Source organism: Bacillus rossius, chromosome 1 (genome assembly GCF_032445375.1).
Source record: "Bacillus rossius redtenbacheri isolate Brsri chromosome 1, Brsri_v3, whole genome shotgun sequence".
Lineage (NCBI taxonomy): Eukaryota > Metazoa > Arthropoda > Insecta > Phasmatodea > Bacillidae > Bacillus > Bacillus rossius.
Window position 1 is genome coordinate 255903950 of NC_086330.1, and position 72089 is coordinate 255976038.

Consider the following 72089-nt stretch of genomic DNA (forward strand, 5'->3'; position numbering starts at 1 on the left):
GTCTGACCCCTGCGAGCTCCCGACGGTAACTGAGTTCGAGACCGCCCCGCGGCCTCGCTCCTAAACACGTGGAACGCGGGAAAACCGACCCGGCCAGTTTTGGACTTAAATGACATATTTCACAATATATGATTATAAAACAATTGGACATAATTTCCCTTGAATTAATTATCTTTTAATTGTTATTCATTTAGTTGCTTTTGATTTAAAAGAATAATTACATATTTAATTTGGCGCATTGCCACACCCGGCCGGGCGCTGTCGTTGCCTTGGTGTTCGTCGCGGCGCACTTTCACCCACTCGGCGGACATCACGCTCGGGCGTGTTCGATGCACTTAAGAGTAAGTGTTGTGACATAACGGCCTGTGCGAACCAGAGGGAGCACCGGCGGTCTGCGTCAAAAAATATATATATATATTCAGTAAACATTACATAGATCCTCAGTGAGTTCCAAGATGGCTCAAGGATGTAGAACAAGTAAAGAAATACATGGATAGACATAAAACATTACAACAATAGTAAACAAATAATCTACATCATAGAAAGACAAAATACAAAATATATGTAATATGAGTATCTAATGAAAATACACTTTCAAATATATATATATATATATATATATATATATATATATATATATATATATATATATATATATAGCCATATTATCATCATAGTTATAAAAATCTAAGTAATAGTAAATTGATCAAAGTTTAGGACACTGCATTTATACATACATTATTACTTCAAAGCATAATACTTGTATTTATACTCTACAATCAGTATCACAATGACATATAAATCGGTTATTCCTTTAAGAAGAGACACCACTTAATTTATACATTTGTTCACAGAATAAAAGGCATTTGTTATTAAACTGTCTCTTAGCTGGTTTTTGAAGCTTTGTTGTTGTGCCTGCATAGCTCTTTTTGTTATCATGGGAAAGCTTATTAAACACTTTTATTGCAGTGTAATACGGACCTTTTTGGGATAGACTATTTTGCGGACAGTGAATACAGTTTTGCATTCTAGTGGAATATGAGTGAAGAGAAGAGTTTACCTGAAATGATTCAAAATAATCAGAAAGAAATGCCAAAATAGAATAGATGTATTGACTGGGCAAAATAAGAACTTTCAATGTTTTTAATAGCGGCCTACAAGAGCTATTCTTTCGGAATATTAGTGTTATTGCTTTCTTCTGTTGTATCACATGTCAGATGTGAATTCTGGACAATACATAGAACTTAACCGGTTGTTTTGAAAAGAGGAAGTGAAAGAGCATAGAATAAAAGTATTTTCGGATTTTTAAAATTTTTTTTCGCATATACCGTTACTCTAAATATTTACCCTTATTTCAGGTTTTTCTTCATATTTTTACAAATATAGATAATATTCTCTTCAAGAAAGTATATTGTTCACAATAATCATAACCCACTCTCACTTTTCATTAAATTAAATGTCACAATATTTAGTAGGCTTTGTTTATATCGCGCCAAAGACAAACTGAAAGAAAAGAGTTCGCACATGAGCGAAATTGTTTTCTTTACAAATAGGTCTTTACTTCATTTTACCAATTATATAAATTGACAAAAATCTTTTTTTGCAAATTGATTAATGGAATAATTTTATCAAATTAGTGTATTGTCATCGGTCCTCGATAAATCTACAAAGTTTGAATGAAATCTGGCCGTTTAAAGTGGGTCAAAATCGCACCCGAAGGAGTCGGTTACAAACAAACAAACAAACATACAGGTGAAGCTAATATAAAGCGTGTAAAAACCATCAGTCATATTACACACGTGCTTGCCGGATGATACACAAAACTCAACCATGAATCTCCATGCAGGTAGCAAACAAAATGTTTTACAACTAAAACACAACTTTATTTGTGCAATATTTTCTTTGCTTTTCTGTTTTCTTTTTTCTGCAAACTTCTTGTTGCACTATCGTTAGTTGTTTTCAAGAAACACTTTATTAAAAGTTAAAAAATTTATCTGAATATATATTAATGCAATCTAGGCACACTGGACAATCTGGATCAACTTGTAGCATTTCCTTCAACTTGGATTTAACACCCGAACGGGATTCATTGAGAAATGTTGTAAATTTACTCTTGAAAAGTGAATGAATTTTGTTTGAAAGAATGGATGCATGAGAAGTGGGGTGCAAGAAATTTGTGTTGTCATACTTTTTCATAGAAATGTGAATGTTACTTGCTGAGAACGATTCCTCCAATGAAGACAGATGGTTTTTACAAATATCGTGTTTCAGTCTGCTACATACCCATCCTGAAACATATGCAACACTATTCTTTTGTAAAATGTCTATGCCAGCTTCAGCTTCTTTACTATCGTCACCTATCTCAATTTTCACTGGACTGGTAAGAGCGATTCCAGCACAATGCTTCTTGAAGTCAGATTTCAGCAATACACATTTGGAGAAATCCATCTCGCAATTGCCATCAGGGGATGGCATCAATAGTTGATTACACATCACACTTCTGATAGCTGACCGAAATTTGGAATAGTCTGGTGTCACATTGTGGAAACCTTTGCTCCTTATTACAGAAAACATATTCTCCAGGCAGTCTTGTGTGAGTCTACGAGTCAACAAAAATTTGAAGTTGAATCTGTTGTGTACTTCATCCCACAGCTGTGTAATTGAGGAAATGTTGAGGATCCAACCTTTCACACATGGTGGTACAGACCTCTTGGAATTTATAAAAGTTAACTTATGTAATTTTGCCTCGATTTCTTCCAAAAATTTCCAGTGTGAACTGCCATTTGAAACAGCTCTTCGAAATAATTTTGCATCACATTTCTGGGCTGAGTTGAAAACATCAAACAGTGAATCAAAGTCACTTATAAACTGTGCTGTAAAAACGGAGGTGCTCACCATGCTGTTAAGAGCGACATGTGTCAGTATGCCACGACTGACCGAATGACTGAGAAGCTGTGTAGCTAAACGTACTCTCATTGGGGAAAAAGGTGGCAATTCTATATGTTTTGTTGTTAACTTAGATGCCAGTCTTGGGTTCATCACTTTATCTTTTTCAAAAAATGCCACAATGTGTTTAAAAGATGCCACCTTTCCATTATACAATGCATCAAATTTTTTTTAATTGTTCCTTACCGATTTCAACAGATAGGGTGCATCGAAGAAATAGTATATCTTCTCTCCATTTGAGACAATGTATGGATTATCAGGTGAAACACCAAGGATTCTATGCAATTTCAAATTGTTAGGAGCCTGGTCACAAACAACTGCCTTAACGACAACACCTATTTCCTGTAATTTTTGAACAGCAAGTTGAATAACTTCTTTCAGAGTTTCAGATGCCATGGAGCCTGATGTAAGTTAGTACCCTAGAATTTGTTTGAAATTTTTTCGCAAACCTCGCAGCATCAGCACGGTAGCCTGGTTGGCAAAAGACAGCTGGGGATCTATAGTTGAGTCACAATGCCTTACATCCATTCCCAAATCAGGGTACCCTTCAAAAACATCAGAAGAAGAATTGTACGTAATGTTCTCTTTCAATTACATCTCGTCAAATACTAGAGATACTACCCGATCTTCAACAGGCAACTGTGACATTTTTAACTTCAAAAGTTTCAAAATGTTTGGGTTTATACCAGGAGTTACTGAAAGATCCTGGAGCCAAAAACGTAATGATCTTACTGTTGGTAACCCAAAGAAATTCTGCAAAAATTTGTAAGCTTTTGGAGAACAATAGTAAACAGCGGAAGCAAAAGTTCTGTCGAATTCAGTTTAGCGCCGACTTCTGCCTTTTTTCTTTTTGTTGAGAAGCAATGACAATAAAAAACTATTTTCACCAAAGCACTTTTTTAAGTTTTCAACACTAGATGATGACACTTGTACCTCCAAAGCAGATTTATCTTCCCTAATTGCCCGTATTAGTCTCCGCTGTCTACAAACTGTTTTCTGGGCTCGCCATAATTTCTGCTGCAGTGATTTGATTTCGAGGTCAACATTCATCCTCCTACGCTTTGGGATTCTGGAATCAGGAAAAATTTCTGAAACAAAATGAACTTTATTGCTAACTAATAACACACAAAACTAGTATCTGACATGTTTGCAATAACTGCAGGGCAATTAACTTAGCCTTTTTGAAATAACGTGGTCAAAAACGACTATTGCCAAGATTATAAACTGACTGTGATGCAAATGAAATAACACAGGAATGTACAATAAAACACAACCATATATAGAAACCCAAACTTGGTCTCATGAATCAAACAAAATCAGCCAAATAACAACTACATACTAAGGTATTATCACTATGGAAACCTAGGCTGGGAGTGATGTCTTGATAATGTGTGTCAATGTTAACCCTTCCATAGTGCATGTACATACAAAGTAGTCAGCAAAGCTCCCTTTCAGAGTAGCACTGAAATAATAACCTTCATTTGAACTTTCTCATCTTTAATTTAACTTTTTGGATAAACGTTTAACACGCTAACCTCAAATTTCTACCAAGTCAAACTTCAAATACATTATCTGTGTTTCGTAACCAGTCATCATGGTGGAACATCAGTCTTCAACAACATATTGGCCTGTAAGGGTTGACATGTCTCAAGTACAAACATGACATCATCAGCTTAATTTCAAGGACAGAAGAATGATCTCTAATGTGAGGCTTTCTACCTATTTCAACCACATGTAGGTAATTTCTTTTATAGTTTCATTCTCAGAAATGATTTTTAAAAACAGCAGGCTATCATAAATTAGAAAAATGTTATTAGGGACTAACAAAATACCTTAGATCCAAGCTATGTCTTTTTTTATAAGTATATTCCTTTTGCAAATAGCATTTCAACTCTAAATTTAACAATTATGCAACATGCAAAGAAATTACAACATATACATACCTTTACACACTAGGAGAAATTTTGGGTGAACTCTAATATTCAATTCCGGAAGTAGGGGAAGTATATGATTTAAAGAAAGATGTTTATATGCGAGGTAAGTGTAGGAAATATTAATTGTAAAATAGATGAGCCGAGGTGATTTGATAAGATATTGAAAACAAAGTGAAAATTTGGTTAGGTTAGGTTAGGTTAGCTACATAAAAAAATTAAATAAAAAATTATTGACAGGAAAAATAAGTTACCTACTTGATTATCCGAAAATACTTAGTATCATATATGGAAGGTACTGAAAACCAAGCAAAAGGTTGGTTAGGTCAGCTACATAAAAAATTTAAAAAAATAGCTACATGAAACAACATTATTTTAATATTAGAGAGTATTTTGTAGAAGGTATGGAAAACGAAGTGAAAGGTTGGTTGGTTTAGGTCAGCTGCACAAAAATGCTTAATAAATAAAATGTAATATCAGTAATAAATGAAATAGAAAATAATTATCAGGTACATTTTATGGTGTAGTGTTCTAGAATATTCCCCATTAGGTCAACCATGAAAGTCCCGTATGTTTTACTTGTAAGGAGACTGAAGGTATATTTTAGCTCGTAAAAATTAAAACGGTGTCTGATAGTACCTAATGTATTTTGAGATACCAGAATTTGTTTGCTAATTATTCTCGTTCTCTGTGTCTCTTATACACAGTTTGAATGCTTTTTAGACTAAGTTTGCACGTTATATTTCTCAAAACCACGTATATTGATATATTTTTACATAAAAATACATAATTAATGATGACACATACCTGATTCCAAAGACAAGTCTTCCAGTTCGCATGGCTCATCTACAGTGGGACAGCTGTCAGTTGTCTTTTCTTTGGGCTTTTACGCTGGTTGATATTGCTCTTAGAAGCAGGAAGGTTTTGAGTTGGTACTGACGTCGTCTGGCCGACGACCACCCCAGAGCCCGACCTGCACCCGCCAGTATACGCTCCCGCTAACGGAACACACCCCTGGCCATGGCCCACCCGAGTCAGGCGACCCGAACAGCAATCAAAGACAAAGCCGCGGAAACCTGAGTAGACAAGAGAAGAACCGTACCCATTCCTCCTAAAACATTAAATTAGGATTTTAGCGACAATAAAATCTCTTCCAGACACACCCGTTTGGAGTCTAGCGTAATGAGGTCACGCCTGGCGCGAGAGAGGCCGAGCCTCCCTCGGACGCCATGCCAGTTCGGCAGTTCAGCGCAGCTCACGGACCGGGGCGGACCTACGTCCCACGGAGAGGCAACATCCTTTGTCTACATCGAAAGTAACGTCCGGTAAATATAGTCACTAATTAACAGAACCCCTTTTATTACTTAACCTCTCCGTGAGTACCCGGTCCCTTTTTTCGGTCCAGGACCTAATCCGGCCGCATCAATTTAAAGACACCCCGCACCACACTTGGTCAGCGGGGCTGCTCTTCAGTATACGGCACGGGCCGCCTCCCGCAACTTACAGAACTTTATTTAAGGTCACGCGCACAGCGCTGACCACAAACCCGCAAGGGAACTTGGACAAACTTAATTGCGGTGCGTGTTTCACCACAGTGGGCACAACACCCGCGCCGAGACATTTGCATACGGGATTGGCCGTCTCCAATCGTCCACCCCCTTAATTCAGTGTATTTTTGTATCCCGTATTTTGTATTGCTAACTTACGTTACCCGAGTAACGAGTGCCACGTAACTTGTGCGCGCCCCCTTAATTCAGTGTATTTTTGTGTCTTGTACTTTGTATTGCTAACTTACGTTACCCGAGTAACGAGTGCCACGTAATTTGTGCGCGCCCCCTTAATTCAGTGTATTTTTGTGTCCCGTACTTTGTATTGCTAACTTACGTTACCCGAGTAACGAGTGCCACGTAACTTGTGCGCACCCCCTTAATTCAGTGTATTTTGTGTCCCGCCTTTGTGTTACGAAATTACGTTACCCGTGTAACCAGTGAGACGTATGAGACGTAGCAGCGTCCGAGGCCACGTAACGCGGAACACAAACCATACGGCGCCACGGAATAACGAGTAAACCCCCCCCGGGGACCTCTGTAGAGTGTTGTATTGTGTACGACTCGTTCCTATGAATAAAAGGTACGACACCACCACCTTAACTCCACGCCTCTTATTTAAAATCATCTCACGCAACACCGCCGCCGGCCCTAGTGGGCCACGCAGGGGCACATACATCCACGACCCCCAAACTCACGACTAGAACCGAGCTAGTCTGGCGCCCACCCGGACAATACGTAGCAAGAACCGCCTTTTCCCACTAGGAGCCACACCGGGACTCGAGCCCGAGACCCCGGACGACGGCATTTGGCGCCCGCAACGTGGGGCAGAAAATAACGTGAAAATTTTTTTTTCTCCACCTCCTGGACATTTTCGAGATAAATTCACCAACAGGCGACAGCGGAGACACGAAACGGCCATTTTGGACACAGGAAGGGTCGAAGGCCAGACAGACCGGCGCGACGAGGCGAGCGGACAAAGGACACTCCAACCACCCCCACCTCCACACGTCATCACGGCGAGGCGAGCAACGGAGCGACGTCACCACCCCCACCCCGCGCGGACCGTTTTCGCCTCCTCTTTGTGCGGCTGTCCGGGCGCTCTCGGCCATCGCCTCACACGCCCATCCGCACCCCCGCCCATGCCGCGGCCATTCTCGGCCTCTGTTTTGTGCGGCTGTCCGGGCACCTGCCTAGCCGGCGAGCGCGACCCCGCGCGCAGACCTGCACAGCGCGCACAGAGCCACGAGTGAAAAACACGACTCGACACAGCTGAACACGCACGATAACAAGAGATGGATGCAGACGAATGCAGTGGGTGTTACCACCTCTACCCGAGATGGTACTTAAACGGCAGGATCGCCGCGGGGTACGAGTGTGGCTATTGTCAAGAGTATCGCACATACGGGATGACGATGTGTGGAAGCCGGTCGTGTCCTGGAGGAAGTAGCATGGGCTACCACTGCGACGAGTGTACCGACCTATGGCATCGTGACTGCACCAACGAGCGTGAAGGTACTTTGAGGCGCGAGTCCTTCACGTTCACGTGCGCGCGATGTACCGCAGGACGAGCCACCCAAGTGCAGTATTCGGGAGCAGCGCTACTAATTCCTCCCCTACGATACGCCGCGACAATTCACGACATCGAGACGCCACTCACGCAGACGCAAGACGTATCACGAACTCACGCCCCGACGACATCCGCACTGTCACGTACAACCGTCCCGACACCGACACTCACGCAGACGCAAGACGTATCACGAACTCATGCCCCGACGACATCCGCACCGTCACGTACAACCGTCCCGACGCCGACGACCTTCATCATGCCGCCAACAATCCCGCTCCCGTCGCCTCCTGTCCCGGAGCCACCAACCTCGGCATCCCTCGTAGACCTGACGCCTCCCGACCCAAGTCCGGAAACACCGTCACCAGCGAGACCACGCTACATCAACCTGACGCCACTCACGCCGACGCACTACGCCTCACCAAGGACGCCTTCCGTCCCGACGCCGACGCTCGTCACCCTCTCGCCGCCAATCCTGCTCCCTCTGCCTCCGGGCCCAACGCCACCAGCCTCAACACCCCTCGCAGACCTGACGCCACTCAACATGACTGCGACGACGCTTGACCCACCAAAGCCGACCGAACGACGCACGACGCCGACCGTCCCACCGCAGTCTGCCACGACGACCCGAATCCGCAGCGTGTCGGAGACACCTCACGACGCCGGGATGGCCTCGCCACCGCACCTGACCACTGTCACAGTGCCGCGAAGGACCGTTCCGACGCAACCCGCGTCGTCTACGACACACGCCTCATCCGGGACGCCACCAGACTCGGCACCGACACGTCGCGCCACACCGTCGCCACCGCCTAGCTTCAATTACATGCAGCCGTCGTCACTGCCACATGAGCGCGCGGTCTCAAAAGGGACGCTGGAAAACGGAATGCCCAGGGCCACGACGCCGAGACGCCTGTGCGAGGCCCCGCCACCGGGACTCGCCCCGCGGTGCCCGCCTGGCTTCGAGGCACAGGGGATGGAGCCCACCAAAACGAGACAGACGCGCACGACATCGACGTCGACGCCGTCTTCGGTACCGCCTGAAACATCAAAAACGCTAGAGGCGCCACGACGCCGCCCCTCGGCCGGCCTGCCACAGCAGCTGCCGAGGCGACGCGCACTCTGCCCTCAGGAGGCGCCACGACGCCGCCCCTCGGCCGGCCTGCCACAGCAGCTGCCGAGGCGACGCACACTCTGCCCTCAAGAGGCGCCACGACGCCGCCCCTCGGACCGCCTGCCACAGCAGCTGCAGAGGCGATGCGCACTCTGCCCTCAAGAGGCGCCACGACGCCGCCCCTCGGCCGGCCTGCCACAGCAGCTGCCGAGGCGACGCGCGCTCCGCCCTCAAGAGGCGCCACGACGCCACACCGTGACGTCACCGCGGCTACCGGGTCGCCTGAGCTCCCTGCATCTGCCTGACGCAATGCAGGTCGACGCCACGGCACCTGGACGCCCGACCGCCCCCCCACCGCACGTGACCGCCACTCGGCCGATGACACCTGTCATCCGTCTGGCACGACGGGCCGCGAAACGCCCGCATGTCGGCAAGGCTGAGCCGGGCCGTGCCGAGCGCCGCCCGCGCTTGCAGCCCGCCTACCGAGAGCCACCTGACCTTGGTCGCCGCCGCCCCTGCCGGCCGGCACCCTGGCCACCACCGCACCGCTGCACGCTGCGAGACACCGCAGCCACACTCGGAACCACTGTCACCCCCCGAGAACGAGTCCGGGGAGGTGCTTAGGGCACAACCGCACAACGACCACGCCGACACCACCCTCATGATGATGGAACTGGACGACGGGGACGAGGAGGCCTCTACTCCAAACCCGCCCGGTACACCGGAACGGGAGAGGAGGCTGTACCCATCCACGCCGTACCAGACGCTGAGGGCCAACGTCAACAGGCCAGCACCCGGATGTTCGGCGTGGGACGACCCGGGACAGGTGCTCGGGCCCTACCAACTGCGGCCACCGAGAGCGCCACCCGGGTGGAGCTGTTGCCGGAGCTAGGAGGCGCCACGACGCCGCCCCCGGCACGCCTGCCACGACGGCAACCGGGGCGGCGCGCACGCTGGCCCAGTCGGCCACGTTCACCAGGTCCAGTGCGCTGACCCTATCAGCCGCTGACCCCGCCCAGGCGCCACGACGACGCCCCCGGCACGTCTGCCACGACGGCAACCGGGGCGGCGCGCACGTTGGCCCAGTCGGCCACGTTCACCAGGTCCAGTGCGCTGACCCTATCAGCCGCTGACCCCGCCCAGGCGCCACGACGCCACCCCCGGCACGTCTGCCACGACGGCAACCGGGGCGGCGCGCACGTTGGCCCAGTCGGCCACGTTCACCAGGTCCAGTGCGCTGACCCTATCAGCCGCTGACCCCACCCAGGCGCCACGACGCCGCCCCCGGCACGCCTGCCACGACGGCAACCGGGGCGGCGCGCACGTTGGCCCAGTCGGCCACGTTCACCAGGTCCAGTGCGCTGACCCTATCAGCCGCTGACCCCGCCCAGGCGCCACGACGCCGCCCCCGGCACGCCTGCCACGACGGCAACCGGGGCGGCGCGCACGCTGGCCCAGTCGGCCTTGATCACCAGGTCCAGTACGCGGAGCCAACCAGCTGCTGAGCCGCGAACCACGCCGGGATGGAGTGGCCGGAGCTAGGGGTGGCCCCATGTTAGCGGGACCATAAGCGGCGCAAGGTCGGGCTTCACAGGGGGGGGGGCGTTTGACGTCGTCTGGCCGACGACCACCCCAGAGCCCGACCTGCACCCGCCAGTATACGCTCCCGCTAACGGAACACACCCCTGGCCATGGCCCACCCGAGTCAGGCGACCCGAACAGCAATCAAAGACAAAGCCGCGGAAACCTGAGTAGACAAGAGAAGAACCGTACCCATTCCTCCTAAAACATTAAATTAGGATTTTAGCGACAATAAAATCTCTTCCAGACACACCCGTTTGGAGTCTAGCGTAATGAGGTCACGCCTGGCGCGAGAGAGGCCGAGCCTCCCTCGGACGCCATGCCAGTTCGGCAGTTCAGCGCAGCTCACGGACCGGGGCGGACCTACGTCCCACGGAGAGGCAACATCCTTTGTCTACATCGAAAGTAACGTCCGGTAAATATAGTCACTAATTAACAGAACCCCTTTTATTACTTAACCTCTCCGTGAGTACCCGGTCCCTTTTTTCGGTCCAGGACCTAATCCGGCCGCATCAATTTAAAGACACCCCGCACCACACTTGGTCAGCGGGGCTGCTCTTCAGTATACGGCACGGGCCGCCTCCCGCAACTTACAGAACTTTATTTAAGGTCACGCGCACGGCGCTGACCACAAACCCGCAAGGGAACTTGGACAAACTTAATTGCGGTGCGTGTTTCACCACAGTGGGCACAACACCCGCGCCGAGACATTTGCATACGGGATTGGCCGTCTCCAATCGTCCACCCCCTTAATTCAGTGTATTTTTGTATCCCGTATTTTGTATTGCTAACTTACGTTACCCGAGTAACGAGTGCCACGTAACTTGTGCGCGCCCCCTTAATTCAGTGTATTTTTGTGTCTCGTACTTTGTATTGCTAACTTACGTTACCCGAGTAACGAGTGCCACGTAATTTGTGCGCGCCCCCTTAATTCAGTGTATTTTTGTGTCCCGTACTTTGTATTGCTAACTTACGTTACCCGAGTAACGAGTGCCACGTAACTTGTGCGCACCCCCTTAATTCAGTGTATTTTGTGTCCCGCCTTTGTGTTACGAAATTACGTTACCCGTGTAACCAGTGAGACGTATGAGACGTAGCAGCGTCCGAGGCCACGTAACGCGGAACACAAACCATACGGCGCCACGGAATAACGAGTAAACCCCCCCCGGGGACCTCTGTAGAGTGTTGTATTGTGTACGACTCGTTCCTATGAATAAAAGGTACGACACCACCACCTTAACTCCACGCCTCTTATTTAAAATCATCTCACGCAACACCGCCGCCGGCCCTAGTGGGCCACGCAGGGGCACATACATCCACGACCCCCAAACTCACGACTAGAACCGAGCTAGTCTGGCGCCCACCCGGACAATACGTAGCAAGAACCGCCTTTTCCCACTAGGAGCCACACCGGGACTCGAGCCCGAGACCCCGGACGACGGCAGTACAACACCCCATAGTAAACTGTAAATATAAGAAAAACTGTAAACTTCTTAAACTAATGCATACGTACCACATTAGCCTAAAACGAACATGCAATATGACAATCTTTACTAAATCTTATCAGCTTTCCACAAAATGTATACCATTAACACACAGTTTTGTTTATTTGATTAAGTATAAAGTTAATAACTGGCCAAAATTTGGTAAATTCACAGACAGCCTTCAAGCCCTCTTGAGGTTAGGTGTTACTGTATGGTAGCTCAATTATTAATTATTTTGAGCTTCATTGAATAGTTCTAAGAGCAATCTTCTGCGAAATGTCTGCAACTTACAAAATGATCAGGATATAATTTTATTTGCGAGATACCTATATTTCACAAATGCTGCTTTAAAGAAGTCACCTGTTGTTGTCAGTAAGTTAAAAGTCATGCTAAAAACAAACCCGTATTTTAAATAAAAATGTGTATTACTGACGTTCTTCTTACCCTTGTGAAGGCAAATTGCGATTGCGAAAATCCTCGTTTTTGAAATGGTCGGAACAAATTACTCTTGTGTATAAACCACCAGGCCCACTTTTCTTTAAGATTACATCGAGGTCGGCTCTTCTAGACATCAGCACCCATTGTTTGCATCTACGGAAAGACAAAAAAGGTTTTTAATGCAATAACAGGCATTTTTTGCAATAAAAACATTATGTTAAGCGATACTACAAATGGAAACGAAGCCTAGTGTACTTACTGGTTTGGGTCCTTTGGAAACCTAAAAAACGACTTGGAACAGTTTGCAACGTTATAATTATTGCAGCCGAACATTGAACAAATCTTTCCTGCCATAATTAACAACCACTCGTTCAATAAATTGCAATTTTCACGCACACAAAATACCGTCACCAGCCATTCACTTTACACTTCATCATTGTTCTAGCAGTACACGCCGCTAGAGGCGCTGACATCCGTATCTCCGTTTTTTTTTTGGCTGCTTTCCCATATTGTCCTTATACCATATTTGGTTTTACGATACCAGGTTCCTCATTGGTTAAAAAACGAATGTAGGAGAAATGAATGATGTCATAGACGTTGATAGTAATGAGTGTAGTAGTCATGAGAGAAGACGAAGGTGGTGTTTATTTGTTTTAAATAACGGAGTGTCTGCTGACACTCGAGTGGCAGCAGTCAATTCCGTATCGGATTTCACTGCTGCCACTCCGGAAATGATTTACACGTGACCGGAAATCAATTTTTTCACAACTGGAAGATCTCCTAACCACATCACATCGCCATATTGATTTCGCTCTGTGCTTTGTGCTTGCTGCTTGGTTGATTTCGCTCTGTGCTTTGTGCTTGCTGTGTGGTTGCTGCTGTATTTGAATTTGTTAACTTATATTGACCTCTGAGTTAATTTGTTTTGCTGTTTTTGTTCGTAAGTACTTAATATAGGTTTTATTCTTTTAAATATTGATTTGCGTACAGTGTGTTGACCATATGTTATCCACATGGTTGGACTCAATAATCGTAATTTTTCATAAACATATTTCTTAAATACTGTTCTTTTAACTTATTGTAATTATTTCAACATTACTTAATAACAATGGAACCGAGTCCATAACTGCATCGCCGTATTGATTTCGCTCCGATCTTTGTGCTTGGTGTGTGTGTCGTATTTTGAATGTTTAAGCTGGTATTGAGCATTACGCTTAGTTTTTTTTTTTTTGTATTTGTTCGTAAGTACTTAATATAGGTTTTATTCTTATAAATATTAATTTGCGTATAGTGTGTTTTCCATTCGTTATCCACGTAGCTGGCAATGACCGGGATTCAATAATCACAGTGGATATACCGATTTCCGTGAATATTTTTGGTCATTGTGGATAGGAACATCGTGATTATTCAAATCATTTTACTTTAAATTTCTAGTTTCAAGGATGGATTGCATTAGTTCAGTTTTATTAAAAATTATTTCGGTAATTGTTCCGTATCACGTAGGAAGTTTATCCATTGACCCTGATGGCATGATCCTGTTGTACATGATGCCTGCTGTTTTAATTTAGTACATCAAAAGATCCAGAAAAAAAAATATTACAAATAATGTTAGGAAGTAAACAATCACTTTTGGATTTTTATTTGATCTGATAATAGGTACTATCATATTCATTGCGACTAGTCCCTCTTCCTTTAAAAAATATTAAAATTTCGGGAATACTTTTATTTTATGATACAAAATTCCTCTATTTAACACAACTTGCAGAGATAGAAAATTCCAACTCGTTTAGTAGATATTGCCGTTTATTAATTAAGATACCTGTACATTGATGCGGCCGTCCCAATTTTATTACCGAAATTATTACCGTTGGGTGTGCAACAGTATTTTAGGTAGTGCATGTAGCTGACCTAACCTAGCAAACTGCCCAGACTATTTTTCAGTACCTATTTTGAATCTTGCTAACCCAGCCTATTCAACTGATAGAACTATTTTATAGTTTTTCTTATCTAACCTAATGTAAATAATATTTAAAACTGTAAATGTTAGCTATCTGCCAACTAGTTTCAATAAATGTTTTGTAACTGAACATAATAAGGAAAGTAAAAAAAAATTTCCTTGTGTAATAATGTATTTATGTGGTTCCTATAAGTTACATATTAAAAAAGAATAAAGGGCCAATTAAAATGAAGCCCACCATTTAAGGTTAGTGATTTTTAAAATGATCATATTAATCCAACTAACCTCAATAATTCATTTTTAGACTAACCTGTAATATTTATTGATTTAGCTAACCTAGAATATAAAATTTACCCTGAAACTCTATTGTCTAACCTCGGAGATAACCACGATGGCAATATTAATTTATCGTTATATAAGTCATAGATATGCCAATGCTGATGTGCGGAACTCTTGCCCTGTGTGTTGGCCATCTGTGGTTCTGCCTGCTGCGGTACATATGGTGGCAGGAATCCATAAATTTACAGTGATAAACGTGTACTTTCTTGTTGTGTCCAACATTTAAGTCTTACAATTATTGTTGGTGGGCATGTTACAAATTTTAATAAGAAATAGCTCACATTTGCTTAAAACAGTGCATAACATTGTTAGCATGTCAACCATACATACTGAGACATCTTTTAATGTAACAATTTAATCAACTGCATAAATGTATTAAAAGCTATCATTTCTGCAACTCATGGAACAGATAGAAGAAATAAATTACATCAAATAAGATATAGGCCCTAGACCCATTCTACGATGGCGCTGAAATGGAGACAGATGTCTCAGAACTTTTCACTGTCATCTTCTGCTTCCACAATTTATGGAAACTTAACTGATAAGATTGCTCTTCAACCTTACCAAATATTTTAATTGAAAAAAATTCTTCCAAACCATTGCATGGGCAAAGTTTACATACATATTTAAAATAAATGACTATTAATTGAACACTAGATAGTCTTGTACTTCGGATAATTTTTTAACATGTTTATGACAGCAGCCAAGTACTCATGTTCTATTGGGTGCGTGGAGCAACGTAAACAGAACTCAGATTGCCGAGTTAATCCTTGCGGGTCATTTTCAATCTGCGTGCTACTATTCTGTGAGATCTGATTGTGTGAACCATCTCTGGTTCCATGTCATTGTATAACGGGCCTAAATAAACAGAAAATTACATTTTCTAAACTAATGAATACAGTGACACATAAATTTTTTTAGTGTGCTTGTTTAAAATAAAATTGATTTCGGTAATTTTCTTACATCAAGACTTTTCTGGAAATGAAATTAATAATAAATATCTGAAAATACTTTTTTCGAGTACTAGAAATTTATTGTATTTCCCTGAAAACAGCATCTTTGTATTCACTTTTTTTCTTGGAAATCACTGTATATATCTTAAATTACAATACATAAACAGTGCCGTAGCTGTTAATATAATTATATGGTAATTATCTCGACTAGTCCCTCTTTAAAAAAATATTAAAAATTTGGAAATACTTTTATTTTGTGCTACAAAATTTCCTCTATTTAACCCTACTTGCGGAGATAAAAATTCCAGCACGTTTAGGAGAAGTCGCCGTTTATTTATTAACATACCTGTACTTTGCTGCGGCAAGCGCCATATTTTTTGTTTGCTGCGTGGATTCTTGTATGTTTATTTTGGACAACTCATGATGAATGGTCGATTAGGTACAGTTAGCTACATTATAAATACTTTAAAACATTGTGTACGGTTGATTTGGTTAGTATAGCTACATTTAAAGTACTGTAAAATAAACACGAACCCGTGCGGCAAACAAAAAAATATGGCAACGGCCGCAACAATGTACCGGTATTGAAATGTTTAAACGGCGCATTCTCTTTAACGTTTCCTCAGACGAGACTAAATAGTACATATTTTGAATTATCCAATAGAAACCTTTCTTTAAAAAACAATTGACTGCTACATCCAAGGTGATTAGACAACACTGTGCTATTTTGTCACTTGTAAGGTAAATTACCTATTGCATTCATACACCGTTTTTAGTAAGCAAGTAAAAGTACGTACAATTCATTTTGTACGTCATGATCACAATTCATATTACAAATAACATCGTAAGAATAAACCTTTATATGAAATTACAGTACCTACTTTAATATACTTAAAACCATTGTGGACTGTTAGATTATTAGAGCTACATTAAAATAATGTGAAATTGTGTGAATGGTTTGCTAGGTCTGGATACCTATATATTATATTGTTAATTCGTAATCAACCATTTATAATGATTTGAGAGTATTTTCAATTTCGCTAATCTTACCTAATCATCCATCCTCAATGTTTTAAAGTATTTATAATGTAGCTAACCTAACCTAATCGACCATTAGTTATTTTGAGTTTAAAACAAACATACAAGGACCCACATGGCGGGAAAAAAATATGGCGACGGCCGCACCAATGTACAGGTATGTTAATGTATAAACGGCAATATCTACTAAACGAGTTGGAATTTCGTATCTCCCCAAGTTGTGTTAAATGGAGGAAATGTTGTAATATAATATAAAAGTATTCCCAAATTTTTAATATTTTTTTTAAGGAAGAGGACTAGTCGAGATAATTAACAATTATATATAAAACACTATAATTTATGTAGAACTACAGGATCGTAGACCTAAGATTCACAACATTCTGTTGTGAGATTGATCATTTAGTTTAGGTTAGTAGTGGAAGCAAAAAATGGTGGCGGTGGCATCATTGGACACATATTGTATTGTATGCTGTAAACAGGAATTTCTACTGAATTTAGAAATGTCTTTAGACATCGAAAAAAATATTTTTTTAATTATTTTATTACGTATTTAACTACGGAAAAGTCACGGCACAAGAACTTTACCTTTTTTTCAATTGAACTGCTAATTACTAGTCTTATTTTATTTGCCTCATTTGTAGCAAAATATAGCTAGTAGAACCAGTTCAAAAAGTAAATGGTTCATAGGTTGTATAGGAATATTTACTGACCTATTTTCTTTTGCAGTTTCAGATGGCGCTGATCATTGGGGATTCTCAGGTCAAGTACCTGAACCAGTATCTTTGGGATGGAATTACTTGCATTCCTAAACCAGGGTACAAGGTTCAGGATCTTGTGCCGATTATTGAAGAGGTTGGACCTTACTTCAATAAAGTAGTCCTCCATTGCGGAACCAACAATGTGCTGAGCGAGGATGCAGAGACCATCGTCGACCATATTTTGAATTTTGCAGAGACCTTGAAGAGGGTAAATTCGTATGCTACACTGATGGTGTCAGGCATCCTACCAAGGAAAATGAATGGCTACCGCTGTGAAACATCTGGCCAGCGTGTTGCTGGGATGAATGCCAAGTCAGCTTGCGTAAACGATATGCTGCGACAGTGTTTGCCAAACATGGAGGTAATGTTCATTGAACTGTGGGATTTCTTTTTGCAGCCTGGAATGATTTCTTTTGATGGACTTCACATCACGGCTCAAGGTTGCAAGTTGCTGTGCAGATCCTATGGGAAGTTTTGCAAGAGTAAGGTGCCCATCAAATTGTCTGTTCCTACAGAACAAAATGTTGCTGTTGTTTCCAGGATTACTACAATTTCTAGTAAGCAGCAAGGGGTCGCGGCATCTTTACCTTCTAATGAAGACTTTCCTTCCCTGGAAGAATCTTGTACACAGAAGCGTTTTGTACCCTCTCAGGTTCCAAAAGTCAAAAAACTACCTGCTTTTCAGAGAATGTCTCAGCGTTTGAAGGTTTTGCCTAGCCAGTTTACTTCAATTTCTTGTGTACCTTGTGTAGTCCAGAATTCCTTTGCCCCAGTAAATCCTGTTGTGCCATCAGCTGTTGAGTCTCTTAAAAGCAATTTCCAGGTTCCTGTGTGTACCCCATCTTCTGGACAGTCATCATCTCAGGCTAAAGTGTCTGGGCCACTACACAACATATCTTCTGCACCTCATTCACCACTGCCATCTTTTCAGCACAGTGCTTCAAAAAGGTTTTTTCGCCCAGTTCTGCCATGTATTGAATCATTTGTCCATGAAAACAAGTTTAATGTTTTGAATTCTGTAACAGAGAACGAAGATGCCAGCATGTTTGAAAGTAGTTTTGGTGGTAAAAAGTGCAGTAAAAAGATGAAAGATTGTAGGTTTAAGAATAGTGTAAATCCAAGGAAAGTTCGGAGCCGTCTGGTTGGAGGGGGAGCCACTTCATTATCAGAAGGTGTATCGTTCAGTAGTTATAAGGAATTTACAGAGGTTTATGAACAGTGGTTAGAAGAAGGACATCATCCAATGAGAGTGAACCATTCTGTAAGAAGTCCTGGTGGTGGTGATGATAATATTCCTTATGTGCAGGTAAAATATGTGTGTAAACATTTTGGTAAGCCTAGGATTAGAGGTAATGATGTTCGGCCAAATCAAAAGTATAATGCCAAAGGTTGCCTTGTACATGTAAAAATTATTTATAATAATAAGCTGAAATGTTATGTTGTGCGTAGTATGATTGATTGCCATAATCATGAAACTGGTCCAGATGTCATTATGCATTATCCTGATCAAAGATTACTTGATAAGGGGGAACAAGAGGCAACTGCCCCTTTAATCAAATATAACATGGGCACGAAAGAATTGAGACAGTTTATTGGGGATGAAAGTGGGAAAATGTTACAGAGTAACGATGTTCACAATTTACATCAGCGGGCAAAAGAGAATATTGTTGATGGGCGCAGTCAGGCAGCTTTGTTGGTAGATGAGCTAACGAAACTGCAAGAGGAAATTGGCTGTTCAGTTCATATAGAAACTGATGAAAATAATGAATTACTTTTTCTTGTAATGCAAACTAGTTTTATGAAAAATTTAGCTAGTAAATACAGTGATGTTTTGATGATGGATGGTACTTACAAGGTTAATGCTGAAGGTTATCCATTATATTGTGTTTTGTGTGAGGATGGGAAAGGGCATGGAAAACCTATTAGTTATGTGTTTGTCAGAAATGAAACAGAAGTAGTTCTTAGTAAAGCTTTTGTCAAAGTTTTGGACCTGAATCCTAACATGTTAAATTGCAAAGTAATGATATGGACAAAGACAGGGTAGAAATGAATATAGTGTCAAAAATGCTCCCCCAATGCAAAATTATTTTATGCTCCTTTCATGTCTTGAAGGCTTTCAAAGAAAAAGTTGCGTCGTTAGATTGTACGAGAGAGAAGAAGGCACAGGTGGCGGCATGCTTGAAGCAGCTTCTTTATTCTTCGACAGAAGATTCTTATAACACTAATTTTCAGGTTTTGTTAAATGTTGCCCCTTCTGAATTTATGCAATACTATATTATAAACTGGGATAAATGTAAAGAGCTTTGGGTGTTTGCTTTCAGAAGGAAGGAGTTGACTTTAGGTAATAATACAAATAACAGACTGGAAAGCCATAACCAAAAGCTGAAACAGTATTTGAAGTCAAGCATGCATTTACCTGAGGCAGTGAAGGCACTATGTGATTTCATACGAGTTTTGGAAGCCAATTTTTCTCAAGAAGCTTTCAAAGAAATGAAGACTCATATTAATAAGAATTTTTCTGATAATATTCATTTACAGATATCTTCTCATTGCACTGTCGAAGCCACCAAATTAATATGTAGGCAGCTGGAAAAGTCTAAACAAGAAATGATATATGCTAATGGTAATGTGTCTTTTAATGGCTTCAGCTACTGTATAGGCAATAACTTTACAGTATGCAGTTGCACATTTTTTTCACAGTATTCTCTGCCTTGTGCACATTTGTTGTTTGCCAGAAGAGCTTGTGGAATGTGTGTATTTTCAGAAGATACTGTCAGCAGTAGATGGAAGAAAGATACATTTGTGGGTTCTTTGCCATCTTCTCAGAGTGAAATGTCTGTTTCCACATCTGTTGTTGAGAAAACACTGCTGAGAAAGCCTCTTTCCGAAAGAGAGAAATATAACTTGGCTCTTTCCCATTTGAAACCAATTGCTTCTTTCATTGCGACATTAAGTGTAAAACAGTTCAATGACTGCATCAACAAGACCAATGAATTCTTTGGACAGCTACTACAAGATTTCCGGAGTTCCAGCATGCACTTACCAGAACGTAATTCTGTAGTTACTGATGGCAGTATTGGTTCCCCCCAACATGTCTCTGTTAATAGTCTTGCTAGTAGTTTCTGTGAAAATAATAATTTCAGCTGCCCAGCAGACGCTTCTTTGCTGCATGATGAGTTGGGAGAGTTTTTAAAGTTTACAGGTTCAAGTGTTCCCAGTGAAGAAAGTAATTTTTGTGAAAATGTTTCCTCTGCATCCACTTTACCTCTAACTGTATCTTCTTCCTTTAGTGTTAATGATAAGACTAAGTTTCAGTATGTGGATTGTCTACCAGAATCTAGGTATGATTCCGTTCTTTCTGAGCCAAACCTTTGTGAAAATGTTTTGCAGGAAAGCTTCAGTAGTAGTTTAATTGCAGATACTAATGGATATGGTAATGAACCACAAAGTTTTGATAGTCTAGAAAGTCAATTCACTGGTAAAAATTTGTCAAGTATTAGAAATCAATTGATTATTCCTAAAGTTGTGAAGCGTAGGGGCCGTCCTAAGGGGTCTAGAACTCCTTTCCAAATTTTTCCACATACATCTAGGAAACGTAAGCTAGTCACCATCCCAGAAGTTGAAGATGTAGATGATCCACATCAGGAAGCCTGCATTAAAGAAGATTTAAAGAGGTCTCGAACTCCTCAAATATTTCAACATTATTCTAGGAAATGTGAGCTGGCCACCATCCCAGAAGTGAAAGACGTAGATGACCCACCTCCAGAAGCCTGCAATCCGGAAAACCCCGTTACCTGTAAATACATTCAAAGTTCTTTGAAAATCCTTTCATCTAGAGAATGGTTGGACGATACAGTAGTTGCATGTGCTCAGAAGTTGCTTAAGCAACAGTATCCTTTTGTTAATAGTTTGCAGGATACTCTTTTGGGTACTGTTTTACAGTTTCAGAATGCAGATCAGCCGTGGGTACAAGTTATCTATTGCAATAAACACTGGGTTACCATCTCTGCTATTGAATGTCCAGAAGGTTATGTGGATGTGTTTGATTCTAAGTTCTATTCTAAAAATCGAAGTGTTGTAGAGCTGATTACTGTGCAGGCAGCTGAACTCATGAAATTCAGGGGCCGTAAAATAACACTACACTATCAAGTCCCCCAAGAACAGAAGGGCTCTGATGACTGTGGCCTTTTTGCAATTGCCAGAGCGGTAGCTTTATGTAATGGATTCTCAATGCATGGTCGAGCTTTTGTGCAGGCACAGATGAGGTCACATCTGCTTAAATGTTTGCAGGAGGGCTCCATTGAACCTTTTCCTACAGTTCCTGTAAGACAAAAAAATTTTTCCACTGAAATTAAGTGTAACATATTTTGTGTTTGCAGGTTGCCCCATTCACGAAGCACAAACTTCAAAACTTTAAATGCTATGGTGCAGTGTGATAGTTGTAAAGAATGGTACCACTTAAGCTGTCTCAATAAGGTTATTGATGTTGATGAAAAGTACATGTGTAATTTGTGTGATTTGTAATAATGTTGCTCATATGTATTTTTTTACTCTTAGGTTCTCACCAGGTACCACCTTGAATAAAAAGTTTGCCTTATGTCTCCCCCATATCTGATCTTTGTAAGGCGTTTGATATTGTAGGATTTCATTTTATTTAATTACCACCAGGATGTGAGATATGCAGAGCTATGTTCACAGTGATTGGACTATCAATGCCATACATGCCTACAGTTTAAATTTTACACGGCCTATACAATTCAAAATGGTCCGAAGCACGCAGGTATATGTACAATCCCCTCGGGTTCACTGCCTGTGTTGTTAGGGCTGACTCCCTATGCCTGAAGGGCGCGACCCGCCTGGTAGGTTTCACCTCCAGTGCCGGCCGCGTTTCGGAAGGCATGGGATTTTGAATTAACAAAGCTAGTTCCGTAAACTTATCATCACCTAATAAATATCTTTTCCGTTCCCCGGGGTACGTAAAATTTTACAGCCACACCACTACAACACGCGCGACAATCCACACACACGTCGTAGCACCTTGTCAAGGCAGAATCATGCAGGTGAACTGGTAGAGGGAGCTGCCCCAGCCCTCGCTGGGGATCCGGGCCGAGAGGCATGCATGCCTGTCAGGGCAGGGCTCTGGGGGCATGTACAGTAGTTTTAAGTCTATATTTAATATAAAAAATAAAATTTAAAAAATTTAAAATATATATAAAAAAAAAACAATTTTGAACGAGGGCATTTCTCTGCCCAAATAATAATAAAATAGGACGACCTTCATTGGGAATACAATCCACTAACTCCACTTTTTTTTTAACAGGTTATAGCAGACAACAGCCAGGGGGCTAGGTACAGCAATACTGGCTTAGTCTAACTTTGACAGAGCTATTTTGGAACGCAATAGTTCGGTCCCTAAGGCTGCCAGAAGTTTACTAATCCATGTAATTTCTTTTACCGTTCACCAACACGACCACACGATTATATGCCTGAACTACCTGTTACATGCACTAATGGACTAACTACCCATGCATGTTCTGTGTTCCCAGGGGTTCGGAGGAGCGGCTCGCACAGCTTTACACTACACGCCACACCCGAGTTTAACTAGGTCACTTGATATTACAGCACACTGACAAGCCTCTAATGCACACCAACACGACACTACATCACGCCAGTTAGCCAATCTGACTGGTGGGGAGCTTCACTCCCCCGCCAAATTAGGTACACGTAACTTTTCTAGGAAAACACAACCTACCAGCGCACACACAGGCCCCGTGTGCCAAACCTATCCCACAAGACACGCACCCCCGCCGTCGATTCAAATTATTCTTCACCAGTGTGGGGTGCACCTGATTTACTATGCACTTAGCGAGTTATAGAAACTTCTGTTTCTGGCCTCGCCCACGCTTACTGCCCCGGATGGCAATATGATGAATCGGCGGCGTAGTTATTTACATTTTACCTTTTGGTATCAAAGCGTAATATAATGCATGCAGTTAATAATTTTCAACATTTAATAATGAATCAATCTGTTCATGTTTTTCAGATAGTTTATGTTTTTCAGATTGTGAAGGACGCCCCCTGTAAGGGTTAGTGTATTGGAGTATTGCTATCAAAATTTTATTTTGCATTATAAATGCTTTATTATTATACTGTTATTACTGTGTAGTTGTTTACATTTTACCTTTTGGTATAAAAGCATAATATAATGCATGCAGTTAATTAATAATTTTCAACATTTAATAATGAATCAATCTGTTCATGTTTTTCAGATTGTTTATGTTTTTCAGATTGAGAAGGACGCCCCCTGTTAGGGTTAGTGTATTGGAGTATTGCTATCAAAATTTCATTTTGCATTATAAATGCTTTATTATTATACTGTTATTACTGTGTATTTATTTACTTTTTACCTTTTGGTATCAAAGCGTAATATTTAATCATTTTCTGTTCATGATTTTCAGATTGTGAAGGACGTCCCATTGTAAGGGTTAGTGTATTGGTTTGACCATGGATTTAATAGGCCTCTTGGGGAAACTCACCATGTAAAAAAATGAGTTAACGCATTGAGCGCTGTACCTCTTGAGACAGATTTGTCTCAAAGGTGATGTGGAAACCAGCGTATGTTTCTAGGATGTGAGAATTATTCAGAAGCAATCATGGAGTGTGAGTTAGCTACTAGGGGACCCTAGGCGCAGAGTCCCTCCCCTGACCTGGTTGTCTCGGTTGACTTATCACCACCCAAGCCAACATTTCTGCAGCGAGCACCAGTGAGAGCACCCAGACCAGTATGGCTTGTTTAAAAAAATATGTGATTTAATGGTATTCTTGCATAATAAAAATGATCATTAAATAGTGAGTGATTGTTTTATTCAACTACCAGAAGTAGAAGGAACTTATAGACCAAAATTATTCATGTCATTGATACATGCAAATCATTTATATTTTGTACATACATATTAAATCTAAAGCAATTAAATTTAAGAAAATAAATTAATGTATGTGATATTTAACACAAAAATAATTCACACTAAAACACAAGAAATTAATTTGGAATCAAATTATGTATTACCAAAAAACAAGTGTCAGCAAGGAACATGCTTCCTGAAAGGTAGTTGTTAATCTTGCCTACAAAAAGTTATTTATTTAATTGAACCTACCTACCCCATTAATCGTAACTACTAAGTTATTTAGAATACAGACTTTTTAAGCAAAAAAGCATATTTTTTTACACAATCGCAAAAGTGGGGTAGCAGCAAGGTAACACCTTCCTGAGGATATCCAGCTCCATAATACTTATATTTTTAAGATAATAAATTTTTGTATAATGTATGGGATATTTACACACACGAAAAAGGTACGATTTCACACTACATGACACAAAAAATTTAAATTGGCAATCAAATTTGTGTATCACCTACCGAACACTGAGTGTCTGCAAGGAACATGCTTCCCGAAAGGTAACATTAATCAAGCCTTCAAAAAATTATTTATTTAATTGAACCTATCTCATTAATCGTATTACTTAGTTATTTAGAATTCAGCATGCCTGTGTATCACCTACCAAAAACCGAGTTTCAGCAAGGAAACACTTTCCCGAGGATCACCAACACCTAACTACTGAAATTTTTAAGATAATAAATTTTTGTATTTATGTTTTGTATATTTTACACAAGATAAAATTACATTTTCACACTAATTAACAAGAAAAAAAATTAAATTTGTATTCAAAGCATGCCTGTGTATCACCTACCATAAACCGAGTATCAGCAAGGAAACACTTTCCCGAGGATCACCAACACCTAACTACTGATATTTTTAAGATAATAAATTTTTGTATTTATGTTTTGTATATTTTACACAAGATAAAATTACATTTTCACTCTAATTAACAAGAAAAAAAATTAAATTTGTATTCAAAGCATGCCTGTGTATCACCTACCAAAAACCGAGTTTCAGCAAGGAAACACTTTCCCGAGGATCATCGACACCTATCTACTGAAATTTTTAAGATAATAAATTTTTGTATTTATGTTTTGTATATTTTACACAAGATAAAATTACATTTTCACACTAATTAACAAGAAAAAAAATTAAATTTGTATTCAAAGCATGCCTGTGTATCACCTACCAAAAACCGAGTGTCAGCAAGATAACACTCTCCCGAGGATCACCAACACCTAACTACTGAAATTTTTAAGATAATAAACTTTTGTATTTATGTTTTGTATATTTTACACAAGATAAAATTACATTTTCACTTTAATTAACAAGAAAAAAATTAAATTTGTATTCAAAGCATGCCTGTGTATCACCTACCAAAAACCGAGTGTCAGCAAGGAAACACTTTCCCGAGGATCACCAACACCTAACTACTGATATTTTTAAGATAGTAAATTTTTGTATTTATGTTTTGTATATTTTACACAAGATAAAATTACATTTTCACTCTAATTAACAAGAAAAAAAATTAAATTTGTATTCAAAGCATGCCTGTGTATCACCTACCAAAAACCGAGTTTCAGCAAGGAAACACTTTCCCGAGGATCATCGACACCTATCTACTGAAATTTTTAAGATAATAAATTTTTGTATTTATGTTTTGTATATTTTACACAAGATAAAATTACATTTTCACACTAATTAACAAGAAAAAAAATTAAATTTGTATTCAAAGCATGCCTGTGTATCACCTACCAAAAACCGAGTGTCAGCAAGATAACACTCTCCCGAGGATCACCAACACCTAACTACTGAAATTTTTAAGATAATAAACTTTTGTATTTATGTTTTGTATATTTTACACAAGATAAAATTACATTTTCACTTTAATTAACAAGAAAAAAATTAAATTTGTATTCAAAGCATGCCTGTGTATCACCTACCAAAAACCGAGTGTCAGCAAGGAAACACTTTCCCGAGGATCACCAACACCTAACTACTGATATTTTTAAGATAGTAAATTTTTGTATTTATGTTTTGTATATTTTACACAAGATAAAATTACATTTTCACACTAATTAACAAGAAAAAAAATTAAATTTGTATTCAAAGCATGCCTGTGTATCACCTACCAAAAACCGAGTGTCAGCAAGGAAACACTTTCCCGAGGATCACCAACACCTAACTACTGATATTTTTAAGATAATAAATTTTTGTATTTATGTTTTGTATATTTTACACAAGATAAAATTACATTTTTTCACTAATAAAAAAAAATTAATATTGCAATCAAAGCATGCCTGTGTATCACCTACCGAAAACCGAGTGTCAGCAAGGAAACACTTTCTGAGGGGTAGCTGCTAATTTATATATGTACGATAATAGTACAAGTACCTCCTTTCACCAGTAATAAAGTAGTTACTTTAACTACAGCATTTATATAGCTTGGCTAAGTAAATATTTTTTTAAAAATTTAATTCGCAATTTTAACTTTATGTAAATATTATTAGTTAATTTACATATCTTTGTGACTGAGATATTATATTTATAATATTGTGTTTAATTAGTCCGCTCTTGAATTATTGAAGTGTCAGCATCTTATTTCAATTGTATGCTGCTGCCCGATAGATGCTCCTTGCTGCTGCCACTCGAGTATTTGTAACATATTTTGTGTAACCAATGAGAGAGCAGTGACGTCATACCGGAGTGTCAGCAGTGATGTCCGACTCGGAATTTGCTGCTGCCACTTGAGTAGCAGCAGACTCGGCCTTTAAATAATACAATAGCCCAGTTTAGTTGTGATTGTTGTCGTAAACGGGTAAGAGACAGTTTGTGTTTAATAAATTAAAAGCAGGAATGACCAAATAAAATTTGGCGTAAATTTTATATATACAACAGAAATATTGACACAGTGATTATTGTCATATAGCCATGAAAGGTAAATTGTGTTTTTATGGCTTTTAAATGTTTGTTTTTGACCATAGATGTAAAAGGCGAAACATAGAAACTATTTATTTATACGGCGTGATTATTATCGGTAACAAGTTGTTTCGAAGTTTGTTCAGAGAAAAACATAACTTTTTGCTACAGAAAACAACAGAATACAATGAAAAACACTAGGATACAATAGAACTCTTTGCAACAGAAAACAACAAAACCCAACAGAATACAATGATAAACACTGGTATTCAAAAGAAACCAACATAACTGTTTGCAACAGAAAACAACAAAACCGAACAGAATACAATGAAAAACAATGGAATACAACAGAAACCAACAGAACTCTTTGCAAAAGAAAACAACAAAACCCAACAGAATACAATAATAAACACTAAAATACAATAGAATCCAACAGACTGCTTTTCAACAGAAAACAAAACCTAACACTTTCTGTTCCAATATCTTTCACAACATAATCCAATAAAAACCAATGAATTCAGTTGGCTTTGACAACAGAACCCACTAGAATACAATGATGTATTTTTTTTTTTGTGTGTAAATTTTCCCTAACAAAATACACTGAAACCCAATGAAGTCAGTGTGTTTACAACAAAACCCAACAGGATCCAATATAATACACTGAAATCTCATTTGTCATACTACAGGATACACTGAAATTCCTGTTGTATTTTAATGGTTTCTGTTGTAAATTTTTGGTAGGGATCCCTTAGGCCACGAGGCACGAACCCTAATCTACCGCCCCTGAGCAGCCGGAGACGCGCCACTAATAACAGGGACTAGCCGCGGCCTTGTCAACTTTACTTCCTATGTAAAACAGGTAACTTAACAAGGATCTATTTCCGGCGTGTGATCACTGTATCCAGTCAAACAGCAGTCAATAATAATATTTGTTTTCATGTGGTTTGTGTATTCTAAAACTATTTGAAGGGGTCTATACGAGATAATGTAAAGGCCTGCGCATAACTCATAGTGATTGCTGATTGTATTGGTTAGTTTTGAAATTACCGCTATTTGTTTACATAATAAATGGTTAGGCCTGTTATATGCATTTTCTGCTTAATTGTGCACAAAAAAATATAAACAGAAATTTCACATTATAGGAAACTAGGTTTTGAATTTTATAACCAATTGAGCAATATGTTGAAGATTTTTTAAAATCACATTAATTTAAATATATCTTATATCAGGAAATATAGAAAGTAGGGCCTACAGTAATATTTGTTTTTATTAGTAGGTACTGTATTCACAATTTATTTCATTTTTCGATGTGGTAGGCCTACATAAAATAATCAGAATTTGGTAATTCTTAAATTTTTTTATAATATGTGTTAATACAAATCTCATTATTACAAACTGTGAACATTTAGGTCCTTTGGGGTTTGTATTAAATAAATTTCACTATATAGGCCTATTTGACTATTTTTCCTCCCAAATCTTACTAAAATCTGTTGTATATATGACTACACCTTCTAACACACTTCGAGCCCATCAATGTGAAGATGGTTGTATAATTTTGTGAGCTATGCTAATACTAAGGTTATGGTGATGAAAGACTAGGTCTTTTAACATTTGTACAAACTATTGCATTACACTGGACACGTTTTTCATGTCTACTTGTTTTGTTAACTGTTGAAAAGGTTTTGTGTAAAAATAGATAATATTAAATCATATGATTTTTTGCATTAAAAGATTTAGAAGAACTTTTTACTATTTTGTTGTTAATAATAAAAAGTGTGGTGATGTAACATATCCATTTTATTTTTGAAACTATTTGTTTACAGCAGTTCATCCACTGATAGTGCTGAACCACCCATAGAGTAAATAAAGTATTAGTACAGAGTGGACACTCAATTCTATTGCATTTCCTTTTTTTTTTATTCAGAAATGCCCTAGTTGCTATACAAAAACGCAAACTTGACAAATATTAAAACGAAGTTGCAATGGCTTAAAACCGAGATAAAGTACCTTTTGGAGTAAGAGTTACGTTTCAAATTATAAGTAAATTTTTAATTTAAATACAACATTGATCCTAGAAAGTACAATTTGCAGTTAATATGCTTAAAACACTAATTTGAATAGTAGGGAAATTTGCAGCTTCAACTGAATGTTGGCGAGCTTGCGACTTGCTTCGTGAATGCATTAATATTTATAAAAATATTGATATTATTTTTTTTCCTTATAAGCAAATCATTTAACTAAATATCGGTAAACGTAACATATAAGGATTTTGGAGAGAAATATTTTTAAAACAATAAGTAAATTTCTTACCTTCGGGACAGTGTATGCCTTAACCTCATTTCGGTTAAAAATGTTTTGTTTATGTTGCCGTCGTCCGGGGTCTCGGGCTCGAGTCCCGGTGTAGCTCCTAGTGGGAAAAGGCGGCTCTTGATATGTATTGTCCGGGTGGGCGCCAGACTAGCTCGGTTCTAGTCGTGAATTTGGGGTCGTGGGTGTATGTGCCCCTGCGTGGCCCACTAGGGCCGGCGGCGGTGTTGCGTGAGATGGTGTTTAAATAAGAGACGTGGAGTTGAGGTGGCGGTGTCGTACTTTTTATTCAGAGGAGCGAGTCGTACACAATACAACACTCTACAGAGGTTCCCGGGGGAGAGGGGGGGGGGTTTACTCGTTATTCCGTGGCGCCGTATTGTTTGTGTTCCGCGTTACGTGGGCCTCGGACGCTGTTACGTCTCATACGTCTCACTGGTTACGCGGGTAACGTAATTTCGTAACACAAAGGCGGGACACAAAATACACTGAATTAAGGGGGCGCGCACAAGTTACGTGGCACTCGTTACTCGGGTAACATAAGTTAGTAATACAAAATACGGGACACAAAAATACACTGAATTAAGGGGGTGCGCACAAGTTACGTGGCACTCGTTACTCGGGTAACGTAAGTTAGCAATACAAAATACGGGACACAAAAATACACTAAATTAAGGGGGCGCACACAAGTTACGTGGCACTCGTTACTCGGGTAACGTAAGTTAGTGATACAAAATACGGGACACAAAAATACACTGAATTAAGGGGGCGCGCAAAAGTTACGTGGCACTCGTTACTCGGGTAACGTAAGTTAGTGATACAAAATACGGGACACAAAAATACACTGAATTAAGGGGGCGGACGGTTGGAGACGGCCAATCCCGTATGCGAATGTCTCTGCGCGGGTGTTGTGCCCACTGTGGTGAAACACACACCGCTATTAAGTTTGTCCAAGTTCCCTTGCGGGTTTGTGGTCAGCGCCGTGCGCGTGACCTTAAGTAAAGTTCTGTAAGTTGCGGGAGATGGCCCGTGCCGTATACTGAAGATCAGCCCCGCTGACCAAGTGTGGTGCGGGGTGTCTTTAAATTGATGCGGTCGGATTAGGTCCTGGACCGAAAAGAGGGACCGGGAAACTCACGGAGAGGTTAAGTAAAAAAAGGGGTTCTGTTAATTAGTGACTATATTTACCGGACGTTACTTTCGATGTAGACAAAGGATGTTGCCTCTCCGTGGGACGTAGGTCCGCCCTGGTCCATGAGCTGCGCTGAACTGCCGAACTGGCATGGCGTCCGAGGGAGGCTCGGCCTCTCTCGCGCCAGGCTTGACCTCATTACGCTAGACTCCAAACGGGTGTGTCTGGAAGAGACTTTATTGTCGCTAAAATCCTAATTTAATGTTCCAGGAGGAATGCGTACGGTTCTTCTCTTGTCTACTCAGGTTTTCGCGGTTTTGCCGTTAATCGCTGTTCGGCTCGCCTGACTCGGGTGGGCCATGGCCAGGAGTGTGTTCCGTTAGCGGGAGCGTATACTGGAGGGTGCAGGTCGGGCTCTGGGGTGGTCGTCGGCCGGACGACGTCAAACGCCCCCCCCCCCCCCTGCGAAGCCCGACCTTGCGCCGCTTATGGTCCCGCTAACATGGGGCCACCCCTAGCTCCGGCCGCTCCATCCCGGCGTGGTTCGCGGCTCAGCAGCTGGTCGGCTCCGCATACTGGACCTGGTGATGGTGGCCGACTGGGCCAGCGTGCGCGCCGCCCCGGTTGCCGTCGTGGCAGGCATGCCGGGGGCGGCGTCGTGGCGCCTGTGTGGGGTCAGCGGCTGGTAGGGCCACCGCACTGGACCTGGTGATCGTGGCCGACTGGGCCAGCGTGCGCGCCGCCCTGTTGCCGTCGTGGCAGGCGTGCCGGGGGCGGCGTCGTGGTGCCTGTGTGGGGTCAGCGGCTGGTAGGGGCAGCGCACTGGACCTGGTGATGGTGGCCGACTGGGCCAGCATGTGCGCCGCCCCGGTTGCCGTCGTGGCAGGCGTGCCGGGGGCGGCGTCGTGGTGCCGGTGTGGGGTCAGCGGCTGGTAGGGCCAGCGCACTGGACCTGGTGATCGTGGCCGACTGGGCCAGCGTGCGCGCCGCCCCGGTTGCCGTCGTGGCAGGCGTGCCGGGGGCGGATTCGTGGCGCCTGTGTGGGGTCAGCGGCTGGTAGGGCCAGCGCACTGGACCTGGTGATCGTGGCCGACTGGGCCAGCATGCGCGCCGCTCTGGTTGCCGTCATGGCAGGCATGCCGGGGGCGGCGTCGTGGCGCCTCCAAGCTCCGGCAACAGCTCCACCCGGGTGGTGCTCGCGGTGGCCGCAGTTGGTAGGGCCCGAGCACCTGTCCCGGGTCGTCCCACGCCGAACATCCAGGGGTCGACTCGTCGAGGTGGCCTTGCGGCTGACAGGCTCTGCGCCCTAGTCCCAGGTCGTAGTCGGCTAGGTGAACTGGAGGTCTGTGGGCCCGTCGGGGTCGTTCCACGGGCTCGCTGGCGGGTTCGCTTGTCCCTGGTCGATGTCCCGGTCCGCGGAGGTCCTCCTTCGGCGGCGGTTGACAGTTCGTGGACTGGTACCGACTCCGTTCCCGTTCGGGTATGGCGTCTGATGCTGAGGCGGTGATCTCCGGGTCGGTCTCTCCGGGTTGCGTGACGATCGGCGTTGGCCCGTCGTCGTTGCCCGCGTCGGATTGACCTATGCTTTGCGACAGCTCGGCGATCTCCACGGTCTCTGCTTCATCGCCCCGTGGGTAGTATTGCGGTGGGGGGCTCTCGTACACCCCGCTCCCCTCCCAGGGTACCACTGCCGTCTCCGGTGCGTCCTCGTGGACCTCTTCCGGTTCGTCTGGCACGTCGTGGGCGGGGTCGCCCCCGGTGTCCCCCGTGGCCGTGCTAAGGGCGTAATCGTCGAGGTACGTGGGCGGGTGCCGCCACCGCCGTGGTCGTGGCCTCGCCTCGTCGTCTGACGCGGCCTCTGCGGGTGATGTCCCGGGTGTGTCCGCGGGTTCGTCTCGGGGCCTGTTGGACGTGGTGTTCGTGAACACCAGGGTGCGGTATGGGCGTGGTTCGGGTCGGCTTCTAGCGGGGGTCGCTTCTGGCAAGTCGTCCTCTTATTGGACGGCGTCGCTCTCCGGCGTACGGTGTCCGTTTTCGTCCGGAGTGGGGGGTCCTGCGTCTCCGTCTGGGTTCCTCTCCCAGGTAGGGCGGTGAGCCGGATGTCGTCCCTGTGTACTTTCTTCAGGCGCCGTCCCTCCGTGCGGACTAAGTACGTCGTCCTGGCTAGTCGTCGCCGTACAGTGTATGGCCCGCCCCAGCGCGGGGCCAGTCCCGCACAATAGTTGCGGGGTGCGGCTGAAAGTGAGTGTAGTCGCGCGAACACCTGATCGCCGACCTGCACGGCGGGTGGAGGATGATCTGTGGTTGGGGTGATCCGGTTGGCGTACCTCTCCTGCCTGCGTCTTGCCTCGTCGTGCAGAGTCACCCGTCGTTGGTCGAGTTCCTCCGTCTTCTCGTCGGGGTGTGGAGTGCCGTGTGTGGCCCATTCTCCCGGTAAGGGCAGGTTGTGGCCCTGTATCATTTCGGCCGGTGTGCGGCCGGTTGCGGCGTTGGTGCGGCGCCGTACACAGAAGAGGGCGTCAGCCACGTGTAGGTCCCACTGCGTGTGGTCCGCCCCCAGCAGGATCCGGAGCTGTGCCTTCAGTTCCTGTTTCCGGCGCTCTGTCGGGTTCGCTCACCGATGGTAGGCGGGTGTCGTGTGGTGCTCGATCTGGTGTTCGTCGCACCAGTCCTTCCAATGTCGCCCCAGGAACTGACTGGCGTTGTCCGTCAACACTGACTGGGGGTATCCCCAACGTGACAGGAATTCCCTGGTCAGCAGGCTGATAATGGTAGGTGTGCGCACGTTCCCGCATGGATACGCCTCCGTCCACCGCGTGAAGAGTTCCGTCACGACGAGGAGGAAGCGTTTACCGCGCGACGTGCGGGGGTAGGGGCCCATCACATCCAAGGCTATCGTTTGGAAGGCGGTGGTGGGTTTCCTGGGTCGTTGTTGCTCCTCGCCGTCACACCGCCTCGCTTTCCTCGCCTGACAGATCTCGCATTCGCGCACGTACGTACGTACGTCGTACGTGAGGCGGGGCCAGTGGTAGTGTCGGGTGACTTCTCGTCGTGTCTGATCGGTCCCCTGGTGTCCAGCGAGGTCGTGGTCGTGGAAGAACCGAAGGACCGCTTCTCAGGCTCCGTCGGGACGTAGGTCCTCTAGTCCTCCTGGTGTCCGGGCGTGTGAGTCTGAATCAGGCCGTCTCGCACGCGCCACGCCTCATGTCCGGCGGTCGCTTGCTGGCGGCGTCTTGCCGCGCCTATTGACGTTACCTGTGCTCGACGTACCCGGTCCTGGACGTCGGCCACGGTGTTGGGTGGGTCTTCGTCCCCGTCCGCATCGGCCATGATGCGCGCGCATGCCGAGTCGTGCGATGCGTGTCCGTGTGGTGTGTCCGGGGGTAGAATCTCCTCCCAGTCGTCCTCGTCCGTCAGCTCTGTTCGGGCGTCGGGTTCCCGCGACAGTAAGTCGGGGAGCTGGTTCTCTGTGCCGGGAACGTGCTCGACGTCGAAGTCGAACGACTGGAGGAATAGCGCCCATCGTATGAGTTTGCCTTTCCGCCCCTGCATCGTACGCAGCCAGGTGAGGCAGCTGTTGTCCGTCCTCAGTGTGAAGCACTTCCCCTCCAGGTGGGGCCGGTACTTTTTCATGGCCCAGACTACGGCTAGGCACTCTTGCTCGTTGCTGTGATACCGGCGTTCGGCCGGTCCGAGCTTTGCGCTAGCGTAGTCGACGACCTCGCGGTCCCCGTTCGGGTCCGTGTGGAAAAGCACCGCGCACACACCGAGTGCGCTGGCGTCGGTCTGGAGGTAGAGGCGGCGTCCGGGGTCTACTCGTGTGAGGGTGTGACAGCGAGTGAAGGCGGCTTTTATTTCTTCAAAGGCGCGTTGCGCGGGTTCGCCCCAATGGTACCGTGCCCGTGGTGACAGGAGGTCGGTCAGCGGTGCGATGGTACGGGAGAAGTCGGGAATGTACCCCCTGAGCCAGTTCACTAGGCCGATAAACCGTTGGAGTTGCTTCCTCGTCCGCGGTGGTGCCGCTTCAGCGATCTTGCGCAAGTGAACGGGTTGGGGTCGGTTGCCAGCCGCGCTTACTAGGTGGCCCAGGAATTCGACCTCCTGGGTCCCTATATGACACTTGTGGTGTGCGGCCGTTAGATGGTGTGTGGCTAAGCATTCTAGGACCAGCGCCAGGTGTCTGGCGTGTTCCTCCCACGTCTCGGAGAAGACGATCACGTCGTCGAGGTACGCGATCGCGAACCGGCCCAGGTACCCCTCCAACACTCGGGTTTTCATTCCCTGGAACGTGGCCGGTGCGCACTTTAGCCCAAAAAGCATGGCGCGAAATTGAAACTTCCGCCCGTCTGGTATCGTGAACGCGGTTTTTCCCCTGTCTTCCGCTCGTATGGGCACTTGCCAATACCCAGCTTTCAGGTCGAGCGTACTGAAGACTTTCGCGCGGCCGAGTCCGGCTACGGCGGCGTCGACGCTGATTTGAGGTGGGGGTGAGCTAATCGTGATCGCGTTTAACAGCCGAAAATCGACGCAGAAGCGTAGCGAACCGTCTTTCTTTGGGGCTAACACGTTGCAAGCATTGTAATGACTGTTTGACGGTTCGACTACCCCGTCGCGAAGCATGTCCGCCACCTGCTCCCGGATGGCCCTCTGCTCCCGGAACCCGTAGCCTCTCGGGGGCTCGTGTACTGGGTTGTCGTGGGTGGTCGGGATGTGGTGTTCGGTGATGGTGGTGCGCTTCAGTGGGTTGGCTACCGCGAAGACGTCCTGTCTTTCTGCCAACACGCGTTCCACTGCTGTTCGGTACTCGTGGGGGACGTTGTGGCGGAACTGGTCTAAGGTTACCTTCTCCCCCTGACTCTCGGGGGTAGTGCCTATGGCGTACACCGTGAGTCGCTCGCGGGTGCCAATGTAAACTCGTCTGGGTATCATTTCGATCACCGCATCTTGTCTCGCTAACCATGGTTGGCCTAGTACTATCCCTTCGTGTAAGTCCTCTACCACCAGGGCGGTTACTGTGGTGACGTCGTCCCGAATGCGTACCTCGAGTTCGGCTTGCCCTACTGTCGTTCCCGGTTGTGTGCTGGTTGCCAACCGCAATTCGGCTTGCTGGGGCTGCAGCGCGCCGGGAGGTACCAGGTGGGGGGCCACGAACACGTGGCTCGCGCCCGTGTCTACCAGGGCCGCCGTGGGTCGTCCGTTGACTTCCACTGGGATGCGGAGTAGGCCGTCGCGTGGGTGGACTAGCTGGTTTAGCTGCGGTGTGGCTGTCTCCGCGGCGGGTGTGGGTTGGCTCGGGTTGCTCGGAGGCGCGGGTTTTACCGCCGTGCCCCCGGGTGGGCGTTTCCCGACGTGTTGGTGACGGGTGGTGTTTGCCGGCGTGAAGGGCAGTCGGCATGCCAGTGGCGGGTACCTGCGGGGCAGCCCAACTGGCATCGCGGTAGTGGGGGTTCCTGTTGTGTCGATGTCCCATCGGGCCTACCGGGTGGTGGTGCGTCCTCGATGGCTCGTCGCGGGTAGTCGGGTGGGTAGCCCCCTGCTTCCCGGTTCTGGACACTGGCTATTCTCTGACCCATTGGGTGTCTGACCAGGCCCCATTCGGTGTTCGGGGGGTCGTAGTGCCGCAGTCCCCGGATGTTCCGTTCCGTGTCTATGGATTGTCGGACGTAGTCCTCGACTTCCTCTGCGCGGTATCACCGCATGAATGGTTGAAGTTCAATGTGTAGGAGGGTGGTTATGGTTGCGAGCGCGGCGGTTGGTGCGGCGCCGGGTGCTACTCGGTTGAACAGCTGCATTTTCTTGGCCAGAAACTGTTCAACGGGTTCGCCGTCGCATTGGCGTTCGCCATAGAACTACGTAGTGCATTGGACCAGTGCGTGGTCTGTGTCAAATCGGCGGTTGAATGACGTTGCAAATTCCTCCCAGGGCATGCCGAAGCGTCCCCAGATGCTCCACCATTGGTGGGCGGTCCCCTTCAGCTGTTCGCTCGCTCGCCCCGACCATTCGTCGGTCGGTATTCCGGACCGCGCCAGTCTGACCTCGCAGTGCGTTAGGAAGTCTCTGGGTACTTCGTGCCCTATTATGCTGAACTCGGGTAGTGCTAACTTGCCTGTGTAGTACGGGTTGCGTGTATGCATCCCCGTGTTTGGTCCGGTGATTGCGATTGGTGGTTGGATGTATTTGGGTGCCAGATTGGTCCGGGCACTCGTGAGGCCCGTAGTCGGTAGTATGCCTCCTAGTGTGACATTAGCAGGTGCCTCCGTCTTGAGCGGTGCCCATGACCACGGTACTTGGGTGTGCTGCTCGCCGAGTAACGTCTCGCTCCAGGGCTTGCCCCAGGTATGGTCGGTGACATTGTCCCGGGTGTTCGCGCATTGGCATGTCCTATACCACGGCAGTGATCCCGTCAATAGGTCTATTTCCCTTGGTAATAAGCAACGCGTGCACACGAGGTCTGTAGGTGGTGCCTGCATGTTGAGCTGTATGTTGTACGTTCAAGTTCGCCGTTTGTGACGGGCTGTTTGTAGTCTGGGCGCGTGTTGTAGCGCGCGGGTTTGAGATCGGCGGCGGGCAGGTGCCCGGACAGCCGCACAAAAGGGAGCGCGAAGAGTCCGTGCCGAGTGGGGGTATCAGGATGGTTGCCCGAAGCAGAGAGCGTGAAGAGGGGTGACAAGGTGGGGGCAGGCGCCTGGACAGCCGCACAAAGAGGAGGCGAAAACGGTCCGCTCGGGGTGGGGGTGGTGACGTCGCTCCGTTGCTCGCCTCACCGTGATGACGTGCGGGGGTGGGGGTGGTTGGAGTGTCCTTTGTCCGCTCGCCTCGTCACGCCGGTCTGTCTGGCCTTCGACCCTTCCTGTGTCCAAAATGGCAGTTTCGTGTCTCCGCTGTCGCCTGTTGGTGAATTTATCTCGAAAATGTCTAGAAGGGGGGAAAAAAAATTTTCACGATATTTTCTGCCCCACGCAGCGGGCGCCAAATGCCGTCGTCCGGGGTCTCGGGCTCGAGTCCCGGTGTGGCTCCTAGTGGGAAAAGGCGGCTCTTGATATGTAATGTCCGGGTGGGCGCCAGACTAGCTCGGTTTTAGTCGTGAATTTGGGGTCGTGGGTGTATGTGCCCCTGCGTGGCCCACTAGGGCCGGCGGCGGTGTTGCGTGAGATGGTGTTTAAATAAGAGACGTGGAGTTGAGGTGGCGGTGTCGTACCTTTTATTCAGAGGAGCGAGTCGTACACAATACAACACTCTACAGAGGTTCCCGGGGGAGAGGGGGGGGGGTTTACTCGTTATTCCGTGGCGCCGTATTGTTTGTGTTCCGCGTTACGTGGACCTCGGACGCTGTTACGTCTCATACGTCTCACTGGTTACGCGGGTAACGTAATTTCGTAACACAAAGGTGGGACACAAAATACACTGAATTAAGGGGGCGCGCACAAGTTACGTGGCACTCGTTACTCGGGTAACATAAGTTAGTAATACAAAATACGGGACACAAAAATACACTGAATTAAGGGGGTGCGCACAAGTTACGTGGCACTCGTTACTCGGGTAACGTAAGTAAGCAATACAAAATACGGGACACAAAAATACACTGAATTAAGGGGGCGCGCACAAGTTATGTGGCACTCGTTACTCGGGTAACGTAAGTTAGTGATACAAAATACGGGACACAAAAATACACTGAATTAAGGGGGCGCGCACAAGTTACGTGGCACTCGTTACTCGGGTAACGTAAGTTAGTGATACAAAATACGGGACACAAAAATACACTGAATTAAGGGGGCGGACGGTTGGAGACGGCCAATCCCGTATGCGAATGTCTCTGCGCGGGTGTTGTGCCCACTGTGGTGAAACACGCACCGCAATTAAGTTTGTCCAAGTTCCCTTGCGGGTTTGTGGTCAGCGCCGTGCGCGTGACCTTAAGTAAAGTTCTGTAAGTTGCGGGAGACGGCCCGTGCCGTATACTGAAGATCAGCCCCGCTGACCAAGTGTGGTGCGGGGTGTCTTTAAATTGATGCAGTCGGATTAGGTCCTGGACCGAAAAGAGGGACCGGGTACTCACGGAGAGGTTAAGTAAAAAAAGGGGTTCTGTTAATTAGTGACTATATTTACCGGACGTTACTTTCGATGAAGACAAAGGATGTTGCTTCTCCGTGGGACGTAGGTCCGCCCTGGTCCGTGAGCTGCGCTGAACTGCCGAACTGGCATGGCGTCCGAGGGAGGCTCGGCCTCTCTCGCGCCAGGCTTGACCTCATTACGCTAGACTCCAAACGGGTGTGTCTGGAAGAGACTTTATTGTCGCTAAAATCCTAATTTAATGTTCCAGGAGGAATGGGTACGGTTCTTCTCTTTTCTACTCAGGTTTTCGCGGTTTTGCCGTTATTCGCTGTTCGGCTCGCCTGACTCGGGTGGGCCATGGCCAGGGGTGTGTTCCGTTAGCGGGAGCGTATACTGGCGGGTGCAGGTCGGGCTCTGGGGTGGTCGTCGGCCGGACGACGTCAACGTAGCATAACATTTGTTAAAATGCATAACATGTAACATGTTTTCGGATTATAATAAATTGCTGCCTTTTTTATATATCCAAGAAATAATTTATGTTCTAGTAGAATCACGTTGATTGAAGTTATGGGTATGATTTTCGTAGGTATCTACCGAATTGCGTTACAAAAAGCAAACTAAACTAATACATAAAAATAGTGCAGAAGTATTTAATCATTAACACAGGCAATGTGTATTTCTGGCAAATTTAACCGCCTAAGATGTACAATTTTTCCACAAAAACTGAATTGAGCTTTTACCAATGGCATCTAATTCTTTATGGATTAAGTGAAAGGACAAATCTTTCTCGTATCTTCACTTCTTGAAGACAGGTGTACAGCAATTGTTAAGGGGAAAAAAAACCTTAATTTCAACATAAAAATTTAAAAGACACTTCATTTTATCGCAACCCTCACCTCGGTAATTGTTCACGTATCCAAGTTTATCCCTTGATCCTGTTGGCATGATCATGTATGATTTATCCGGTGGCACATGATGCTTGCTGTTTTAAATAATGTTAAAACAGCAAGCATCATTACCACAGTATCAATGTATTCAGGATCATGAGTAGTGTGTAATAGCCGGTCCGATGCCTGGCGCCGGCGCGTGGTGCCGGTGCCGGTGTCCGCCATCTTGGATTGTGACGTCACGGCGGCCATTTTTGACTCAAAATTCCTCAAAAATCACTCAAAATGACTCAAAAATTCCCGCTTTGAGGAAAAATTTCCCGTTTTCGAGGGAAAAATTCTCGTTGCGAGGGAAAAATTAGGATTTCAAAAAACACAAAAGTCGTTTTGCCTTAGAAACCACAAAAATCATGATATAGGCTTAAGCATCCATGTCAACAGCCCCCGATAAGACTCTTTTAGGATTATGACGTCGATGTTGCAATTTCCGTTATGCCCACCATCTTGAAAATCTATAATTTTTATGTTAGAAAATCGGGAAATTTTTTAAAAATCATTAAAAAAATTAAATAATCTAATTAAATAATAAGAATCTTAAAAACCACTGTTGCACTTATCGATACGGTCGCCATCTTCGATTATATAAATGTTGCATATTTCGTTACACCCGCCATCTTGGTTGAGTACTATGTCATCATTACACTTTATGTTATGACCGTCATATTGGATCCTATTAATGTTGCAATTACTGTTATGGTCGCCATCTTGAAATTTAGACGCCATCTTGGAAATTCGTAATTTTTTTGTTAGAAAATCGGGGAAAATTCCAAAATTCATCAAAAAATTAACTTAAGAGAATTCTGATTGATTATATCGATTCCCGTCCTTGGTTCGAAACTGGTGAGGGCAATATTAAAAAAAACATCAGTTCCTTCCTCCACAGAAGCCACCTACAGACTTTCCTACCTCCAATATCAAGGTACTTATATATCGTCAGCTGGTATGACTTCATGTCCGCCATCTTGTCTTCGTCCGCTGGAGGCCGTCATCTTGTTTTCGTCTGCAAAGTGTGCTGGAATCATGTTAATATAATTTTCTGTTCACCATACCTTTAACCTCGTCTATTGGCATTGAACCTTGTCTTTGACCTTGACCTTGAACTTTGACCATGACCTTGAACCATGACCTTGAACTTTGACCTTGTCCTTGAAATTTGACCTTGACCTTGATCTTTGACTTTGACCTTGACATCCATCATGGATCCATCATTTTATGTTCAGTACATGCTACCAGGAGCTTCCACCTGCTAGTGGTCATTGCCACCATCATGTTTTCGTCTGCTGGAGGACACCATATTGTGTGTACTCGTCTTACTTTCATGCTAGTTTTATTCTAACCTGCTACATTGCAGTAATTATTACTAAGGTGCCCACCATCTTGAAATTTGGGCGCCATCTTGAAATCATGTAATTATTCACCTATAAATGCGGGAAATATTCCAAAAGTCTCCGAAAAAAATCAATTACTAATATACAAATTGAATCAATGGATTGCTGTCCACTGTTCGATTCTTGACCAGTGACAGTTGTAACTAATTATTAAATAAATGTTAGGTTCTGTTTTCCATTACCTTTCGCGGAGTTTATTAATCATTCACTCTACGAAAATCAACTCAAGACAATATACCTGACCAACGAATTAAATACAGTGCCGATTAGCCTAACATGAAAGTCTAATTTTTCATTAATCTGAATAACATATAAGCCGTTCATGTACAAAGCCACACATACAGGCCAATTGTCTTCAGACCATGAGACCGAGTCATGTCAATATCAGACGTATAGGCTAGTCATTTCAGGACCGCATGACCTTCGTCGTTAGCAAATTCTATACAATTAGTCCATCGTGACATTTTTTAGACATACTAAAAGACCAAGTGACCTTGAAAAATATTTTAGTAACACCAAGAAGTTTTGAACTAGTAAATATTCAGTCACTACATTTTTTACTACGCGCAATCAACAAAAAGGAAGCACTAGCAACGAAAAGACAGCACATTTGGAAGCACTGTCAACGAAAAGGCAGCACCGTCATCGAAAAGGCAGCACATTTGGAAGCACCGCCAACGAAAAGGCAGCACATTTGGAAGCACCGACAACGAAAAGGCAGCACCGTCATCGAAAAGGCAGCACATTTGGAAACACCAACAACGAAAAGGCAGCACCGCCAACGAAAAGGCAGCACTTTTGGAAGCATCGTCAACGAAAAGGCAGCACATTTGGAAGCACCGACAACGAAAAGGCAGCACCGTCATCGAAAAGGCAGCACATTTGGAAGCACCGCCAACGAAAAGGTGGCACATTTGGAAGCACCGACAACGAAAAGGCAGCACCATCAACTAAAGGTAGCACATTTGTCATTGGCTCCAATATTCATTGGCTCCAATATTCATGGGCTAAAATATCAATTGGCTCCAATTGCTCCAAATGCTCCAACAGGCTCCAAAAGGCTCCATCAGTCTTTTGGCTCCATCAGTCTTTTGGCTCCAACAGTCTTTTTTGGCCTCCTATAGTCATTGGCTCCAATAGTCATTGGCTACAATATTCATTGGTTCCATCAGTCTAGTGACTCCATCAGTCATTGACTATAGGACTACGAAGCTTCCAGAACGCATGGTTACGAGACTGCATGTCTAATTAGCCGCATGGCTACGAAACTTCATGTCTCTAACTGACTACAATAGCACCATTCAGTGGACTACGTGACTGCGAATATTCAAGTTTACGATACTGCGAAGCTACAGAGCTACGAAACCTCTAGAAAACGAGTTTACGTGACTGCGAGGATACAGAACTACAAGTCTGCATGAGTACTTGACTACGAAGCTACTCGACTACAGGGCTCTAATTGCCGCATCTGTCTTCGTCAAAATTTTTTCTTTTGCTCCAACTGCACCAGCAGCATTATGTTATAAGATTACAAGGCTACTTGCTTACGTAGCTTCAAGTCTACGAGGTTACTTGGATATGTAGCTATAATTCTACAAGGTCCCAAGACTTCATGCCTATGCGACTTCGAGCCATGAGGTGACGATATTACGTGACTACGAATCTTCAAGTCTACGAGACTGCGAGGCTACAGAGCTACGAATCTTCTAGAACACAAGTTTACGTGACTGCGTGGATACAGGAATACAAGTCTGCATGAGTTCTTGACTACGAAGCTACTCGTCTACAAGGCTCCAATTGCCGCATCTGTCTTCGACGGAATTTTCTCTTTTGCTACATCTGTACCATCAGCATTATGTTATAAGATTACAAGGCTACTTGCTTACGTAGCTTCAAGTCTACGAGGCTCCAATGCATCATGACTACGAGACTACGAGCCATGAGGTTACGAGACTATGCGATTGCAAGTCTTCAAGGTTACGTGATCGCGAGGCTATAGGACTACGAAGCTTCCAGAACACACGGTTACGAGACTGCATGACTAATTGGCCGCGTGGCTACGAATCTGCATGTCTCTAACTGACTACAATAGCACTATTCAGTGGTGAGAGTTAATTTATCTCATGCAAAGGTACTTTCTGCAAGTAGTTCCACTTTTCAACATCAGATGACGTCATGTGTTACTTGCAGGTAAATAATATGTATTTCTTTTATGCGGGATGCGGGATGCTCACTATCGAAGCTATCCTTCTTATGCGATCGATAGTCTCCAATGAGAAGGAAGTTCGTCCTTCCTGTTAGTGCTTCTCAGATTTCTCACGGTCCGTCATCTTGGATTGCGACGTCACGGCGGCCATCTTGGATGGGTGTGACCTTGACCTTTGACCGAAACCGCAGGAATGATCGAAAGCCCACAGATTAACCATCAAAATGTTGATAAGAATAATCAGGAGCACACAGAGAAAACCACCATAATATTGACAGATAATCAAATGCACTCGGAGAAAACCACCACATGTTTTCTTTGATATCATAAAATTACAGGTAAAAAAATATTTAATAAATATAAATAATAAATAATCTTAAATGAAAAAAAAAAATTACAAAAATACATAAAATTCTAGCTTGTACTAGAATTCTATCTTTGTTCAACAATGAGAAGTTCACAAGCTAGCAGAATCTATTTATGTATTTTTGCAATTTTTTTTTCGTTTTAAATTTTTTATTATTTATTTAATTAAATATTTTTTTCCCTGTAATTTTATGATATCAAAGAAAATGTGTGGCGGTTTTCTGCGTGTGCTCCCGATTACTCTTGTTAATATTATGGTGGTTTTCTCTGTGTGTTCCTGATTATTCTTATCAATATTTTGATGGTTAATCCGTGTGCTTGCGATCATTCCTGCAGTTTCGGTCAAAGGTCAAGGTGTCCTCCAGCAGACAAAAACATGATGGTGGCAATGACCACTAGCAGGTGGTAGCTCCTGGTAGCATGTACTGAACATAAAATGACGGATCCATGATGGACGTCAAGGTCAAAGTCAAATTTCAAGGTCAAGGTCAAATTTCAAGGTCATGGTTCAAGGTCAAGGTCAAAGACAAAGTTAAATGCCAATAGACGAGGTTAAAGGTATGGTGAACAGAAAATTATATTAACATGACGCCAGCACACTCTAGCAGACGAAAACAAGATGATGGTCTCCAGCGGACGAAGAAAATATGGCGGACATGACGTCATACCAGCTGACGATATATAAGTACCTTTATATTCGAGGTAGGTCAGTCTGTAGGTGGCTTCTGTGGAGGAAGGAACTGATGTTTTTTTTAATTTTGCCCTCACCGGTTTCGAACCTAGGACGGGAATCGATATAATCAATCAGAATTCTATTAAGTTAATTTTTTGATGAATTTTGGAATTTTTCCCGATTTTCTAACATAAAAATCACGGGTTTCCAAGATGGCGTCTTAATTTCAAGATGGCGACCATAACGGTAATTGCAACATTAATAGGATCCAATATGACGGTCATAACATAAAGTGTAATGATGACACAGTACTCAACCAAGATGGCGGGTGTATCGAAATATGCAACATTTATATAATCGAAGATGGCGACCGTAACGATAAGTGCAACATTGGTTTTTAAGATTCTTATTATTTAATTAGATTATTTAATTTTTTTTAATGATTTTTAAAAAAATTCCGTTTTTCTAACACAAAAATTATAGATTTTCAAGATGGTGGGCATAACGTAAATTGCAACTTCGAAGTCATAATCCTAAAAGAGGCTTATCGGAGGCTGTAGACATGGATGCTTAAGCCTATATCAGGATTTTCGTGGTTTCTAAGGCAAAACGACTTTTGTGGTTTTTCGATATCCTAATTTTTCCCTTGCAACGGGAACTTTTCCCTCGAAAACGGGAAATTTTTCCTCAAAGCGGGAATTTTTGAGTCATTTTGAGTGATTTTTGAGGAATTTTGAGTCAAAAATGGCCGCCGTGACGTCACAATCCAAGATGGCGGACACCGGCACCGGAAATACGCGCCGGGGCCAGGCGTCGGACCGGCTATTACACACTACTATCATGCCATTAGTATCAAGGGATAGACTTGGATACGCAATACAAAATTTTTACCCACACCTCCCTCTCGAACTAAAAATAAAATTCATACAAAACATTTAGACTAATTAAAGTACATAAGCAGCAAGTTTGAGCAGAATTGGTGACTCATTGACATTTAGAACAGTACCTAAGTATTAATGTATTGTGTGTATGTCCTCAATGTGCGACTACACTCTACCTAAAAAGAGGAAATTCTGTAGGGCATGAAAACAAAATGCTCATCACTATTTTAATTACACAAAACTTTTATTTTGTTTCGTTTTAATAATTTACACATACCTAGTTTCGTCAAGCGGAAACTTAAAGTAAAGTTTATTATTATTATCTCTTCTATTGTTGTAGCAGTAGTTAACACAACACGTAGCCGAATTGAGGCATGTTTCATAACAGTGATTTATAAAGTAGTTCATGAAATCATTGATATTATTTAACGAGATTACTATTTCAACATGATTGAAACAAAATATTGCTTAATTCAACGCCGACGCCATTAACTATGGTGTTGTTGAATAAACAAGTGGTTCAACATGCCAACGAAAACTCGTTTATTTTCTTTTAAGTAAATATATTATTTTCATTTCAACAATACCAATTTATCCCATAAATTAGAGAAAATGTTAAAACAAATGTAATAATTATTTAATCAATGTGGTATTTTGATTATAATTTTTGTGCTCAGATGTTGGATAAAACTGTATAGCAACTAGAAAAATTCGATTGCTATGCCCTATGAAGTGTCCCCCCCCCCCCCTGGAAACACCAATGAAAAAACCACGTTCGTTAAGGAAAGCATACATTGGTGATTTTACTAACAGTGATGAAATAGTAAAATCACCAAGAAAAGCACAGACTTTTATGCAAGTTGTAAAGCAGAAACTTAGTGCAACGAGAAAAAAGTTGAAAATGTCACGCCAAAGAAGCCGATGGAGTTTGAAGAGACTAAAGACAGCCCAAGCATTACTCAAACACCTGCAAAAAGAGCAGTTTATCACTGAAAGTGCTAGTGATGTACTTGAGGTAAGAAGTTATGCCTATGATTATTTCCAATTCGTTAGAAAGTCATTGTTTATTATGTCAGTTTATATATATATATATATATATATATATATATATATATATATATATATATATATATATATACATACACACACATAACTGAATAAAGATATTAGATAAATCATTAATAACACAGTAAGGTAACGGAACCAGTATCCAATATGTTAAGGCAATTTTTGCAAGCCAACATACTGTATGGTTCAAATATGGATTCATTTTAATCAGCACAGAAAGAATCAAGCATTGTTCTTTTTTTTTATTATTAATTTTTGAAGAGATGTTGTGGAACCAAAGTTCGGTGCGAATAATCAGCAATTACCAAAGAATAATACTGGCGTTCCACTATTGATACTAATGCAAAACCTGTCTAATATTATGGGTACGGACATAATTTCAACCTTTTTTTGTTATTATAAACTAAGTTAATTGTTTTTTCATATACAGAACATTAATTTTCTGCTATAGACACCAAACCAAATTTAAAAGAAATAAAGATGTACTTCATCATAATACTCGAGGCTGCAATAAATTGAGACCCATACAACACACCACTACTCAATTTGAGAAAGGAATAGAGCATGTTGGCAGAATAATATTTAATATCTTACAATACAAAATAATGGATATCAGCAACATAGACAAATACAAAGCTTCCATAAAAATACACTTGTATGCAATCCATTTAATAATTTAAAAGAATTTATTCTGGAACAGCCAGACTCCCTTGTATAGCTACAATGACTAACAACAATATCCTAATACCCTAAATCCTGCTTAATTTTTTTATAAGAAAACATATAGGAATGGCTTGACATGTCATGTTTATGGGTTCCTATGAATTAAATAAATAATGTTATATTTGTAATTCAGATTATCTGAAAAATTTTATTACTATTTGTTTTACTTCAAAGTTATGTGTATGAAATCTATATATGTATGTGTATGTAAAAATGTGTACATGTAAAACTGTATGGATATATAAAACTGTAAATATGTAAATGACATGTTCCATAGCCTTATGGTTTCTACCAAAAGAAGGCTCAATGGAATACAAATTAAATAAATAAATAAATAAACTTATCATTGCGCCACTTAAGAAACAACACCGCCTATGTGACAAAATGCAAATTTTTCAGGAGAGCTATATAACATCACCAATTCCAAACATAACAACACAAAATGTTTTTGTTTTATATTTACATATGTAATTAGTAGAAAGTGCTAAATAACACTAATTTTATTTTTTTCATGTTTTAGCAATTTTTGAGGAGATAGGCTGTGTTGTCTTTATTTTTAGCGGACACAGGGCCGGCGCGTCCATATAGGCGAACTAGGCAACCGCCTAGGGCGCCAAGTAGCTGGGGGCGGCGCAGCACGACACATAATAGCTGATATAATATGTTTAACGATTATTGAAACTAGATGAAAATGGATTATTGTAACAGTTTGGAATGTTTATATTGATATAAGTAATTATTTAAAGTCTGTGGTGACCTGTTTATGATTTGTAATAAGTAAAAAAAAAAAAAAAAAACACAAGCCTGCTTACATTCGATTGTTGACAAAATCTTAGGCTTACGTGATGTATTTTGAGGCAAGGAAAAAATTTTTGGGGTGTCCGCCCGGGGGCATTAAGGTTTTTCGCCTAGGGCGCCAATTTACCTTGCACCGGCCCTGAGTGGACATAGGCGGTATTGTCTTTATTTCTAGTGGACATAGGTGGTGTTGCCTTTTACTTCTAGTGAACTTAGGTGGTGTTATGATTACCTATACCTTAAGGATATAAGGGATGATTAAATAAAATTCCATTACCTACACTCACTTTATATAACTCCCAAAATTAAATAGTAAAATCAACAAAGTTGACTACTTTTTTTACTTTTACATGTCAGTCTTTTACACTTCTTACTTTGACTAATCATTCAATACAGACAAAGTATTTAATTACATTTTCTCATAATATTATACTTAAACTGCAATTTACTATGAAATAGTTACAAAAGCTGTTTTTCAAAATACAACCTTTGTCTTCAAATGACTTAAAAAATCCGAACAAGTCAACCAATCGACACGAATCAACTCCAAAAATCACTTCTCGCATATCCCTTATAGTAATCCATTTATTCGTCTTCATAGGGTATATTGTCATACTATGGATGACAATTAACTGGAATATGGGCTTTCAATGATTGCAATTGTTCCCACTTGGATTTCTTTATCTTTAACCGTGACTTATCAAGGGTGCAAAAAATTCTGAAACTTCCTTACGTCTTCTTGGGAGTGGTGTATACTCATCATCAAATTGGATTTTCCAGTCCACTGTACCATCAGGGTTGTATCTTAATGCCCTTAAGTCATGAACAGTAGGATCTCCTGTTTTTTTACCTGGCCTAATATACTCATAAGCAATGGTGCCTTTCTGTGAAAAGTTTAAAAAAAATGTATGATCGAGGTAGATCGATCGATAAGGAAATGGTTTTTTTCTAGCCAGGTTAGTCAGTTCAGCAAATTGACTTGGTGGATAAATTTCTCTGGCAGTTTTTTTTTTGTTTTTGTGCTTCTTTTTGGATTTAATATTGTGTCAATTGTTGAGTGAACACTATCACTTTGCATCATTGTATGCCCTTTGACGAGAAATTTTTGCTCAATAACCACATTTGATTTTTTTGCTAGGTGTGAAAGAGCGTTTGACATAGTCGTACTTCTGTTTTGGTAGCCGCAACAATCTGACCTAAAATTATTGGTTTGAAATCTTCATCGAGAGTTTGTTGGAGGTTGCGCAGAACACAAGATGCAAATGATGATGCACTTAGGTCACTCTCGGTCTCATCCCACCAGTATGTCATGGCATCATGGGTTTTATGATTATACATAGTGAAGTTATGTACACATAACTTAGTTTTGTAATACATAGCTGATGCATTAACACATGGGGCGAGTTTTACGGCTTGTGTGTCTTGAGAAAACATGTGTACAAGGTTACTTTCAGCTTTTTTTGTATCATTTTCTTTTTCTTCTCTAGCTCTATTCTTTGCTGAGATGTGTGCATTGTACTCCATCTCTGTCACTGTTTTACTGCCTATTTCATAACTATGACAAAGATCGCATTGATCTTTTTTCGGTTGAAATATTCCTAAGTTTTCTTTCTCAAAGACTTGATCAAAAGTATATCTACTTAATGGCTCTTTATCTTCTTTTTTGCATTCTTCTCGATAAAATTCATAGAACTCTGTTTTAGATGTAAATGCTTCAACATACAGCCGTGTTGTAGTAGACCTACAATAATGTGAAGGAATCTTTGGAAGTTTGTGGAAGAAACTTACCAAATATTCATTATGATCTACTTTGTTTCCCCCCCCCCCCCCTTGACATTGCTGTGTGTTACTTTGGAAGAAGGCACAATTTTATTTTCAGTCAATTCAACTTTTGCAGGTCTTTTTTCGTCTCCATACAACCAGTATCGAACACTCCATTTTTCAAGCCTAATGTGCTGAGGAATGTTTAATTACTAAATGATAGTCTAATGTTTCAGTCCGTCTTCATGATTCTGCAGCTGTCCTTTTTCTCTTAATTGGTGCTCTAGAAACTAAATTTGCAACATTGATCTTTCTTTGGTCCCATGATAATGCCTTCCAAAAATTATTAAACAGGCATTTTCTGTCTTCTTCTGTTATATCAGGACAAGCTCTAAGTTTTGTGACTTTGCAAAAACGTGACTTGCAACGAGGACCCATACATATTGCTTCTTTTTGCACATCTTGTACTATTTTCCCTGCTCCAGCTCTTCTGTACCCAATGTATTCCTCACCTTGCTCTATCTTCTTTTTATTTTCATTTTTTTTTCATTTATCCTTGTTGTTCTTATTTCTAAGTTTATAGGGCCCTTGGGCACAGGGTTTGGATCCATATCTAGATGGGGTGTATCATTCTCTTGATTTTAACTGTTCCCTGGTTTGACAATTGGCTCAGTTAATGATATCCCACTGTTTTCACTTCCTTCAAATGTTTTATTAAGAGGTTCGATATGTTGTACCTCATAATCTGTGGGTATGTACTCATCAGGGTCATCTGGGTTGGTATTGTCACTTGAACAAGACTCCGAAAGCTTTTGCTTACATGTTTTCAATGCACATGGATTTGAATTGTTTTTGTTGTTCTCAGGATGATCATCTAATGGTGATTTTTTTCTTGCTGAATGATTATGATCTCTCATAAAGCATGGCTTTGATGTGGTAATTTCGTTATCTAAATTCTCTAAACTATTTTCAAAGTCATTTTGATCAATCGAAAGCGAAATCTCAATTGATGGAAAGGCATCACTGGTGCTATCCAAAAGTGCATTATTCAATACAACATTATAAGATTCCATTACCACCATAGTACTGCTTGTAGTAGATGCAGGGTCACTAATGGAACTGTCATTATTTCTGTCAGCGAAGTTTTGAAGGGTTGAATCTGTAAAGCAAACAAACTCTTTTTCTGTTAAATCGGTTATTGTTGAAGATATGCAAGTTTATGTGTGTATCTCTGTGTGTGCATTCACTCATGCAGTATAATTAATAATGAGAGTTATTATTGTATTACTAAAAAAAAACTCTATTACATCACTCCATTTCTTAAGTTATAAATACTATTTTTAATAAATAACAGGTGTTTAATGTATATTTTACATTTGTTATTAATTAAATAATCAAACTCAAAGCAAATCTTAAGTTGCTGCATTACATTTATAGTATTAAAAACATAACTTAATAACCTTACCTGGTATTTTGTTCCTTTCATGTTCCACTGTATTTATCAAACTATCATTGAAACCCATTTGCTTTAGGATTTCTTCACTAGTAAATAACCCAAGGTCTGAGTTTCACTCTTCATCAATATTCTTGATAGTTCAGATATCATTAAGCCTTTAGCAAAGTACTGGTCTTAGTTTTGTAGATTATCTTGATTTGAACATTATAACTATTTTAATAAGCAATAACCTTCAAGAATGTCCAAAATAAAAAATAGAACTACTTACCTCAGTTCTAAGAAAGTGTAGAATTACCGCCCATGTCATTAGAGGAGTCCATAAATTAAGATAAAACTCCGCATATCTCAACTGTACTTTTTAAAGGGCTAAATGTACCATAAAAATGTAAGTTTTGTTTCTTACGCAACAACTGGCACAAGTTCTGATCTATTATTAAGTAGGTATAAAAAATAAAGGTTACTGCAAAAATTACTTTAATCAATGACAATAACAAATTGTTTTCAACTCAACCAGAATAAGTTGTCATCGCTCCTTAACCGCTGTGCTGAAACTGGGGGACATAGGTGGTGTTGTTTTTGTTAAAGAGATAGGCGGTGTTAGAAAAAATACCATAGCATCGCATTCTGTTAAATTTTCGGCGAAATACGTTGCGAGAAGATGCGTGAAATATATGTTTCCATAGAGAAACATTAAACTAATTTTCGTTAAAAATGTCACTTAGGCGGTGTTGTTTCTTAAGCGACGCATTGTCAATATTATTTGGTCTACAAACATGTAAATTAAAACATTAGACTGTGTACCTATAATAACTATATTATAACAAACCTACAAGCTTCAAGAGTTCAATTTTTTTTTTTAACAAAATGGTTGAATGAAGAATGAATTCTCGCTCATAAACATTGATCTATACACAAAAAGAAAATTACAGTATGCAATAAACCACGCAAATTGATTTTAAACATCTGAATTGGCTTTTCAAACTCATTTCTTTCACTACCTTCCGACAATAACATTTGTCTCACGACCGATAATATTCAATAAACGGCGCACATCTGATGTATTTCATGGAAATTATGTGTACGGATTCGATATTTAATTACTGCAATGATTAAATAAGTCGTATATTCTTTCTTGGTAACAAAAAAACTGAAAATATCATTAAATGTATGCCACGATAACCATAGGCGTGCGCAGGACTTCAGTATTGGTGGTGCCAGATTACACAACAGCCCTGTCATTCACGGACCCCGAGCCAAAAGTTGTGGTGGCGGGGGGGGGGGGGGGGGGGGGGGGGCGGGGGGGTGGGGGGGGGGGTCCGGGGGTCCTCCCCCAGAAAAATTTGGATTTGAAAGCGCAAAATGGTGCTATTTAAGGTGTTCCCGAACAAAAACATTAAAAACACAGATGTAAAAATTTTTAACATTTTTTATGACAAATTATGGCTTTGAACATTTTAATTAATCACCAGCAAAACTACTGAACTATTTACAGTTTTAAGCTTTGTTGAGCCATAAAGTAAATTGCACAAATTGTTTGCACAGAATTCATGCTGGTGGCTTTGAAAAACCGTACTTATATGTTTTCGGAAGACGCCAAATAAATGCTAGAAAAAAACATTCTCAAATGTTATGTTTTAAACTCAACAAATGAAGGGAGTTTTTGTAATATACCTAAAATATGTAAAATATTACAATAATAAAAATACACAAATAAGAGTGGGCAAAAGTTTTAACTTTTGGAATACAACAAAAATGTTTTTTCGGCGACTGCATTTAAGTCATTGAGTAAGCCTATCCTTTTAACTAACTAAACTCTCTCTTTTTTTAAATAAACCCTGGCGGACGGCGGCTATTATCCCGTGCGCCTGCCGAGTGGAGTGAACAGTGGACACCGAGCGCGCATTCTATGTAATTCGAGGAGAACTATGAGAAGTATTTACATTTCAGAAGTTTCGTAGCCGCGGCCTGCGTGTACAACACAAGTAATTGCAACTGGCTTGTTTCCGTGTGTGTAGTTGGTTCGATTGATAATTGATATACTGATAGTGTTATGAGCACATATCTGTAACTCGACACGATTGGAAAACATATTTTTTTTTTTGAAATAATACGGATTTTTGTAAGTATGTATTATTTCTGCTTGTAAAAAAAACAAAATAATGTTAACCCTAATGGTGGTGCCAAGGCACCTGTGGCACCTACCGTGCGCACGCCTATGACGATAACATTGCGTTATTTGGGAGAAATCTGCTTAGATACAAACAGTCAGCTGATCGACATGTTGGCCTCGGCCCGTAGTATGGCAAAGATAGGAGCATCAGCAGTCTATAATATGTATGGTCTAAGGGCCGATATTATGACCTCCGGCTAAATCTTCAGGTTAGCTAGCCTTCAGGTTAGGCTAGCCTCCGGTTAACGAACGAGGGGTGTATTATGACCCATATTTGGCCTGCGGTTGGCTAACCGGAACCTGACGAAGCGTGTGGTGTAATAATGGGTGTGTTGGTAATGAAATAAACCAGGATTTGGTAACTTTTGTTGCAAGACAGTTTTTTTTCTGGTAGAATGTTAGTCAGCTGTTTGTTTGTATTGTGATTCGGAATGTTTACAGCTGCAGTAAATAAATATGCCGCGAACTTTATCTTGCTACTGATATAATTAAATTAAACAAAAACTACTTTGACGTCAAACCTGCTTTGTATTAAACCATAAAATTACAATCTACGATTCAAAACCGTGTGTTTTCAACTTTACTCTTGTATTGAAACTCATGATTTTGTTAGGTTATATATTAAGCCAAAACTAACGAAGTAATTCTATACAAACAAATAAATACAGATGACATTTTTGCTAGAGAACACTTATTTCCTTCACAAATTTCTTTCATAATCAAATAATATAGACCCTGTTTCGGAAAAATACTTTGTCGATTTTCATTTCACTGGTGTAGGTTTCATTTTTGTACTAATAGTTTCGTATCACGTATACAAATTAATCCGATCCTGATGGAATTAGTTTGTGGTATACGATGCTTGCTGTTTTAATTTAGTAGCTCGAGAGATCCTAGACATATTCACTGGGGAAATAATTATGATTCTAAAATGTGTACGAAATAAATACATTTTTACAAGACCTGACATAATTTGTTTGTATCGTGATATGTTAGGTATTTTGAGTTATGTACAGGATTTTTCAATATTATAAATTAAAACAGCAAGTCTAATGTAAAACAAGACCAACATATAAAGGGTCATGCCGATAGGATCAAGAGATTGACGCCGTCCCCGTTGCCTGATCTGATTCTACGTGAATTTAAACTGGTTGATTAATTTTGGATCTCAAGGGTGGGGTTCCTGGCCTCGTTGCTGCAGGCAGGGACGCGGCGACAAAGGACTCCTCGGGCTGTTATGGCCTCCCAGGACGCCTTATTAATGAAACACACACGTACTTGTAGCTGATTTATTGCGTAGCACAGTCTACACGTCACACGTTCACGTAACTGGCCGCTTCATCGTCGACCTAAGCTCCGCGCACGATGAACCTGTTCTGGCTTATGCGAGAGTACTCGGACGTGACGTGAAGTGTGTGGGCGATCGGTCCCGCAAATTACTTATGAAAACACATTACACTATAAGGGCGGCAGGTCCCGCGAATTTACTTATGAAAACACATTACACTATAAGGACAGCAGGTCCCGCGAATTTACTTATGAAAACACATTACACTAAATCACTGTGATAAGTCCCGCACAGGAGGATATGCACAGGCGGCTAGTCCGCGTGGTGGCGAGGGCCACGTTAAGCTGGGCGCGGACACGGTGGAATCTGGTATGATATCACACACGTGGCCGCGGCACGTCCCAGTTGATGACTCGTCCGAATGTTTGTGGTCGCGTTTGGCGCAGTGCCGCCCTGCGTGGGCAAAGAACTATGTCCCGAGGTGGGGCGTTATAGCGTGAGGCGCAGGTGCCACGAAGGATCACCTAATTGATTATGTAAGATATCAAAATCCCTGGATGGGATACACATTTTATTAATAGACCGCGCGATGTCGCTAACGGCCGATTTGGGCCGACCGGGGAGCTGATATAAAAACGGTTTGACTATAATTACCTATTGCAGATTACAGGATGTTGGCGCGAAAGTTGAAGGCTCCCCGTGCGTGGGCTGCCGGCCCGGGCGAGTGCTGGATGGCGGCTGACTAACCTCCCTGGCCGCCGGGGCCAGGGAGAGGGGAAATTCCGCGGGAAAACTGCGGAGCGCGGGAAGATGACTTCGGCCAGTTTTGTGAATTATAACCCTTTATAAAATGATTATTGCATTAACATTGATTATTGATGGTTTTAGATTTATTAGTTTCTGTTTATATTATCAAATGCATGAATAAACAATACCCTTGCGCAGTGCCACACCCGGCCGGGCGCTTTGCACACGTAGGCGGCCGTGACTGACGTCACGCCGTTTGGGGCACTGCACTACGTTGCACGCACGGGCGCGTTCGGGGCGCGGCACTTATCAGGTGTTGAGGACACATAACGGCCTGTGCTCTCAGAGGGAGCACTGACGGCGGCGTCAAATGCCCCCCCCCCTCGATGAGGCCGCTATGTGCCTTAACACCTTTACACACGGCGGGTCGCAGCACTCTGACGTTGCACTGGTTCGCACACGGGTCTGGCTAAGATATGAGTATGACACTGGGGCAAGGTGTGGTCCCTCCAGATGAATAGGCCCCCCCCCCCCCTGTGGAGGCTGGGTGTCCCTGGCTGTGTGCCCCCGGTGAGTGCTGACATTGTCCCCAGGAAGTAGTCCCGGAGGTGGGTAGGGGCATGACGAGTGCGGCCTAGGCGGCCACGGGGGCCTGGGGGCTCAGTTTCGGGCCGGCGGGTGCGAGTGGGGCCCCCGGCCCCCCGGTTGCTATTTGCCTCCCTGTCGGCCTGGTCGCCGGTGACGTAGTCACCTAGGTGCGAAGGGGCCCGTCGGTCCCTCTGGGGCCGGGCCGTCCCTGTGTCGGCCTGTCCGTCTAAGTCCCTCGTGTCTCTGTCTGCCCTAGCTTGCGGGCCAGCTGCCCCATCTCCTTCTCCCCCTGCCAGCGGTTCTCCTGTACAGCACGTGGGCCGCACCAGACGCCGCCTCCGGCGTGGATACCTCCTCTCCACTATCTCCTTGTCCCCTGCCTCGGCCGCCGGTTCCTCAATCACTACTCGGAATGTCGACGTGCTCAGGTTTAGGTCTAGCGGCCACCACGGCTCGTCCTCCTCGTCCGTTTCCGGTATGTAGGCCTCGTCGTCCGGGTGACTCACGACGGGTGCGGTCTCGCCCGTGTCGGTGGGGTCAGTAGCGGGGTGGTTACGGGAGTACGTCGTCGCCCCTGCCCCGTCCGGTTGGTCGTCGGTGAGTACGGCGACTGGACTCGTCGGGAGGTTGATGTCAGTGGGTACGGCGACTGGGCTCGTCGGGAGGTTGACGTCAGTGGGTACGGCGACTGGACTCGTCGGGATGTTGACGTCCGTGGGTGCGGTGACTGGGATCGTCGGGAGGTTGACGTCAGTGGGTACGGCGACTGGACTCGTTGGGATGTTGACGTCCGTGGGTGCGGTGACTGGGATCGTCGGGAGGTTGACATCAGTGGGTACGGCGACTGGACTCGTCGGGATGTTGACGTCCGTGGGTGCGGTGGAATCGGGGCCCCCCGTGTGTCGCCCCCTTGCCCCGTCGGTCGGTGTGTCGGGGAGGGTGGTCACTAGTCTTAAATCGTCCCGATGTACCTTGGCCGGACGTCTGCTCGGGGTGCGCACGGCGTAGGTGGACGGCCCCGTATTCCACAGCACCTGCCGTGGCGGGGACCACTTCGGGGCCAGCCCGGCGCAGAAGTTTTTTGCCCCCGCCGATAGGTGGTGTTGGCGAACGTAGACCCACTGCCCGGGTGTGAGGGGGACAGGGGCGTGCGTGGTGGCGGGCGTTTTGCGGGCGATGAACTGGGCCTGTCTCTCCCGCGCCTGCTCTCGCATGGCCTCGATTTGGGGCCGCAGCTCCTCTCCCCACCAGTCCTCGGTGGCTGTGTTGGCTACTCGGCACTCTCCCGGGAGTGCCAGGTTTTGCCCCTGTACGAGCTCCGCGGGAGAGTGGCCGGTAACGGCGTTGACGCGCCGCCTCAGGCAATACAAGATCTTTGGCAATTGAACGTCCCATTTAGTGTGGTCATCCCCCAGGCGTAGCCGGAGCTGGGCCTTGATGTCCTGATTTCTCCTCTCCGTAGAGTTGGCGCGGGGGTGGTACGTGGGGGTAGTATGATGGGTGATGCCCCAACGGCGACAGTCCGCCCGCCATTGCTTGCCCATGAACTGGCTGCCGTTGTCCGTCAGGAGGACCTTCGGGAAGCCGTACCGGGAGTAGACCTCCCCCTCCAACAGGTTGGTGATCGTCCGAGCCCAGACGTTAGATGCCGGAAACGCCTCCACCCATCGCGTGAAGAGGTCGGTGACCACCACGAGGAAGCGTTTCCCCCTGGGTGTCCTTGGGTACGGGCCCATGACGTCCAACGCCAGTGTGTGGAAGGGTGCCTGTGGCCGGAGGGGCTGTTGTTGTTCTACCCCGTCGGCCCTCCGGCCCTTGCGTTGTTGGCATGGCTGACAGCCCCTGACGTACTCCCGTACGTCCCGCGCTACTCCGGGCCAATGAAAAGTATGCCGCAGCGCCTCCTGGGTCTGTTCCGCCCCGGGATGCCCCGCCAAGTCATGATCGTGATAGAAGTGCATTACCGCTGGACGGGCGGCGGCGGGCACGTACTTGCGCCAGCTCTCCATGTCGCCGGGGGCGCGTGTCTGTAGCTCGCCGTCCAGACACCGCTGGAAGGAGCGGTGCCCGGCCGCGCACGCGGCCACATCGGCGCGCGCCATCGCGTCCGTCAGCTGTGCGTGACGCACAACCTGAACGAGGCTGGCCAGATTGTCGGGCCAGGGGGCTTCCGGTGTAGCGGTGTTGTGGGTAGCATACAGGGTGGCTCTCTCCCCCCCCCCCTCGGGCTGGTCATGGGAAGTTCCAGGTGGCGGCAACAACTCATCCCACGTCCCCTCGTCCTCGAACTCTGTGCCCGGGTCGGGGTGGCGTGACAACTCGTCGGCCAGTTGATTCTCCCGACCCGGCACGTGCTCTACATGGAAGTCGAAAGTCTGTAAGGTGAGTGCCCACCAGGTGAACTTGGATTTCCATCCCTGCACCGAATCCAGCCACTTCAGGCACTGGCTGTCAGTCCGGAGAGTAAAAGGTCGCCCCTCGTGGTGGTGCCGGTAGCGTCCCACGGCCCACACGACCGCCAGACATTCCTGCTCGTTTACGTGGTAGCGGCGCGCCGCCGGCCCAAATTTGGAACTGGCGTATTCCACGACGCGCCGCTCCCCGTCGGGACCCAGCTGATACAGGACCGCGCCCATGCCTTCCTGGCTGGCGTCGGTCTGCAGGTATATGTGCTCCGCTGGATGTAGGCGAGCAAGGGTGTGACATTCCCGAAACAGGCGTTTGACGGCGTTCAGGGCGTGGTCGGCCTCCGGGGTCCACCGGAACCGGTACTTTGGCGACAGAAGGTCGGTCAGGGGGGCGGTGACGACGGCGAAGTCGGGTATGAAGCTCCTGAGCCAGTTGAGCAGCCCCACCAGCTGTTGCAACTGCTTCCAGGTACGTGGGGGAGGCTTGGACTCGATCAGATCGAGCTGGGCTGGCAGAGGCCGGCACCCGTCCGCGCTCACCATGTGCCCCAGTTAGGCTAGCTCTACCGCGCCGACATGGCAATTGCATGGTGCGCAGGTCAGGCCGTGGCGGGCCAGCCGTTCGAGGACCATGGCGAGGTGGTGCGCATGGTCCTCCCACGTCCGCGACCAGATGATGACGTCATCCAGGTAGGCCGCGGCAAACTTGCCCACGAACCCGTCCAGGACGCGCACCATCATGGTCTGAAAAGTCGCGGGGGCGTCCATCAGCCCGAACGGCATGGCGCAGAACTGGAACCTGCGGCCGTCGGGCACGGTAAAGGCCGTCTTCGGCCGGTCCTCGGGGCGGACGGGTACCTGCCAGTACCCTGACTTGAGGTCCAGTGAGGTGAATATGCCTGCTTCCCCCAGTCCTGCTAGTGCGTCAGTGATGTTGATGATCGGTGGAGGGGCGGGGATGGTGACTGCGTTAATGGGCTTGAAGTTTACGCAGAACCGGAGTGAGCCGTCCTTCTTTTTGGCCATCACCACCAAGCAATTGTACGGCGACTCACTCGGTTCGATTACCCCGTCCCGCAACATCTCCGCGATCTGGGTCTGAATCGCCTCTCGCTCCCTGGGTCCGAACCCGAAGGGCTTGACAAAGCGGGGTTCGTGTGGTCGTGTCGGGATGGCGTGTTGGGTGACTGTGGTCCGCCGCAGCATGTCCGCGGCGGCAAACACCTGCGCCTGTTGGGCCAGTACCTCGTTGAACATGTCCCTGTACTCTGGGGGCACCTCATTCTGCAGGTCCGCTAGGGTGACGACGGGGGTTGGCGGGGCTGTCCCCCTCTGGTTGACACTGTACAGCGTCCTCCTCCCCTGATGCCCGACGTGAATCCTACCCTCACCTACGTCGATGGCGGCGTCCTCCTGCACGAGCCACGGTAGTCCCAGGATCAGGTCGTCCCTCAGCTCCGGCACCACCAGGGCTGTTGTCCGACTGCACATGTCCCTGATGTCGATCCTTACCTGGGCGCGCCCCGTCGTGAGCGCGCTAGCTCCCCAGGTGGCCATATGGACGCCTCCCTCCTGCTGCTCCAGGTCCGCCTCGGACACCAGGTGGGCCGCGACGTAGGTGTGGCTCGCCGCGGTGTCCACCAGGGCGTGGACAGGCTGGCCATTCAGCAGGACGGGCAACCGCATCAGCTTGTCCGTGGTGTTCCCCGCTCGCCCCAGCCGCGGCGATGGTGCCCGGTCAGGTCCCGCAGGCGGTGCTGGGTGCTTCGGGGGCGCCAGTGATGCGGCGCCGCTCGCCGACGACCCGGGACAGGACGTCGACGGGTGCTGGGGCACACCACCGCCTGGTCTGGCGGGCGGCGATGGTGCCCGGTCAGGTCCCGCAGGTGGTGCCGGGTGCGTCGGGGGCGCCAGTGATGCGGCGCCACTCGCCGACGACCCGGGGCGGGACGTTGACGGGTGCTGGGGCACACCACCGCCTGGCCTGACGGGCGGCGATGGTGCCTGGTCAGGTCCCGCAGGTGGTGCCGGGTGTGTCGGGGGCGCCCGTGACACAGCGCCGCTCGCCGACGACCCGGGGCGGGACGTTGACAGGTGCTGGGGCACACCACTGCCTGGTCTGGCGGGCGGTGATGGTGCCCGGTCAGGTCCCGCAGGTGGTGCCGGGTGTGTCGGGGGCGCCCGTGACACGGCGCCGCTCGCCGACGACCCGGGGCGGGACGTTGACGGGTGCTGGGGCACACCACCGCCTGGTCTAACGGGCGGCGATGGTGCCTGGTCAGGTCCTGCAGGTGGTGCCGGGTGTGTCGGGGGCGCCCGTGACACGGCGCCGCTCGCCGACGACCCGGGGCGGGGCGTTGACGGGTGCTGGGGCACACCACCGCCTGGTCTGATGGGCGGCGATGGTGCCTGGTCAGGTCCCGCAGGTGGCGCCGGGTGTGTCGGGGGCGCCCGTGACACGGCGCCGCTCGCCGACAACCCGGGGCGGGACGTTGACGGGTGCTGGGGCACACCACCGCCTGGTCTGACGGGCGGCGATGTCGATGTGCGGACTGGCCTCGTGGTTGGTGCGTTGGCCGTGATCCAGGAACAGTAGCCCGCCGGTATCCTGTTCCCTAGCGGGCGTTTCCCGACTGCGTTGCGCCGGGCCGGCGATCCTGCCATAGCGTGGCCCGTGTGGGGCACACCTCGTGCCAGTGGTAGGCCTCCTCCCTGCAGTAGCGGCACCGTGGGGGCCGGTCTCGCTGTCCCTCGGCCCGCGGGTTAGCGCGCGCGGCCCGTGGCGTGGTGGTGTTGGCCGCGGGCGCGGCGGGTTGCATCGTGGTCCCTCTCTCCCTCACCTCGCCCCCCCGACGGGTGGCGCCGAAAGGGGGAGGGGGGTTCAGGTACGGTACTACCGCCCACTCGTCCTCCGGGGATGTCGTGGGTGACAGGGACGCCCCTCGGCGGCGAGCTGCTGTGTCCCGCGGGCGCGGTGACAGGCGTAGGTCCCGCTCTATTTCCTTCGCCAGCTGGACGAAGTCCTCGAGCTCCCTGTCCACGGCCCCCCGCAGGTGCGGGCGCAGCTCCCTCTTCATCAGCTCTACCGTCACGTCAAGCGCCGCGTTGACTGGCCTGCCGGCGTCCAGACGTCGGTGTAGCCTCATCTTGGACCGGATGAAGGTTTCCACGTCCTCGTCCGCCCTTTGCGGTTCGCAGAACAGGGCGCGCTGGCACTGGGCGCGTGCGCGGGCGGCATTGAATCGGGCCTCCAGGCGTGGCGCGAAGTCCTCCCATTCCTCGCTGTATTCGCCCATCATGGACCACCAGTCCATCGCTGGCCCCCTAAGCTGCTCCGTGACGCATTCCGTCCACTCCTCTTTGGGTACGCCGTACCTGGCCAGGCGGTCCTGGCACGCCCGTGTGAATTTCTCCGGGTCTTCGTAAGGGTGTCCGGAGAATTCGGGCAGCTTGACCCGGATGTTGTTCCGTCGGGTTTCGCTTATGACGGTCACGGGTGCGGGCGAGTTAACTTTGCTCTCGCAAGCCGCGCACATGAATAGGCCGTCGCGAAAGTTCAGGAATTCCCTAGCCTCCGTGCACGTGCGGTGTCTTGTGGTGCCACACTGGTGGCAGTATGCTATTTATTCGAGCTGGCGGTGGCACTCCACGGCGTGGCAGCGTCGCGCCGACGCGACCCTGACCTCCCTCTTGACCTGGGCCATCGCTTCCCGCGCGCCGCCTTCCCGTGTGGTCTGCGTTTCTGTCCTCATTGTTCTTTCCGCCCCGCCTGTCAAGAAGTCCGTATTCCACCACTCCCCCATTATGATCGTGACGTCGGTCTGCATCGTGCCGCGGCAGGACGGCCCGGGCGGCGGGTCGTGACGTCGCTGTCCCGACTCCATGGTGGCGCGGCCGTGTGATGTCACCCCTCACAGCTGGTCTGGGGTGGAGCGTGGTGTGGAGGGGTGGTGAGCGGAGCGATGCGCGGGCTGAGGGGTGGTATCGGGCGTAGGAGGGAAGGGGTGGTGAGTGGAGTGACGTGCGGGCTGAGGGTTGGTCTCGGACGGAGGGGGGGGGAGGGGTACTGCGCGGGCAGGAATGCGGGGGCGGGGTTGTCCGGCTGGCGCGGCGCTGCTCCGTCGCGCGGTGTTGCCACGCTGCGCGCTGTTGCACTGTCCCTACTCGAGCCCTTTGTCCACTAAATTCTCCGTTTCGTTTTCTTGGCTTGATTGTCGAAAGAGTTTGGTGATGTTCTAGCCACACTAGTTGGGCGCCATTTTGACGCTGTCCCCATTGCCTGATCTGATTCTACGTGAATTTAAACTGGTTGATTAATTTTGGATCTCAAGGGTGGGGTTCCTGGCCTCGTGGCTGCAGGCAGGGACGCGGCGACAAAGGACTCCCCGGGCTGTTATGGCCTCCCAGGATGCCTTATTAATGAAACACACACGTACTTGTAGCTGATTTATTGCGTAGCACAGTCTACACGTCACATGTTCACGTAACTGGCCGCTTCATCGTCGACCTAAGCTCCGCGCACGATGAACCTGTTCTGGCTTATGCGAGAGTACTCGGACGTGACGTGAAGTGTGTGGGCGATCGGTCCCGCAAATTACTTATGAAAACACATTACACTATAAGGGCGGCAGGTCCCGCGAATTTACTTATGAAAACACATTACACTATAAGGACGGCAGGTCCCGCGAATTTACTTATGAAAACACATTACACTAAATCACTGTGATAAGTCCCGCACAGGAGGACATGCACAGGCGGCTAGTCCGCGTGGTGGCGAGGGCCACGTTAAGCTGGGCGCGGACACGGTGGAATCTGGTATGATATCACACACGTGGCCGCGGCACGTCCCAGTTGATGACTCGTCCGAATGTTTGTGGTCGCGTTTGGCGCAGTGCCGCCCTGCGTGGGCAAAGAACTATGTCCCGAGGTGGGGCGTTATAGCGTGAGGCGCAGGTGCCACGAAGGATCACCTAATTGATTATGTAAGATATCAAAATCCCTGGATGGGATACACATTTTATTAATAGACCGCGCGATGTCGCTAACGGCCGATTTGGGCCGACCGGGGAGCTGATATAAAAACGGTTTGACTATAATTACCTATTGCAGATTACAGGATGTTGGCGCGAAAGTTGAAGGCTCCCCGTGCGTGGGCTGCCGGCCCGGGCGAGTGCTGGATGGCGGCTGACTAACCTCCCTGGCCGCCGTGGCCAGGGAGGGGGGAAATTCCGCGGGAAAACTGCGGAGCGCGGGAAGATGACTTCGGCCAGTTTTGTGAATTATAACCCTTTATAAAATGATTATTGCATTAACATTGATTATTGATGGTTTTAGATTTATTAGTTTCTGTTTATATTATCAAATGCATGAATAAACAATACCCTTGCGCAGTGCCACACCCGGCCGGGCGCTTTGCACACGTAGGCGGCCGTGACTGACGTCACGCCGTTCGGGGCACTGCACTATGTTGCGCGCACAGGCGCGTTCGGGGCGCGGCACTTATCAGGTGTTGAGGACACATAACGGCCTGTGCTCTCAGAGGGAGCACTGACGGCGGCGTCAAGATAAACTTGGATACGGGAAACAGAATAGTTCCAGTGCTGTTTTCGTTTTGCACTTGCGTGGCAGGTAGATAATAAGTACGGTACCTAAAGGTTTGTAAGATAGGGAAGGGATAATTGGGTAACATTTATTTTCACATTCAATTGTATTCATTGAATTAGAACCACACATCTGAATTCGTATGAAGTGCATTTCATTCCCGGCATATGTCCACTCTCCACTGTATTACGAATAAAAATTCACAGATACAACTTCCACGAAAACACGCATTTTATAGGTAATAATAACCCTCGTTTTGCAATTTTAAAATTCACTTATTTACACATATTCTTAAGCAGGAACATTTAAGTTTATATACATTGCATACGTTTATGTACTTCGTGATCAATTAAAGTCAAATAATAATACATGACTCGACGAAAATAGAAAAGTGTGACTACACTTTCATGTCATGTAATTTTTAATAAAACTTTGACAAATACGGCAAAGCATTTCATATTTAGTAATAAATTATTCCATCGCATCCTGCAAATATTGAATAGAATTCCTCAAATAGTCATCATCACTATCAACAACTAACCTCACCTGATACATCGCCATTTTATTTTCTGTCGCTTAGCCTCCGGTTAAGCAGCTAGCAGCCGGTTCATCCACCCGCTAGGTTAGCCGGAACTTTAACTGGAAGGTAGACGTTAACAGAGAGTCATAAAACCGAAATAAGAGCTAGCCTGCGGTTAAATTTTAGCTGGAACTTTAGCCAGGGGTCATAAAACCGGCCCTCAGGGTAGAACGCACGCTACTCAACGAATTAAAAAAAGTTTTTGGAGACTGATAATTAAATAAATTCCCTTCACATATATTTACATGTGGTGAAGTTTAACAATTTATACGTAAATACAGATTTTAAAAAAATAGAGATATTGACAATAAGTTACATAAAGCCCGCCGCAAACTGTACAATATTCCTTGTACAATATTGTAAGCTAAGAGTCGTGCTGGCTATACTACTAGTTTCTTCACTCGAATTCAAACTGGATACTAGCAGCTGTACGAGCTGGGCTACTGATTTTGCGTAATAGACAGCGTCTTATTTTCGTTGTTCTTTTCAACAGATTTTGACCATGAAGTGGTGATAGAAGCATCATCTCCCATGCCCTCACCAAAATTGCTTGTTGACCCTAATCCTTGTGATAGTACTCCATTTTCTGCATCTCCTTTGTTAGGTAAACGTTCATGTGTGTCTGCTGACATAGGGCCATCAAGTAGGTCATATGAGAACACAAATTTGGTTGTCTGTAAAGTCGGTTTACGGACGATAGTTAAACATGACAGCATAATAACAAAACATTGATGAAATGATTTCATACTTTTACGAATAAAATTGAATCATTTTTATTTTAATAATAAAAGAATAAATACTTGAAATTATACTAGTAATCAGATTTTTAAAATGCAAGAATAATTAACCTTTATTGCCGAAATTGTTGTTGTAATAAGCAATGAAAACCACAATAACTTTTCACTTCACTTTATAAACAGTCGACGAAACAGTTCACAAGTAGATGATGCCTTGTAATGCCATCACCCGGGGTCTTGAACTCGATACCCGGGGTGAGCCTAGTAGTTGCTGGTGTTTCTGTTGAGGTGTTTGTTCTCTGGGAGGGCGCCAGGCTAGTCTCAAAGCGTCTAGCCGTTGTTGTGGTGGGTCGTCGGCCCTAGCGTGCACTACTAAGCTCCTAGGCTATATGGTGGCTGAACACAATGAACAAACGCACGTAATTACTTGACGGTTTCTGAACGAATGGGAAACACGGGGAACGGCACGTCTGTCCTAGTTGATGACCCGTTGCAGACTGCCGTTGACCGCGGCTGCCCTAAGAGGGGGGTGGGGGCAGCATCAGCCTGCATAGGCTAGGCTAGGGGTGCGGTCTCGCAGCAGGGTAAGGTACTGGCGTGGAGTTCTGGTTGGTTTGGTCCTCTTCTGGTTCCATTGTGGGTGGTGTCAGCACGTGGTCGCTGCTCCTATCAGGTGCGGTGTCTGCGCCTGTGAACAGCCTTGTCCGCATTTGTCGCTGAATTTGTCGCTGTGGGGTCATCGGCTCATCGAGGCCATTATCATCCAGGTGACATGGGTGCTGGGTTGGCCGGTGGGGCTGTTCGTTAGCCTCGTCATTCGGCTCGATCACATGGACAGTGAAGTGGGCATCCTCCAGGGATGCCAGGTGGCCCCAGGCTCCCCGGATCAGTGACACAGGTGCATCGGGGTCAGTCTCGTATGGTTCGGTCATGACCGGTGGTGTACTTGTTGCCTCGTCTGCATCGAATGTCATTTCATCTGCCGAGACATCAGTGATAATTACTCGTGGTAATCGTTTGCGTCTGAACCGTCGGCATTAGGCTTGCCCACCGTTTTGGTCCACGTCCCCCTCACCCTCAGGGGTGGTCGGATCGTCCAGTTCTCTCCTGGGTGCTGGGTGTTCTGGTGGAGTCAGTGTTACAGGCGATTCTGGGAGCCTGTCTCCCTGGAGTGTGGCAAGGCGCAGGTCATCACGATGAATCTTCTTCACCCGCCGTCCACCTAGGCGCACGAGGTATGTGGTCTGGCCCAGGCGTCTCTGTACCATGTATGGGCCTCCTCAGCGGGGGGCCAATCCTGCGCAGTAATTACGTGGTGTGGCCGACAGGGGATGGACACGCACAAACACTTGGTCTCCTGCTTGTACGGTGGGTGGCATGTGGTTCGTCGTTGGTGTTATTTCCATCGCGTAGACTTTTTGCCATTGGCGTGCTTCTTTGTGTGTGGCTTTGCGGTGGTGGTCTCGCTCTTCCAGTCCTTCTGTTGGGTGTGGTACTCCATGCGTAGCCCATTCACCGGGCAGGGGTACATTGTGTCCCTGAACCATCTCGGCGGGTGTTCTACCAGTTGCAGCATTCACCCGATGGCTCATGCAGAACAGGGCATCTGAAATGTGCCTGTCCCATTGCGCATGGTCTGAGCTGAGGTTTATGCGCATCTGCGCCTTCAGCTCCTGGTTGCGGCATTCAGTGGGGTTTGCCCGCGGGTGGTATGCGGGTGTGGTGTGATGCTGTATTTGGTGGTCGTCGCACCAAGTCCTCCACTGTCGGCCCAAGAATTGACTGCCATTGTCGGAGAGGGCTGACTGCGGGTAGCCCCAGCACGGCAAGAACTCTTGTGCCAGGATCTTGGTGATGGTGGCGGCTTGCACATTTCGACAGGGATAGGCCTCCGTCCACCGGGTGAACAGGTCAGTTACTACAAGCAAGAACCTGTTCCCCCTCGGTGTTCGTGGATATGGGCCCATCACATCCAGCGCTATTGTCTGGAAGGCTGTGGTGGGTTCCAGTGGCCGCTGCTGCTCCTACCCATCTTGCCATCGTGCCTTCCGTGATTGACAGACTTGACATTCGCGCACGTACTCGCGTACATCGCTGGCGACTCCGGGCCAGTGGTAATATTGGCAAACAGCCCGCTTCGTCTGGTCGGTGCCAGGATGGCCGGCTAGGTTGTGGTCATGGTAGAACCGTAGTACAGCTTCCCGGGCTTCAGGTGGTACGTACGCCTTCCAGTCCACTTGGTGTCCAGGTGTACCGGCACCACACAGTCCCGTCTCATACACACCAGGTGTCATGTTCCCCCATCGTCGCCTATTGGCGCCATCGATTGGCCTCTGGTGATGTCCCTTGGGCTTCCAAAACTCGGTGGTGGACGTCGGCTGCTGTACTCGGTGGTACGTTGTCTTCCTGGGCATCGGCTGTAATCCGCATGCATGTTGCATCTGGTTGGGCTTGCCTGTTTTGGTGGCTGGGTGGCAGCATATCCTCCCAGTCTTCATGGTCGGCTAGCTCGCTGTTCTCATCTGGCTCGCGAGACAGAAGGTCGGGCAGCTGGTTGTCTGTTACGGGGACGTGTTCGACTTCAAAGTCAAAAGATTGCAGGAACAATGCCCACCGGATCAGCTTGCCCTTCCTCCCCTGCATGGTGTGCAGCCAGGTCAGGCACCTGTTGTCGGTGCGGAGCGTGAATGGTTTTCCTTCCAGGTGCGGGCAGTACTTCTTCACGGCCCACACGACAGCCAGGCACTCCTGCTCGTTACTGTGGTAACGACACTCTGCCGAGCCGAACTTCGCACTCGCATAGTCGATGACTTGTCGGTCTCCATTTTGGTCCAGATGGAACAGCAATGCTCCCACCCCTAGTGCACTTGCATCGGTTTGCAGGTACAGGCGGCGCTCTGGGTCCACCCGTGCCAATGTGAGGCAGCTCGTGAATGCGGCCTTGATGTGGTCAAAGGCATTTTGTGCGATCGCATCCCACCTGTAGCGCAACCGTGGTGACAAAACGTCTGTGAGTGGAACAATGATATTTTAAAAGTTCGGTATATAGCTCCTTAACCAGTTAAAGAGTCCCACAAAACGTTGTAGCTGTTTTCGGGTCCTCGGCACCTCTGCCTCCGCGATTTTCCGCAGGTGGACTGGTTGTGGGCTGTTGCCTGCCGCATCCACCAAGTGCCCTAAAAACTCGACTTCGAGCGCCCTGATATGACACTTGGCTGGGGCTGCTGTTAGGTGATGTGTCATGAGCCGCTCTAGGACGAGGGCAAGATGGCGGATGTGGTCCTCCCATGTCTCGGAAAACACGATGACATCATCGAGGTAGGCTATGGCAATCTGTCCCACATACCCCTCTAGCACCCGTGTCATCATCTCCTGGAAGGTGGCTGGCGCACACTTTAAGCCGAATGGCATGGCCCTGAATTGGAAGCGCCGTCCATCTGGTGTTGTAAAAGCAGTTTTACCTCGGTCCCCAGGCCGTATGGGCACCTGCCAATAGCCAGCCTTGAGGTCAAGCGTGCTGAACACTTTGGCTGGTCCTAAGCCTGAGATGGCGGCCTCGACACTGATCTGGGGCGGAGGTGAGCTGATGGTGATGGCGTTCAGGGGCCGGAAGTCCACAAAAAACGCAGCGAGCCGACCTTTTTCGGGGCCAACACCATACATGAATTATAATGGCTATTCGAGGGCTCGATGACGCCATCCTGTAACATTTCTGATACCTGCTCTCTGATGGCGCTCTGCTCTCGGAAGCCATATCCCCTGGGTGGTTCATGAATAGGTTGATCATGCATGGTTGGGATACGGTGCTCCGCCACTGTGGTGCGTTGCAGGGGGTTAGCGAGTGCAAACACATCCTGCCTCTCTTGCAGCACCTTTTCCACAGCTGCCTGATGCTGCGGGGGTACATCGTGATGCAGTTGCGCCAGTGTAAGCGGTTCGCGAGGTGGTTGGGGTGCGAACCCCGTGGCATACACTTTGTATCGCTCCCGGGTTCCCACGTGGACTCGTGCAGCCTTCAGCTCCACCACAGCATCATGCTCTGCTAGCCAGGGCTGTCCTAATACGAGGTCCTCATGCAGGTCCTCCACAACAAGGGCAAGAACTGTGGTTGTCATTTCCCGAAGGCTTACCTGGAGTTCGGCTTGGCCCACTGTCATCCCTGGCCGTGTAGTGGTCGCAAGGCGCAGCTCGGCGCGGTGGGGTTGGAGTGCTCCCGGGGGTACCAGGATTGGGGCGACAAACACATGGCTCGCACCTGTGTCGACCAGTGCTGCCGTCGGCTGGCCATTCACCTCCACCGGGATGCGCAGCAGGTGGTCGTAAGGCCGGAACAGTTGGCCCAGCGTCGGTGTGGTACCTGGCATCATCCTGATAGGTGGTGGTGCAGGGGGCTTTGAGGGCATTGGTCCTGTGGCCGGTGATGCAGTTGGTAAGGATGGTGCCAGAAGCACTGCTGGTGGTGCCAAGAGTGAGGTTGCAGCAGGTGGTGCCCTGGCTGAGGTCATGACAGGTGGTGCCTTAAAGGAAGTTGCGGCAGGTGGTGCCGAGAAGGGAGTTGCGGCAGGTGGTGCCGAGAAGGGAGTTGCGGCAAGTGGTGCCGAGAAGGGAGTTGCGGAAGGTGGTGCCGAGAAGGGAGTTGCGGCAGGTGGTGCCGAGAAGGGAGTTGCGGCAGGTGGTGCCGAGAAGGGAGTTGTGGCAGGTGGTGCCGAGAAGGGAGTTGCGGCAGGTGGTGCCGAGAAGGGAGTTGCGGCAGGTGGTGCCGAGAAGGGAGTTGCGGCAGGTGGTGTCGATAAGGGGGTTGCGGCAGGTGGTCCCGAGAAGGTAGTTGTGGCAGGTGGTGCCTTGAAGGTTGTGGCAGATGGCGCCATTCTCGCGGGGGGTGGGCCCCTCAGTACCCCACCCCCGGTGGTCCATTTCCCGACTGTGGCACTGTCTGCTGCTGGTGGTGAAGGAAGTGGGCATTCACTGTGCCAGTAATACGCTCCAGTGGCGTTGCGACTGGTTGTCCCGGCGGCCTGGCTGTGTGGTGCTCTGGCATGACGCCAGTGCATCCTCGATGGCCCGCTGCCGCCTGGGTGATGGTTGAGGCTCACTCGGCCTGGCTTGGTGGTTGGTCACTGGTGCGCCCGGTAACGCTATGCTGTGGTACCCCCGTTCTGTCATTGATGGGTTTCGGTGCCACACCATCTGGAGGTTTCTTTCAGTGGCCACTGCCTGTTGCACATAGTCTTCTACCGACGTGTGTCGGTAGCAGCGGAGTAAGGGCTGAAGCTCATCACGCAGCAGGGTGGCGACAGTCGGCAGCGCTGCCGTTGGTTCTGTGTTCGGCATTATCCGCCGAAACAGCTGCAGTTTGTGGCCGACAAACTGCTCCACTGGTTCCCCGTCTCGCTGCTGTCTCCTGTAGAATTGGGAGGTACACTGTACCACCGCTTATCCTGTGTCAAAACGCTGCATGAACTTGGTGGTGAACTCTGGTTACAGCATTCCGAACTGGCCCCAGAGGCTCCACCAGTGACGTGCCATGCCCTGCAGCTGCTCACTCGAATGTTCTGCCCATTCATCAGGTGGTATTCCCGCCCTCGCTAGGCGCACCTCGCATTGCCGTAGAAACTCGCCCGGGTTCTCCTGCGGCAGTCCAATGAACTCCGGTAGTGTTGCTCTACCTGTGTTTGTCACCATTCGCGGTGCCCCCCATGTGGCGCTCAGGTCGGTCAGCGATGTGTGTTCCTGTGCCTGCCTTAGCTTCTGCTCGCACTGTGCGCAGTTTGCACACTCTGTTGTTTCTATTTTATCTGATGGGTATCCCATGGCGGTGTGCGTGATTGGTGCTGTGGTCACTAGGGCAGGCGGTGCAGTTGGTGGTAGCCCCGCTTCATCCTTTCCTGGCCACTCAGGATTCGATTGCATTTCCCATGTGGACTTTACTGTTTCCCGCTTGATCAGAAATTTTAAGGTGTCGGGTGCGCATCGCCATGTATTATGCCACGGTAGTGTCCCTGTTAATAGGTCCATGCCCTTAGGTAGGTAGCAGTTTGCACAGACTGTGGTTGAAATGTGTTGTAACATTTTACCGGTGAGCAATTGTGTTGTTGACGTCACTGGTAGGTGTCAGTTGATTTGGTGTAGCCAATATAATTTAGAAGGATTAGAACACGTAACAATTTTTACCAATATAAAAGAAATTCACACATAATGTCCGGTGATGTTTGGTGTAGTCAGGATGAGGACTTGTGCGCGCGCACAGGAGGGAGGGGTGGCGCGGTAGGCCGCTGCCCAGACGACCGCACAAAGAGTAGAGCGATAACTTCGGCTGGTGGGAGAAGCAGGGTGGGCAGTAAAGGAATGGTCGGGGTGTGGAGCGGGGGGAGGGGTGTGGGCAGCTGCCCGGACTGTCGCACAAAGAGAAGAGAGTTAGCTCCGGCTGGTGGAAAGGGGAGGTCGGTCTCGCTCCTTTGGAATGTCCAGAAGTGAAAGGGAGGGGGCCCTTTGTCCGCTGTCCTGGTCGCGCCTGCCTGTCTAACCCCAATTCCTTCACACGCATGAGATGGCCGTTTCACGTGCACTGGTTTCCTTGGTGTAGGCGGATCGTGGAAAAACGCTGGAATTATTAATTTTTGCCCCATGTTGGGCGCCAAATTCCATCACCCGGGTCTTGAACTCGATACCCGGGGTGAGCCTAGTAGTTGCTAGTGTTTCTGTTGAGGTGT

The 72089-nt window shown here is 46.3% G+C and overlaps 1 protein-coding gene across 1 annotated transcript; it reads left to right on the forward strand.

Moving 5' to 3' along the window:
* The first annotated feature begins 13387 nt into the window (after positions 1 to 13387).
* Positions 13388 to 56103, forward strand: LOC134527181 (uncharacterized). Its single transcript, XM_063359598.1, has 3 exons — positions 13388 to 13545; positions 17619 to 19187; positions 56059 to 56103. The coding sequence occupies exons 2-3, from the start codon at positions 17625 to 17627 to the stop codon at positions 56101 to 56103; spliced, it is 1608 nt and encodes a 535-aa protein (XP_063215668.1). The 5' UTR covers positions 13388 to 13545; positions 17619 to 17624.
* The last annotated feature ends 15986 nt before the right edge of the window (positions 56104 to 72089 follow it).

Bases quoted from the DNA above. Each gene is read 5' to 3' on its own strand.
- LOC134527181 (XM_063359598.1), top strand. From the start codon at position 17,625: ATGGCGCTGATCATTGGGGATTCTCAGGTCAAGTACCTGAACCAGTAT. The intron at 19,188-56,058 runs GCAACTGCCCCT...CATTGTCCCCAG, and splicing joins TTGATAAGGGGGAACAAGAG to GAAGTAGTCCCGGAGGTGGG.